Genomic DNA, 72,089 nt, shown 5'->3' on the forward strand with positions numbered 1-72,089 from the left:
TATTTGGTCCTCTATAGGTAAGGTTTTTTTGTTTTTTTTTTTTTCACCCCCTCTGGATTTCTTTAATTTTCTGTCATTTGAGAATGATATGCCTAGGTGTTGATTTTGGCAATTATCCTGTTTTCTGTTCTGTTACCATCCTGGATCTTTGGCTTGGTGTCTGGTATTAATTTGCATAAATTCTCAATCATTACTGTTTCAAATATGTCTTTTGTTTCTTTCTTCTGTGATTTCCATTATGCATACACTACCTTTTGTAGTTGTCCCATAGTCCTTGGATACTAAGTTCTGTTTTTTTCAGTCTTTGTACTTTTTGCCTCTCAGTTTTGGAGGTTTCTACTGAGATATCCTCAGGTTGAGATTCTTTCCTTAGCAGTACCTAGCCTCTAATGAGCCCATCAAAGGCAACCTTCATTTCTATTATAGTATTTTTGATCTCAGCTTTTCTTTTTGGTTGTTTGTTTGGAGTTCTGTCTCTGTGCTCACATTGCCCATCTGTTTTCATATGCTGTCTACTTTATCCATTGAAAAGTCTGAGCATATTAACATAGTTTGTTTGTTTTTTTTAATTCCCAGTTGGGTATTTCTAACAGCCCTGGTATATCTGATTCTGATGCTTTGTCTCTTAAACTGTATGTTTTACCTTTTAGCAGGCCATGTAATTTTTTCTTGATATCTAGGCATGACGTACCAGGTAAAAGGAACTACTGTAAATATGTCTTTAGTAATGTAATAGATATGGGGAGGAAGGGAAGCATTCTGTAGTCTTATGATCAGCTATCTGTTTTAGTGAGCCTGGGCCTCTGAACTGTAAACCTTATAATGTTTTCAGGGTTTTTCTTTTCTCTTCCTAGGTGGGACAGGATGACTAGAGTGGGCTGGAGTTAGGTATATTCCTTCTCTTACATGGAAGACTAGAGCTAAGTGTTGGTTAGTTTCCTTCCTATGAGTCAGTTAGGCTCTGATTATATCCCAGCAGGTTAGGGTCTCCTTAACTAGTTTCCCCTGAAGGCAGGCCTTATTAAGAAGAACAATGTGCTCTGGCCTCTTTCAAAATGGTTTCTTTCCCTTTCTGATGCCAAAAGAACAGTGGGTTTTTCATGGATGTTTACTATGGGAACATGGTCAAGCTTCTGGAGATCTTACAATATTGTGGAATCCTCCCTATGACTACCTCCCCCTGGAGTTTTTAAGTTTTAGATTTGCCCACCCTGAGCCTCCAGCAGTTCGTCAATTAGAGTTTAGGTTTTCCTCCCTGAGCACTGGTTCTTCGGGGTGGTTTTCACTTAGGAGTCTCTACTCCGGAAAGCTGTGGCTCACTGTATTCACTTGTCAGCCTCTATGATTTGGGGGCAGGAGTTTGCCCTGTGTCCTCTCCTCTCATATGGATCCAAGAAGAATTGGTGAGTTTTTAGTCTTTTCAGCTTTTTACTTATTGTTAGGATGGAGTGGCCCCTTATATGTAGAACCTGAAATTGGAAGTCCTCCCATATGTTTATTGATTTTTAAGATTCTTTTGATTATTTAAAATTCACATAATTTATGTACATTTATGAGGAGTCAATTAATTAGAAGGATATGAAAAAGTAATTATATTGTAGATCTATGAACTGGAGTGGATTTCAAGGGACCATCTGCCATATGAATGATTATTTCCAATATACTAAAAGATTCAAGTATGGAGAAGTGAAGGAAAATAGGAGGAGGGGCAGAGAAGTTGATATGATGAAAAAGAGTATCAATGGAAAGATAAGAGAAAATGAGAGGAGTTAAGAGACAAGAACAGTAAGAAAGGTGTTATTTTTGTATCCTGGGAATTGTGAAATCAGAATGTTAATTTAAATTCTCTACAGAAGCAAAAAATTTAAAAAGTAATGGAATATATTATTTCTAGCCCAAATAGGAGAAATTAAAGATCCCTATTCATGTTCCTTCGTCTTCACTTGCTCATAGTGAGTGAAGTGGTGGGAGGTCCCAAGCAGACTTCTCTTTCCTTGGCCTCATGCTGTTCATAAAACTGCTGACCTCATTACCTTTGAGAAAAATTATATGATGTCCTATTCATTTTGTTTCAGATCTTAAAAAATGATTAAAAAAAACACAGTTGACTTTTAATGAATAAAATCACTTCTCCTAGATGATTATCAGTTCAGTTATATTTATCATTGTGTTTTTGCCCAGTGTTTCATGTGGTTTTGTCCATCTTATGCTGTTATAATCAGTTTTATTTCTATCCTAATTTTTACATGTCCAAGTTATTTTAGTGATTACTGTCATCCACTTAACAGTAATTAAGTACTATTATTGACTTATTAGATTATTTTAATCTTGCATAAATCTGTCTGGTCCTTGGTTATTTCTGTTCTTCTCTGAATAACCTTCAATTTGTTAACTATATCTGTATCTTTGATATATAGCATTATAACTTTTACCATAATAGCATGGCTTTTGCTTATAATAATTATAATTTAATAAAGTAATTTTAATGTGGTAACTCCTTGAAAGCTTTTAAGGTCTTTTTCGTATTGACTTTTAGAGTTGGGCATAGTTTGCATTAGAAAAAAAAATATATATATACATATATATATTATATATGTATATATACATATGTATACGTATACATATGTATATATACATATATACTATATTATTGCCAAAATGTAGGTCAAAATATCTTCCTCTCCCACATTCATCATATCATAGATTTGCTACCTGAAAAACAAAAATTTAGGACTAATATTTAATAATGTTACTGACTATATTACAATGTAGTAATAAAAAGTGAGGATAATGTTTACTGTAAACACTGTTTTATCTTACAAAATAATTCCTTCATTTTTACTTCAGACATCGTACAGTATTTCTCTGATATCATTTACTAATCTAATAGATGACCAGTTGATGATTAAAACTATTGTTAGACCTCCCCTTGGCCCTCCCATACATGTGTTTTATCTGTTTTTTGGTTTTGGTTTTTAAAACACTAACCTAAATCTTGCTACTGGTTGAAGAGTTTCTTAGGATCTTTGAGAAACTTATTAAATGTTTATAAAAATGTTATAGTAACTTTAAGATTTACCCCAGAAATCTTAGGCATTTTGTGAGAAAGTTAATATAGTAACTTCCTAAAGGTGAGTCTCCACCCTAAGAGAACGTTAACTGATCTGCATTATTTGGCCATCACAGTGAACAAAATTTGATTGTAGTCACACAGTCCAGAGCATGCCATTGCTTTTCAAAAGATTTTCTTTACCTCAAAAATTCCTCTCTAGGGAATGGAAGAATATGGATACCACCTGTTAATCATATTTGTAGCCCTCTGTATACTTAACATAAAACTTGCAATTAGTACCTTTAATACACTATTTTTAACGTGTTAAAAATAAAAATTACAAAATCTTTTCTCTCATTGGAGTTTTCCATCTACTTTAGTTAGTTTGTTACAAAATGGGGAAAGAAAGGGGAAAAAGATATTTACAAGGGAAGTTGTTATATTTTCAAATTACTGAAGAAATTAAGACCCATTCACATCTAGATGAGAGTCATTATAAGCCTACATATTTCCCCCAAATAGTGAGTATGCTACACACTCACAAATATGACTTCACAGTGCCCAAATATGGCAGGATAGTCACTAAACTTGACTCAAATGAGGAAGAAGGAGGAAAAGCTGACAGTCGTATCAGTTGTGGATACCTGTTAGAAATCTGAGCAACTTTTTACTATAAACACTATTTTAAAGACTGCTTAAACAATGCAACAAGTTTACTTACTTAACCTAAGTCAAATCCTTACAATAACCAGTCTCTAACAATAGTAAAGGGCTCTTTGGTTGCAAGAACCAAATTTGAACCTCATAAGGGTGCAAATTAAAAGGATGTTTATCATAAAGAGGAGAATATTCTCATGGCAACCAACAGCAGGAAATGTAGGTAGGCCTTACATGAAGTAGAAATTTGGCTGGCAGCCAGTCTCTCAAACGCTACCCTTCTGGGAGTAATCTGTCTTCTCACAGAAAACCAGCTCTTTGTAATGTCCTAATTTTTGCTTTTCAGTAATTGTATCTTGCACCAGAATCCACCTGATTATTTTTCTGACATTATTTCTACTCTCCATGAATTTACAGTCTCCACTGAATATGCTGATTTTGTCTCTATTTCTATATTCCACAGTCTTCAGAAAGATACATTGATTTCAGTTTGGATCATTGTCCATCCCTGATCGAATCAACATGGCTAGAAAACAAAGGCTTGCCCTTATTGGAATTGTGGGCCAGACCTGACTGCGTTAAAGAGGGTGCACATGGGAAGAGAGAAACTTCATTTCTAGTTATACTTTTTTTTCTTTTTTTTTTTTTTGAGAGAGACAGAGAGGGAGAGAGAGCATGTGCGTGTGTGTGCAAGAACGTGGGGAAGGGCAGAGGTAGAGATAATCTTAAGCAGGCTCCACGCCTAGCATGGATCCCCATATGGGGCCCGATCTCACGACTGTGAGATCATGACCTGAGCTGAAATCAAGAGTTGGACACTTATCCACTGAGTCACTCAGGTGCCCCCCTTTCTAGTTATACTTAAGGTGCATTTCTCTTATCACTTATTTGCAATAGGATATTAAGTTGCATATTCACCTCCTTATTCTGTTAAGTCATCTAGTTTCAATGCAAACTATCAGACTAGGTATTTTCACAGACTTTTAAGTATTATACATGTCTGTGCTTTCAAAGAAAGCATAGGCAATCATTTAAATTCACTGGAAGATAAAATACCAAAAAAAAAAAAAAATAACGTCTGGAAGCTACTACATCAATATTAAACAGAAGGAATGCTATTTGATCTTATTATGATATACAAGTTAAAAACCTATGAATATTTCTTTTGTAATTTGAAACTAAAACAGATAAGGCATATTTAATGTGACACTTAATATTTTAAATATACTTCCCAATTACAGGTCCTCATTTATCCTTGATATCATTGATATTCAAATAATTATTAAGCAAACACCATTAACTGCTTCAAAGTAATTTCTTTAGATTATTGGCCAAGATTAAGTGATGTCAAAGATGCAAAGATGTAAAAGGAAAAATTGACTGTCTCTGAACTCATCATGTGTCATCTTCAACTTGCTCACTCTGCTATAGCCACATAGGTATCCTGGGGCTAGAAAACTTTCAGAAATCTGAAACCCAGGATACCTTTCCTATCTTTAGGCCGATTCAGTGACTATGCCCCAACTCTGAAATTCTCTACTTCTGGATTCCCTCATCTTTAGATTCTAATTTCACCTTCTAATGACACTTTAATTCACTATCCTATTTAAAATTGCAATTATAATTGTTTTTTTAATTTCATTGATTGTTTTCCTCATCTCTAGTTGGTTCTTTATCTCTTTGTTAAGTGTCTCACTAGTGCCCTCTACTCTTTGCTCAAGTCCAGTGAGTATATTATGACCATTACTTTAAATTCTCTATCAGGCATATTACTTATCTCAGTTTCACTTAGGTCTCTTGATATGGTTTTGTCCTGTTCTTTCATTTGGGACATATTTATTTGTCTCTTCATTTTGTCTAATTCTTTGTGTTTCTGTGTGTTATGAAACTATGCTACATCTCTTGCTCTCAAAAATAGTGGCCTTATGAAAAAGAGGTCCTATAGTACCCTGAAATGCAATGTTCACCTGTTTACCAGAAACTGGGGCTTCGGGAGTGTCTCCTAGATGTATTGTGGGTGCCCTGTTGTGTCTGAGCCATGTTTTCCTTCAGTCCAGTTGTCCGCAGTGGCTCACTTTGCTTTTGTGGGGAGGGTTTTGTCCCTGTTGTGTTGGTGGGCCAGTCTGGGGCCACCTTAGGCTTGAGGTGAGATAGACCAAGCATTTCCCAGAGATGGAGTAGCACAGAACTGCATGGTGCTTTCCATGTGTTGTCCCTTGAGAAGCTTCATTGGTGGGCAGGACCTGCAATCAGATCAGCCCACTGCTGGAAACACATTCTGACTGGTTTGTGTGGTTACCTTTCCTTCATGTGCCTCCTCCAGGGCAGGAGTCCTGTTGGAGTAGTGGAAGCTACTTGGGGCTGTTTGCACATTGACAGGCTTGTGGACCTGGCTTGAGTGGACTCTGGCCAAGAATAGTATCAGAGGGGGGCAGATCTGCAAAGTGTGTGGGGATGCAACACACGGATTTGTACATCCATTTGCAAGCCAGTCCTCAGTGAGAGGAGACCCACTGCTGCCAGGAACCAGGACCCACAAATACAGGTCAGCAGTCAGGGTTGTGGTAGGATTTGAGTTGTCCTCTGGGAGAGGGCACACATGGTGCTGAGACTGAGGCAGGCCTGGGTGAAAGGGGTGGGTCCCCAAGCCCCAGAGGACAGGGCAGAATGTAAGCAAGTTAAACAGTGAATGTCCACAGTGCTGCTTCCTCCAGGTGGCCCTGTGTTTATATGAGGGAGCTGGGAGTAAAATGGCACCTTCTAGCTCCTTTGTTTTTGGAGGAGTCTCCCAGGATCTCTGTCCTTCCGGGGCACACTCTGACATGAGTAAATCATTCTCCATTGTGCCCCAACTGTTTTTCAAACTGCTGCTTCCATGCTATATCTCCATGGGCTGTTTGTTCTGCTGTCTCTTTAAGGGCAGGGTCTCAGCTTTCTCTGGCCCTCTGGGCTTTCCAGAGCCAAGCCCACTGATTTTTAAAATTCCAAGCTTTAAGTCCTGCTAATTGTAAAAAAAACAAAAACAAAAAAACAAACAAACATGAAATTCAGCCTCTCTGGTTTTCAAAGCCAAATGTTACTGGGATCTAGCTTCCTTCTGTGGGCTTCCTGGTATGATAATGTTTCTTTCTCTCCCTTCCCTGTGCCTCAGGATCCCTCCCTCCCTTAGACAGTCCCAAGGTCCTTTTTGCTCCCCACTGTGTCTCTGCCCTTCCTACCCTCTTCCATGTGGCCTTTTGTCTACATTTACTTGTGGAGTTTATTCTACCAGTCTTGGGGCATTTACTGCATTATTTATACTGATGTGAATGTTATCTAGTTGTATCCCTGGGACAAGGTGAGCTTAGGGTCCTCCTGCTCCATCATGTTCCCAGCAATGACTTCATTTGTTTTTTGAATGTGTCAGCAGTACGGGTTTTCCATATTTTGAAATAATTTGAACTCAAATGTAGAGACAGTTAACACATGAACCCACATCTAGGTGTGTGTACTTATTCTTTCTTCCCCCATCACATGTGTGTTGGTAAAATATACAGAATCTCCAACATTCAGCTGGATGAAAACAATACCTCTCTGGACTTGTCTTTAATCTGACTATACCCACAAAGGCACTTTGGCAGCCCCCTTTATTTTTTCATTTGTTTTTCTTGTGGTGTGCCAGCACCACAAGCCACAGCCTCAAGGGCAATGAACACAGAATCAAACAAATGAATGGGAAGAATAGAATAAACGCACTGTCCCAGGGATGGCTATAATTAATGAGTGATTTTAAAAATAAATGGTTTCTTTCTCTTTAAAAAAAATTTTTTTTGAAAGGAGGAAATGAATGGGCCATGTATTTCATAGATAAAATATAAACTTCCAGTACTGTATCATAATAAATTTGTAAATAAATTTGTAAATGTCTCTGCTAATCCTTCCACCACTTATGACCCCTTGTAATGACTAGGATGTTACTTTTGAGTTATAAAAACAGAACCTACATCGTCTCAAAGCTAAATGTTCCCAACTTGACTGATTCATTTAGCAATAGCCTGAGCCATCTGTTGGTAGATTCAGATACTAATAATACATGGGTTAGGATCATTCTATGACTCTTGAATGTTGCTATTTCTATCCCATGCCTTTTTCACTGAACAAAAGATGTCATTCAGTCAGGAACTCTGTGGGGAAAGAAACAATACAAAAAGAAAATTTTACCATTTCAAAATGCTTATTAAGATAAAAATATTATGTCTAGTGGGTACCAGATATAGAAGTCACCTTTTGGGATACCTGCCAGAAAGCAGTGATCCCCTTTTGGGAGGACTTGTTTGTACAAGTCTTCACAAGTTGTAATAAATTCTCACAAGTCAGGATGGCAGGCAGCCATGTTAGTACTCCCAGCAGTGGACACCAGCTCCCACCTGGGCCGGATTCTTTCCCCTGAGAATTTGCTATTGGGACTGAGGGCCAAGAATCACTCTCTGTATGGTTGGGGCTGTAAGATGTTTGTAGAGAAGGTCTGTGAGTGATCAAAACTCTTGGTACTGTGCAGTAACTTCGAATCTTTCTTGAGGTCCAGCTTCATACTTGTCTTGGAATTCCTACAGCAATGCTGAATTCATATAACAACTCTCACTTTTCTTTAAGCTTAAGTAAATTATAGTAGGCTTCATTTACTTGGGAATAATTATAAATGATGGGCTTATGGGGAGAGAAATCTATATATTGCTTGTGAAGTTCTTGTGAATTCTTGTGAATTTTTTGCTGCAACAGAGCCTGTCAAGGTGGAAAATGTTAATTTGATGGGACAAGACAATGTGGGTCTGAAAAACAAAGCAAGAGAAAACATGTTGTTACTGGCATAGAGCTCTACAGAGAAGAGCAAAGCTGAATTGTATCATATTAAAGTAGACTTAAGTGCTTTTCTCTCCTAAGGGTAGATTACTTGGACCCTTGAAAAGAACATTAAAAAAGAACAAACAACAATTCTGCCCATTGGATCTCCTGGACTGAAAGAATACACTTGGCTCCATGGCTGTCTTTTTTATCTCTATGATAATTCAGCTGCAGTAGTTAGAGGTTACAAGGAATGGAATTAGAGTGTAATTTTTTCACTCATTCGACAAATCTGTATTTAGTGCCTCCTGTGTGATCAGCAGTGTACTATCTGAAATTCAGAGGCAATGTTTCTGCTCTCCTGGAAAGGGAGAGGGAGAAGAGAGAGAGATTTCTTGGTTTGTGGGCTGCAGACGTTCAAGAAGATGTTTCTGACTTCAGGTTGACTGGTTGTAGGCATTCAGATTATTATAACTTCTCTCCATCTCTTTGGCTCTGTTGTCCTGTTTTCCTGAAAGGTTGATTCCACATCATGATCAAAATAGTTACCATCACCTTTAGAACCTAATAGCTAGGGATCTGTATTACTCAGCTCCACCACAAACAGGCACTTAAGCACAGTTAAACATGCAAGGATTTTGTTAGGGAAAATGCCTGAGAGAAAGAGAGAATTGGAGGGAACTGGGGAAGACAGGGTAAGCTGTGAAACCGCAATGCAAGTCTGACAGAGAAGGAAATAGAGAGGTAAGGAAAGTTAGGTAGAGATGTTCTAGGTTGCTGTGTATTCTAAAGGTGGCTCATAGAAGGGCAGTTAGGGAGTCCTCAAGTCAAAGCCAGTTGTTAGGGAAGTCCCGTGCCTCCCAGGAATGACTGTCTTACATTCATGCTACCATGCCATCAGTGCCAGTAGTAGAGAGCATGGCCTTGTGTAAATGTTGTATGGATTTCAGAGTGCAGCAGCTAGGCAGTTAGCTAATAAAGCTCTCTGGGAGGTCTGTGATGTCTATTCCCAAGGAGGTTGAATGATCTCCAAGATAAGAAAACAAGCTTCTCTCCTACAGTTTCAAAGTTAGTACTCCCAAAGCTCACTGGTCATTTGCTTCATCAGTTGGTTATTTTGTAAACCATAATTGCTGGGATGGGGTCACATGGAACCCCAATATTGGGTCCCATGATTTCATAACCCCATGTTAATCCATGGAGTAGAGGAGAGGTGTTTTCTGAAAGGGATATGATACAGAAAAATTAGTAGATCTCCACTAGTATCTGTGAATGTGTGCATATAATGTGTGCATATATGTGTGCATATAATGACCAAGGCGTTAGCACTTTATTTGACATTTAGTTTTAAAATAAGACAAATGACATAAACAGTAAGCAACTTGAAGAAAAGTTTTCTAAAGGTGAATCCATAAAATAAAAAATATTAGTTAAGTTTGATACTAAAGTTGAGATCATGGGTGCTATAATATGAAAATATCTCTGTATGCATCTGTATATATTATATCAAACTGTAGTGATATATAGTATATGTATAAAATATATAAAGGATATAAATTTGCCTTGTCTTTTGAGAAGAAGTGATGTCAAGAGACAGTTTTCCACAGGTCTCTTGGATTTTTGCACGTCTTGTGACCAAGAGTCACTCAGCTTCTGGTCCAGACTAACTTTTCAAAGTTAGATATAGCTAAAGCCATGGAAAGTAAAAAGCGTCTTCCTTCATGTCAGAGGCCATGTTGGTTTGCTGTCCACTGTAATAATGACATCTCCCTCTGGGGCAAAGGTTGGGCAAGTGTGCCTGCACCCATTATAAATGCTTAGAGTCCTTAAGCATAGGGTTTCTTAGCTGTAACACAAGCTTGCTTCAGGCACAACATCTATCACAGGCCCTCAGCATTGTCCTCAGGGGACTGGCAGGGCAAAAGGAACTGACAAAACAAGAAGCTCAAGCTTCTTGGTGTGCCATGAATAATAAAAGTCCCGTGTTCCTCACCTGAGAGTCTCATGTTATGCCAGCATTCCATGAAACTATGGCAAATCAACTTGTTAGCTTGCAAGTAGGTTGAAATGTCACTCCTCACTGTTCTTAACAGATTCAAGTAAAGGAATGAGATTCCAGGTATGTAATAAACTACTTGAGATATACAGCAGTACACATGACATTTAGGGTTTTAAACTGAAAGAAATCTTTAGATCATCCAGCCCCCAACAGAATGTTATCATTGTGCACCAAAAAGAACACACACTGGAGAGGTAAGCAAAATTGTTCAAAGTAACAAATTGATAAGAATCTGTTAAATTCACAATCACGTTGGCTTTATTCCACCCCCCCATGGGTTAGCCACTGTCATTTAACACGCCAGTATTAAAAGTAATAAGTAAAAATTGGGTATAAATATCTGAGAACACTAGGCACTGAGGACTGTATTCTTTCAGGATTCATATGCATGAATACTAACAGACAAAATATATCTTGTGATGCCTATAAGAATCTTCTTTAACTGGTGATCTGGCCTACAGTCTGTCAGAAAGACATTAGAATTAACAAAATACAGTGGGATGCGGAATTAGCAGGAATTTCTTTCATGTATTAGACACACTGTGTTTAGATTTCTTTCCTTCCTAATCTCATAAATCTCTAGGTAATTTTATTTACTAACACACTAATTTTAAATTATAAATCATGGTCCTCTTTCATGGATCTATTACGTTGTATTTTCAACTGTTTACAAGACAAAAATGGGGAAGGTATTTCATTCGCCCTGGTTTTCCTTTGGGTCAGTATGTACCAGAGCATTTTCTATTTATGTCAAGTGAATGTGGAACTAGTTACCTACAACTATACACACTGCAGCTTATTTGCTATTGAACTCTTGGCTGCAAATTGGTATTTGCTGATTCTGCTTCTATTCTTAATTATTCCAATTTTATAACTTACTAAATATTTACCCTACTATAAAATTTTAAAATTCAAGTTACCAAAATAATGTAAGTAAGTGGGAACAGGTTTATCAGTCTAATGCCTGAGGAAAGGCAACTGGGCTTTAAGATGATCCAGTGTACTAAATATTTATATGAAAGAAGACAAAACATAACATGAAGTTATTTACTGCTGCCAGGACAGAGGTTTGAGAGAGAAAACAGTTTAGACCAAATATTTGAACATCTTTGTTTTTAGTAAGGAGAGCCAATAACACACTGAGTTCAACATTTATTACATTTTCCATGAATTACTCGAAAGAAATGCCAAAAAACGTCAGATCATGTACAGAGGTATCCATTACATTTTAGTTTTGTTCTCACTGAACAGTATATTAAGACTATTTTTAAAGTGATTTGTGTACTTGCAAAAAGATATATTTTCTTTTCAGTGCCTAAAGAATATTTTTAAAAAACTGACCATTGGGCTCCAAAGAAAATCTCAATTTCCAAAAGTAGAAATCAGAGCTTAACTTTGAAGGCCACAGTGCAAAAACAGCTAGAAACTTAGGTGGGGGGGGGGGGGGGGAGAAAAAAACTAACAATAAACATCATCAACACAGAAACTCTTAGAAATTTTAACAATGCCCGTCTACATAAATGTTGGATCAAATAATTCAGAGATACGTAGGTGTTAACGAACGGTAAGAACAGTACATATGTATCATCTCAGATACATAACGAGAGTGAAATCACAGGAAGATTTTAGGGTCAGATGCTTCCATTAAAAAAAGGATAAAGTTTGAAATTAAATAGGAGCTAAGAATCTAAGGACCCAAGAAAACAAAAAGTAGACTGAAACACAGGATTTAGAAAAGACAAAACAGAAACTGGCAAATTTGGTAAATAAAACCAGTGGTAATTTAAGAAGGCAAATAACATACACAAGACTTTGGCATATCTTGCCTCACAGAAGGCTAGTGTATAAAATTATTTTATTTTTTAAATCTTCCATCAAGACTTTTATTTTTCTGAAAGTGTGGTGAAGTTTTGGTATCCTGTGGATTTTTTTTTTTTAATTGAAGTATAATTAACATACAGTGCTATATTAGTTTCAGGTATACAATATAATGGTTTAACAATTCTATACGTTACTCAGTGCTCATCATGATAAGAGTATTCTTAATCCCATTTATGTATTTGACTTATCCCCTCACCCACTTAACTCTCTGACAGCCACCAGTTCTCTGTATTTAAGAGTCTACTTTTTTTGTTTGTCCCTTTTTTTCCTGTTTGTTGTTTTGTTTCCTAAATTCCACATGAGTGAAATCATATGGTGTTTTCCCTAGTGTTTTATTTCACTTAGCATCATACCCTTTATGTTGTTGGAAATGGCAAGATCTCATTGTTTTCTAAGGATGAGTATAATTCTAATGTATGTACATACCATTTCTTTATCCATTCATATATTATTGGACACTTGGGTTGCTTCCATATTTTGGTTACTGTAAATAATACTGTAATAAACATAGGGGTGCATATATCTTTTCATATTAGTGTTTTCTTTGGATAAATACATAATAGTAGAATTACTGGATCATATGGCAATTCTATTTTTAATTATTTGAGAAATTTCCATACAGTTTCCACGGTGGCTGCACCAGTTTGCATTCCCACAATAGTGCACCAGGCTTTCTTTGTCTCCACATTCTCACCAACATTTGTTCCTTGTTTTTTATTTTCACCATTATGACCAGTGTAATACCTCACTGTGGTTTTGATTTCCATTTCCCAGATGACTAGTGATGTTGAGCATCTTTCCATGAGTCTGTTGGCCAGCCATCTGTGTCTTTGGAAAAATGTCTATTCAGGTCCTCTGCCCATTTTTTAATCAGATTTTTTTTTTTCTTAGCATTGAGTGAGTTCTTTAAATATTTTGGATATTAACTCCGTATTTGTTATATTATTTGCAAATAGCTCCTCCCATGCATTAGCTTGCCTTTTTGTTTCATTGATGGCTTCTTTCACTGTGCAAAAGCCTTTCATTTTCACGTAGTCCCACTAGTTCAATTTTGCTTTGTTTCCCTTGCCTGAAGAGACATCCCTAGAAAAATGTTGATATGGCCAACATCAAAAATCACTGACTGTGTTTTCTTACAGGAGTTTTACGGCTTTAGGTTTCACATTTAAGTCATTTTTGTGTACGGTTTAAGAAAGTGGTTCAGTTTCATTTGTTCGTATGTAGCTCTCCAGTTTTCTCAGCACTGTTGAAGAGACTGTCTTTTCCTCATTGTATACTCTTGGCTTCTTTGACACATATTACTTGACCATGTAAGCATGAGTTTATTACTGGCCTCCCTGTTCTGCTCTGTTGATCTAAAGGTATATTTTTATGCCAGCACTATACTGTTTTAATACACCTTTGTATATCTTGAAATCTGGGATTTTGACAACTCCAGATTCTTCTTTCTCAAGATTTCTTTGGCTGTACAGAGTCTTTTGTTATTTTATACAAATCTTAGGATTATTTGTTGTAGCTCTCTGAAAAATGTTGCATTTTGTTAGGGATTGCATTAAATCTGTAGATTGTTCTGGGTAGTATGGACATTTTAACAGGTGAAAGATTTATACGATCTGAAGAGAAACCAGAGTATTATGGACATTTTAACAATACTGGTCCTTCCAGTCCATGAGCATGGAATAGCTTGTGTCATCTTCAATTGCTTTTATGAAAATTTTATAGTTTTTGGAGTACAACTCTTTCACCTCCTGGGTTAAGTTTATTCCTAGATATTGTATTATTTTGGTGCAATTGTAAATGAGATTTTAGTTTCTCTTTCTGCTACTTCACTAGTGGTGTATAGACATGCAACAGATTTCTGTATATTAATTTTGTATCCTGTGACTTTACCGAATGAATTTATCAATTCTGGTAGTTTTTCACTAGAATATTTAGAATTTTCTATATAATGTATCATATAATCTGCAAGTAGTGAAAGTTTTACTTCTTCCTTGCCAGTTTGGATGCCTTTTCTTCTTATCTGAAGCTGTGGCTAGGATTTCCAGTACTGTGTTGAACAGAAATGGTTTAAATGTACATTCTTATCTTGTTCTTGATCTTAGAGGAAAAGCTCTCAGGTTTTCACCATTCAGTATGATGGTAGCTATATGTTTTTCATATATGGCCTTTATTACATTGAGGTTTGTTCTCTCTAAACTTACACTGTTGAGAGTTCTTATTAATGGATGTTGCATTTGTCAAATGATTTTTCTGCATCTATTGAGATAATCATATCGTATTTATCCTTCCTTTCCTTTTTTTTTAAAGTTTTTATTTATTTTGAAAGGGGGAGGGGGAGGGAGGGAGGGACAGAGGGTAGAAGAGAGACAGATTCCCAAGCAGGCTCTGCACTGTCAGCACAGAGCCTAATGTGGAGCTCGAACTTGGAAAACCACAAGATCATGACTTGAGCTGAAGTCAGACGCTTAACTGACTGAACCACCCAGGTGCCTCTATCCTTTCCTAATGTGATGTATCACATTGACTGATTTGCAATCCTGGAATAAATCCTTCTTGACTGTGGTGAATGATTTTTTTTTTTTTTAATGTACTGTTGGATTTGGTTTGCTAATACTTTGTTGAGTACTTTTGATTTTGGTTATCAGAAATATTAGCCTTTTTTTTTTTTTGAGGTGTCTTTTATCTAGTTTTGGTATCATGGTATTTATTATTGGCCTCATAGAATGAATTTGGAAGCTTTCCTTCCTCCTTTATTTTTTGGGGTGGGTTTAGAATAGGTATTAACTCTTCTTTAAATGTTTGGTACATTTCACCTGAGAAGCCATATGGTCCTGGACTTTTGCTTTCTTGGGAGTTTTTTGATTACTGATTCACTTTCATTGCTAGTAGTCCGTCTATTCAAATTTTTTTATTCCTCATTGTTTTGGAAAGTTAAATGTTTCTAAGAATGTATCCATTTCTTCTAGGTTGTCCAATTTGTTGGCATATAATTTTTCATAATAGCCTCTTATAATCCTTTGCATTTCTTTGGTGTCAGTTGCTATTTCTTCTCCTTCACTTCTGAATTTGAGCCCTCTCTCCTCTTTTTGGATAAGTCTGGCCAAAGGTTTGTTAATTTTGTTGATCTTTTCAGAGAAGGAGTTCCTGCTGTCATTGATCTTTCTACTGTTTAAGTTTCTGTGCCATTTATTTCTGCTTTAATCTTTATTATTTCCTTCCTTCTATTGGCTTTGGGCTTTTTTTATTCTTTGTTTATTCTTTACCTCTCTCTCTCATAGGTATAAGGTTAGGTTGTTGGGTCTTTTTCTTGAGGTAGGCCTATGTTCTAAACTTGCCTGTTAGAACCACTTTTGCTGCATACCAAAGGTTTTAAACAGCTGTGTTTTCATTTTCATTTGTCTTCATGTATTTTTTTTTTCATTTCCTCTTTGATTTTGCAGTTGACTCATTCATTGTTTAGTAGCATGTTATTTAACCTCCATGCTATTCGTGTTCTTTGCAGATTATTTTCTTGTGATTGAACTCTAGTTTCATGCCACTGTGGTCAGAAAAGGTGCATGTTATCATTTGAATCTTTTAAAAATTTGCTGATAATTGTGATCTAACATGTAACCTATTCTGGAGAATGTTTCATGTGCACTTGAAAAAAAAATGTGCATTCTGTTGTTTTATTTTTTAATGTTTATTCATTCTGAGAGAGAGAGATGATGAGTAGAGGATGGGCAAAGAGAGAGGAGAGAGAATCCCAAGTAGGCTCCGTGCTGACAGCAAGGAGCCCAGCATGGGGCATCCCACAAACTGTGAGATCATGACCTGAGCCAAAATTAAGAGTTGGGCACTTAATAGATTGAGTACCCCTCTACTGTTTTAAGAATGTAATGTTCTGAATATATCTGTTTAATTCATCTGGTCCAGTCGGCATTCAAAGCTGCTGTTACCCTGTTGATTTTCTGTTTAGATCATATGTTTGTTGATTTAAGTGTGGTGTTAAAGTCCCCTATTATTATTGTATTAATGATTAGTTCCTTTATGTTTGTTACTGTTTTATTTGCTTGGGTCATCCCATATTAAGTGCATATTTACAATTATTATACCTTCCTGTTGGGTTGTCCTCTTTATTATGTTGTGTCCATTGTCTCTTATTACAGTCTTTGTTTTATTTTTTTTTTAATTTTTTTTAAACGTTTTTATTTATTTTTGAGACAGAGAGAGACAGAGCATGAACGGGGGAGGGTCACAGAGAGAGGGAGACACAGAATCTGAAACAGGCTCCAGGCTCTGAGCTGTCAGCACAGAGCCCGACGCGGGGCTTGAACTCACGGACCGTGAGATCATGACCTGAGCCGAAGTCGGACACTCAACCAACCAAGCCACCCAGGCGCCCCTACAGTCTTTGTTTTAAAGTCTATTTTGTCTAAGTATTGCCACTGTGGCTTTCTTTTGATATCCATTTGTATGATAGATGCTTTTCCATTCCCTCTTTGAATCTGCAGGTGTCTTTAGGTATAAAATGAGTTTGCTGTAGGCAGCAAGTAGATGGGTCTTACTTTTTAATACATTGTGTCATTTTATTACCTGTTTTGTGGTGGTTTCTGAAGATTTTCTCTGAAACTTTATCTTTCTTTTATGGTTTGCTGGTTTGCTCTAGTGATATATTTGGATTTCTTTATTCTTTGCATGTGTGTTAGTGGTTATGATATATGGTTACCATTATATGTGTATATAACCTCTTCTGCATATAGCAATCCATATTAAGTTGATGGTCATTTAAGTTTAATCCCATTCTTTACTCCCCACATATTAGATACATGTTGTCATATTCCACATTCTTTTATTTTGAGACTTCCTTAACTGATTTTTTATAGAAATAAGAATTTTTACTGCTCTTGTTCCTGCCTTCATGCTGTCATTTTTGGTCTTTGCTTTCCACTCACAGTCCCCTTTAGTATTTCTTGGAGGGCTGGTTTAGTGGTCTTGAATGCCGTTAGTTTTTGTCTGAGAAACTCTTTAGGTCTCCTTGTATTCTGAATGATAGCCTTGCTGGCTAGAGTATTCTTGGCTCCAGATTTCTTCCTTTCAGCACTCTGAATATATCGTGCTAGTCCTTTATAGCTTGAAGTGTCTGCTGAAACATCCACTGATAGCCTTATGGGGTGTCTGTTGTATGTAACTCAGTCCAGTGAGTATCCTTAGGATCATTGCTTAAATACTCCCTCAGGCACATTACTTATATCTGTTTCACTTTGATCGCTGGCTGTGGCTTTATCCCGTTCTTTCACTTGGGACACATTTCTCGGTCTTCTCATTTTGCCTAAGTCTCTGTGCCTGTTTTTGTGTGTTAAGAAAGTCAGCTATGTCTCCTATTCTTGAGGGTAATGGCCTTATGAAGAAGAGGTCCTACAGTGTCCTGCTGTGTAGTGTCTCCTGTTCCCCAGGGCCTGGTGCTTCTGAGTGTCTCCAAAGTGTGCTGTGTGTGCTCTGCTGTTTTTTCTTGGCTGCTTTATTTGTCATGCCAGTCTGCAGAGGCTGTCTTTGCCTGTTGTGGGCAGTGTTTGGTCTCTGGCCTGAATGTGGTACATTGTAACTAGGTGGACTCTGGTCTGCCAACAGAACTGAGGTCCTGCAAAACTCTTGGGTCAGGAAATGTGGTGTTGGCAGAGGTTTGGGCCAGTCCTCTGGGGGAGGGGGCCTGCCCTGCTGGGACGGAGGCATGTGTGATTGGGAAGGGCAGTTCAACCAGACCATGGGAAGGCAGGGCTTGGTGTAATCAAGTTTGGTAGCAATTGTTGGTGCTGTGCTGGTTCCCGTAAGTGGCCTGTACTTATGCTGAGTGGTAGGTAGGAGAGGGAAATGGCACCTGCCAGTTTATTCTCAGAGGGATCTCTCTATTAATGCCTCTCTGGGACACACTGTGATATAAGCAAATAAACTCCCTACTGTGTGCCCCAGGTACTCTTTGGATCACTGTTTCCACACTGTAGGTCTGTGGACTGTCTGTCCTGCCTTCTCTCCAAGAGCAGTACACTGCCCTCTGGGCTCTGTCCAAGTAAAGCCACTGACCTTTAGAACTCCAGGCTTTAAGCCCTGCCTGTTGCAAGAAGTCAGGAAATTCAGCTCCCTAGAGGCTTTCCAAACGAATTGCTATGGGGCTTCCTCTTCTTGGTGTACTCCCCTGTATGCTAGTCTGTCTCCCCCACCCCTTTCCCTGTGACTGTAACTCCCTCCCCACTGCAGTGGCCACGATCCATTTCTCTTCCAAACCACATCTCTGTATGTCCTTATTTGCTACCTTCTTCGGTGAGGCCTCTTGTTGACCTTTAGTTATGGAGCTTGTTTTACCAGTCTTCAGGTCAGTTTCTGGGGTATTTATGATGATGTGATAGTTACCTAGTTGTATTCTTGGCAAGAGGTGAGCCTGGGGTCCTTTCTCTACTGCCATCTGCTCTCCTGGATTCCTTTTCTTTTTCTTTGCGCATGTGTTACAGGTTTTCAATTTTGGTTACCATTAGGTTCATAGATATCTTAGGTGTATAGCAGTCTATATTAAGTTAATGGCTAGCTTAAGTTTTAACCCATTCTAAAAGCATTTTTACTTTGATCTCTCACATTTTAGTACATATCATACTTTTCATCCTCTTATTTTGTGAAACACTTGACTTATTTTCATAGATGATTTTCCTGCCTAAGTGCTTTGACCTCCATTCTAGTTTTATAAGAGATTAATATACTCTTGTTTGCATTTATCTGTGAAATTTTTGCTTTCATAATTTTCTTTGATTATGGTTTTTTCTTTCCAAAGAATCCCCTTTAACATTTCTTGTAAGGCTGGTTTATTGATAAATTCCTTTAATTTTTGTTGCTCTGGGAAACGATCTGTCTATTCCAATATATAACCTTGCTGAGTAGTGTGTTTTTGGTTGCAGATTTTTTTCTTTTCAGTACTTGGAATATTTCATGGCACTCCCTAGCGTCTAGAGTTTCTGCTGAAAACTTATTGCTAACTTTATGGGCTTCCCTTTGTATGTAACTTTCTCATACTGCTTTAAAATTCTTTTATCAGTACTTTTTGCCATTTTAATTACTGTCTTGGTGTGTACCTCTGATTGGGGTTCTCTGTGACTCCTGGATCCAGATGTCTGCTTTCGTCTCCAGATTAGGGAAGTTTTCAGCTATTATTTCTTCAAATTTTACTGCCTATATCTCTCTCTTTTTCTGAGATCTTTATAATGCAAATGTATTACGCTTGATGATGTTGCCAAGATCCCTTCATCTCATTTTTTTTTCTTTTTGTTTAGCTTGGTTGCTTTCCATTACTCTCTCTTCCGTATCACTGATCATTCTGATTCCTGTAGTCTAGTATTGATTTATTCTTTCTAGTGTGTGTGTGTGTGTGTGTCTACACATCCATCTATCCATCCACCCATCTATCCATCTATCTATTCACTTCTGAGAGTCAGAAAAAGCAAGTGGAGGAGGGGCAAAGAGAGAGGGAGAAAGAGAATCCCAATGCTGTCAGCACAGAGCCCAAGGCAGGGCTCACACTCATGAACTGTGAGATCATGACCTGAACCGGTATCAAGAGTTGGATGTTTAAGTGACTGAGCCACCCTGGCACCCCTGGTCTATTTTTAATTTCAGTTATTTAGTTCATCATCTCTGGTTCCTTTTTGTGTTTTCTATATCTTTGTCAAAGCTCTCAATGAGATCCTCCACTCTCACATCAAGTCCACTGAGTGGCTTTTTGACTATTAGGTCAAATTCTCTATTGGGAATTACGGTCTCCAATTAATTTAGCCCTTTGGCTGTGATTGTGCGCTGTTCTTTCATTTGGCTCATAGTCTCCTTTTGTCTGGTTTTAAGAATTAGGGAAGTGAGCTACATCACCTGCTCTTGAAAGTAGTGGCCTTAGGAAGAAGAGTTCCAGGTATGCCCTATAGGGCAATACCTCCCATTCACCAGGACCAGGTGCTTCAGAGCTATCTCCTATGTGGGCTGTTTGTGCTGTACTGTTGTTGGTGACACATGTTCGCCTTCAGTCTAGTCAGTTGCAAGAGGCTACTTTGCCTGTTGGGGGTACAATGGGCAGGGTTTGGACCCTATACTGTTAAGGGGATGGTGTGGGGGTCACCATGGTCCTAGAGTTGGGTCGTATCAGTGGTCAGACCAGATGCCTACCCTCAGCTCATCTACCAGGGCTGTAGTCCATGCATAGGCAAAGCATTCTCACTTGCTTATTCCCTTGGAGGCTTCTGTTGGTAGGTCGAGGCTTGCAGTGAGGCCCAATGCCTGCTCCCAGTCCTTCTGCTGAGGCTGCAATTCCACTGATAAGCAGGGCATTCTCTGTGCTGCCAGCTGTAAGAGCTGCTGGATATGTGGGCACACTGGTGTGTGTGGTTATTTTCCCCTATCCCCAGGGCAGGAGTCACTTTGGAGTGGTGCCAGTTCCTACTGGGGCTGCTTGCAGGGTGTATTGGCACAGGAACTACTTTGGAGACACCTGCCAAATGGGGTGAGTTGGATGGGGAAAAAATGCAGAACATGCAGATGGAGCATGAGATCTTAGTAAGATAGAGTGTGTGTGGGTTCTAACAAGTGTTTGCTATCTGACCTGGGGGTGGGGAGAAATGGTACCTGTCAAATATTTTGTTCTTGGAGGAGTCTTCTAAAGGTCCCTGCCTCTCCAGCACACCTTGAGATTAGCAAATAAATCTTCACGTATATCCTACGTACTTTTTACACTGCTGTTTCTGTGCTGTATCTCAGCCATGTTAGGGGCCTTTATGGGCAGGGACTCAGTTTCCTATGGCCCTCAGGCTCTCCTGGAGTTAAGTATGCTGATTTTTAAAGTACTCCATGTTATGCCCTGACGATTGTAAAACTCACAAAGTCCCACTGGCTTTCAAAGACACATGTTAAGGGGACTCGTCTTCCTTGTGCAGGTCCCTGGTGCCTCATGTGAGGTCTGATACTCTTGATTCTCCATGCTTGTAGGGGTCTCTCCCATTACTGGTTAAGTCTCACCAAGGGCTTGATTCCCAACCATGTTTCCACCTCTTCTACCCTTTTAGATGTGGTCTCTTCTCTACGATTAACAGTAGGAAGTCTATTCTGCTAGATTTCCGGTCATTTTCTGAATTAGCTGCACTGATGTGGTTATCTTGGTGTGAGTGTTGGGAAAGTTGAGCTTATGATCTTCCACCGTCTTCCTAGAAGTCCGTGTCTATTTTTTTCTTCCACGTTTATTTATTATTAAGAGAGACAGCATAAGCAGGGGAGGGGCAGAGAGAGAGGGAGACACAGAATCTGAAGCAGGCTCCAGGCTCTGAGCTGTCAGCACAGAGCCCAACGCAGGGCTCGAACTGACAAACCGCAAGATCATGACCTGAGCTGAAGTTGGACGCCCAACCGACTGAGCCACCCAGGCGCCCCGCCCCGTGTCTATTTTTAATTTTGAGGAACCTTCATACAATTTCCACAATGGCTGCACCAGTTTTCATTCCCAAAATAGTGCACCAGGGTTCCCTTTTCTCCACATACTCACCAACACTTGTTGGTGTCTTTTTTTGTTTCTTGTCTTTTTTATTCTAACCAGTGTAAAGTGATGTCTCATGGTTTGGATTTGCATTTCCCTGATGATTACTGATGTTGAGCATCTTTTCATGTGTCTGTTGGCCATCTATATGTCTCCTTTGGAAAAATGTCTATTCAGGTCCTCTGCCCATTTTTTATTTATATATTTTGGATATTAACTCCTAATTAGATATAGCACTTGCAAATACCTTCTCCCATGCAGTAGCTTGCCTTGTTTTATTGATGGTTTCCTTTGCTTTACAAAAGCCTTTCATTTTCCTGTAGTCTGACTGGTTTTATTTTGCTTATTTCCCTTGCCTGAGGAGGCATCCCTAGAAAACTGTTGCTATGAACAATATCAAAAATTAGTGCCTGTGTTTTCTTCCAGAAATTTTATGGTTTTAGGTCCCAAATTTAGGTCTTTACTAAACCATCTTGAATTTTTGTATGGTATAAGACAGTGAGGACTTCAGTACTATGTTGAAGAGAAGTGGTGAAAGGGGATATCCTTGTTCCTATCTTAGAGGGGAAAAAAAACCTCAATCTTTCACCAATGAGTATGATGTTAGCTGTGGGTTTTTCATAGATGGTTTTTATTATGTTGAGGTATGTAGCCTCTAAACCTACAATGTTAAAAGAGTTTTTATTATGAAGTGATTTTTCTGCCTCCACTGAGAAGATCATATGGTTTTTATCCTTTCTCTTAATGTGATGTATAAGGTGACTGACTTGCATATATTGGAACACACTTACATCCCTGGAATAAATCCTTTGATTGTGGTGAATGATTTGTTTTAATGTATTAGATTTTTTTTTTTTTGACAATATTTTGTTGAGAATTACCCTGACACCAAAATCATATAAAGACAATACCAAAAACAAACAAAAAAAAAACTATAGACCAGTATCTCTGATGACCCTAAATGCAAAAATCCTAAACAAAATAGCTTCACCTACAATTTTTAATCTTCTAGCCAGAAAATGAAAAAAAGCTAGATATAACATTATTTAACACACTATACCAAAAATAGAATTTCACCAATACAAAACTGAGATAATTTACATTCTTTGTACATCTTCAAAATCTTGTATTTTATACTGATAGCAGGTCAATTTGCATTAGCCATATTTTAAGGGCTCAATACCCACACTAAACTGTAGAAAAAGAAATTGGCCTGGTCCATTGTCTGGTCTTCTTAATTTAATTAAGAACAAGCGTGTGAACGTATGCTACTCTCCAAACTCTGTATTCTAGTACTATAGATTTGGATCAAGATACACTTTCTGCAGAATTTATATGTTAGTAAAATTTAATAGTGTGAGACCAGTACTACATCTGATAATAAACGGCAACAAAATGGTTGCCACTTGAAATTCATTTCAACCATTCATCCATTTACAGATATTAATACAATTAACATTCAGTAGACACTCTTGTTTTTAGTACTTCCCAGAATTACTGCCTTTCTGTATTTTACTTATATATATTGTGCATGCGTGCATCTGTTTCTCCTATGACACTACATAAGGGAAGGAACTACAGTCATTATACATCTGTTCCTTAGTAGAATGTTTTACACACAGCAAAGTGGTCAGGTACTGTTCAATCAATGAATGTGGCCATGCATTGATTATCAGCCTGAACCAGCTTGTCATTTCATCAGTGTTTTCCTGTAGTTAAGACACAGTCCACATTTCGCAGTGCAATTTTCTCTTAAGAATCATTTTTAATACCTTAACCCAATTATTATAAAGTAGTTGAGAAATTTCCTACTAGTAAGAATGGCATTTACAGCTGAGGCACACATAAACAAGTATAAGAGAAGAGCCCTCTACATCAACCTCTTATACAAAAAAAAACACCAGAAACAAAAACCAACATACATCCGGAAGGGAAGAACAGTGAACAATGTTTCCTACCACTGTCAATAGTGGCATGGTTCTAATGAGCTCTGGAGACTTCAGAGCTCCTTTGGCAAACCATTCTAAATTGAACCAGAGAAATCTCATAGTAGCCAGAGAAAAGAAAATCTAAAAATCTCATATAATATTATGACTGAAGGTCAAACCTACTAAAAAATACACAACCTCAAAACCATTCGGTAATGATACAAATAACACTCTATTACAAAGTCCTTTACCAGTCTTCAGATGACAGAAATAATTTTATGTAGCATGTAAAAACTGGAAAAATGCAAGACTTGAGAGAGGTCTTATCCTCTTATTCTGTATACAATAAAATGGCAGTTTGATAATATTGGTATTTCCTAAAGTAATTACCACTTTAGCACCAAAATTCCTACTAATGAAATGTTTCCTGTTTTGCAGACTACTGGAATACACAAGCATTTCATATGATTCCCACATTTATTCGTCTACTGTATGTAAATCAATCTTCAAAAAGCTGAGTAAAATGCACTAAAGGAATTACTTTTCCCTTTTCTTTTTAGATGAGTGTTCCAAAAGTGGGGTAAATTCAGCTTCCTCACTGTGTTTTCTTTTCTTTTTTCTCTTTTTATGGTCACTCTGGTAACCACTGGAGTCACTACCTTGGAAAACAGGATCCTGGTCCTCCTGGTGCCTTTTCTTCTTCTTCTTCTTTGGCTCTTCGTTCTGGAAGCCATTCGTATTATTAATCTGCAGGTTTGTCTCTTCTTTCACATTGGCATCTGCAAAATCTGCTAGTTCTCTGTTATCACTCTCCACTTCATATGGCTCTGGGTCTGTCTTCTTTTTCTTTTTCTTCTTCAGAGGTTTTTCTACAATTTCTTCACTGCCAGTTTCTGTTACTTCTTCAGAAACTGTAGAGCACTTGGTTTGTAAACTAAAATAACAGTTAAAAAAAAAATTACAGAGCAATAAACAAAAATAATAAAATGAGATCAAGAATATACCAAATGTTAATCTTTCTTCTAAATAATGACAGTAGTACAAGATACAGAAGTATGGCATAAATATCAAATATTCTATTCTGTTATCCCTCAGCTCATTAAAATGTCTTGGAAAAGTTAAAATTTTTCCAAAGTCCTTCCAGACTGTTTTCATACATAAAAATTACATAAAATATTTTTATCAAAATGTACCTTATAAATTTTGTTTTGATTCAAAAAAATTTGCTCACTGTGCATGAAACATCACAATACTCAGGCTTAGTAGCCAAACAACTGACGAGCGATAAAAAATACACGTGTACTGTCTGCCAAAATTAATGGAGTTTCCCATCTATGAATCCTTGTTTCAAATTATTCATTTTTTTCAAAGTTGTGAGTTAACAGGAAAAAAACAAAAAACAAAAAACCAAGGATCAGTGAAGTAGCCCTCTCTACTGGATGCAGAGTCCCATCCAGTAGCACTAGCTACATCCAACTAAGTAATTTCAATGAGCTAACAGAAAAATACAGAAATTATCTACCTGGCATAGTGACATTAATCAAATATGATTAAGCTTTCAACAGTTTCAAGCTCAAGGATCAACTTTTTAAAAAATTAACCAAACTAGAAAATAGGAAGATTGAGTTAGTAAACTACAGACCCATTAGCTAGAAGTGCAGACCTTTGGAATATTCAATATGCTGTCAAAGCACTTAAGATTCCAATTTACATTGACTTTATGGCATATTCTAAAAAAATTACTTTCCGAAAGAGGGGCTTATGTTCTCTAAATTCAGAATTAAACAGAAATGACTACAAAAATTAAAACAATGTGATTAGGAACTGACCTAGAGGTATTTAATTTTCCCCGAATGCAGAATACTCCAGCAGCATCTGAGTCCAAACGAAATACTTCAAATTCTAGTTCATCACCCACATTTATCTCTAGGATCTGCCACTGCTCAGCTGGCATCTGCTCAGGTTTAGGGATGGAGGCATTGAAACACCCATGTACTAAACAGCCAATGTGGCTAGAAGACACTTTATTAACTGTACCCTGGGAAAAAAGAAAAAAAGCATCAAGCTATCTAAAGAGTTAAAAGGTAAATAAAACTTTATAAGCTTCAAACTGATCTTAAAGAGAAAACATTGAAATAATGGAATAATTTCATATGGAAAAAGATTTTCAATTAAAATTTACATGTTATACTAAACCATTTTAAACACTGTAGAGTTTTTAGAAGGCTGGAACTTTGGTAAACTGCATGCATATCAATTGCCTAACTGGATAAACAACTAACTCTTCCCACCTCTAAAAAAAAAACCAAAACAACCTACCTCAGCGCCTGCTACAGGACTCCCTGGGGAGTAGATTATAACCATATTGAAACCAAGCAGAAAATACTGTTTGGTATTACCTAAATGTGAAAAGACCTCAAGGCAGGAAGCATATGTTTTTTATAACTAGGATCCACATTATATTTCCATAAACAGTCTGAATTTCAAAGCTTAAAAAGCATTGTTGGAAGGCATGGTCACTTAAGTGCCTGACTTCGGCTCAGGTCATGATTTCAAGGTTTGTGGGTTCCAGCCCGGCATCAGGCTCTGTGCTGATAACTGGGAGTCTGGAGCCTGCTTTGGATTCTGTGTCTCCATCTCTCCCTACCCTTCCCCCATTCACATTCTGTCTCTCTCAGAAATAAACATAAAAAAAATTATTTAACAATTAACTTTAGTAGGATATAAAAAGCACTGTATTTGAAGACAACTTATCCTTCATCAGTAGATCTTGAGCATGGCTACTGTGAATCACAAAAACATTTTTAGAAGCTTTAAAGCTAAAAAGTATGAAGAACTATTAAACCTCCGTAACACAAAAGTCCAGCTAAAAATGGGCAAAGCACTTAAATAGGCCTTTCTTATTGAAACACAAGAAAAATCTCACGAAGGAAAACGCAAATTAAGGAGAACCTAGTATTATCCATCAGTTTAATTAAAAGACTAACAAAACCAGATGCTGGCAAGGACACAGAGCAACTAATAGTGTTGAATGTTTAATTTTATGAAAAACAGGCTAATTCCTCAAACACCTACCCTCTGACTTACAATACAGCTTCCAGTTCCTACCTAGGAGAAATGAAAATACACATTCACACAGCTTCATTCATAATAGCTCCAGACTGGAAACCAAAATGTCCATCAATGAAGATGAACAATCAAATTGTAATACACTCATATAACCGAATTCTATGAACAAAAAGGAATAAAATACGAATACACCATCAAACAGCATGGATGAAGTGTAAAAACATGTTGAACAAAAGAGGTCAGATTTTCATCAAAGAGTGTATAATGAAAATTTCGACTAATATAAAATGAGAAGCTTAAGCAAAACTAATGTATGATAAACAGAAGCAGAACAGTGGTTGGATCTAGAAGAGAGGACTGACCAGGAAAGGGCATGACGGTCATTCTCAAATAAAATGGTATATATGCACTTGTCAGAATTCATTGAACTGAACACTATGATCTATGCATTTTGTTGTATATAATTTAGATCTCTTATTTTATTGTATGTAAATTATACCATGTTTAAAATTAAAAATTGGAAAAAACTGCCCAGATGTATTTGAAGACTGGATCTCATTGTGGGGAATAGAGTAAAAGGAGTAATTTTATTCTTAGTTTCATACTTTCTGTACAGTATGTTATTTCCATGTTTATATCTATGGTAACTTACACAAAGCAGATGAGTTAAGTGTCGAAATTTTTTTAAGTACAAATCTGCCAACTTTAATAGTATGGAAGCTAGCTGTATAACCCAACTTTGGCAGGCCCAGGATACGATTTCTACCAGTTTAACCGACACTGTAAAAATTTTTTTAAATTAGAAATGCCTTGTAGAATTTGTCAGTGAAATTTGATCAGTATATTCATTAACAATAAAAGTTAATCTTATAAGAACCATTAATAAATTTTATAGGAAGTGCTTAAAGAAAAAAACATACAAACATATGTATGAATACACACACCCACCAACAAATACACTCAAAACTGCTGGTAGAAGACAGTCAATTTCACATCTATCTGTATATCTAGATTGTCTTAAAAAACCTTCCCAACAGGGCCTTCATTACCATGGCACCTAATGGGTGCCCTAACCTCATTGTTCATTCACTTTCATTACATTACATTTCATTAGCCTGGTCCCACAACTATTTGAATTTTCAACTCCTATTTGAACTCCTATTTGAAACACTACTACACGGTTTGAATCTTTTAAATATTTTTTTAATGTTTATTTGAGACAGAGAGGGGGAGAGAGAGAGAGCGTGCGTGCGCATGAGCGGGGGGCGGGGGGGGCAGAGAGAGACAGAGAGAAGCAGAATCTGAAGCAGGGCCCAGGCTCTGACCTGTCAGCACAGTCTGACATGGGACTCGAACTCACAAACTGTGAGATCATGACCTGAGCTGCATTAGGAAGCTCAACTGACAGAGCCATCCAGGAGCCCCTAGCCCCTGTTTAAATCCTTTATAAAGAAACTATTGGTATGTAACTGAGAAATAAGAAACTAGTTATTTTTTTTTATCACTTAAGATCGTTCTGGTGCTATACAAAGAAGAGAATAAATTGTATGACACACATACTCTGCATATACAGGTGAGTTCTAGAAGAATGGAGTTTAAAAACTTACCAAGGTTGAATTGACTTTTTTTCTTTGAAAATAATTTTTAGGGGTGTCTAGGTGGCTTAGTCAGTTAAGTATCTGACTTGGGCTCACGGCATGATCTCACGGTTCATCAGTTAGATGATGTTGGGCTCTCTGCTGTCAGCGCAGAGCCTGCTTTAGATCCTTTGCCCCCCTCTCTCTGCCCCTCCCCTGCTTTCTCTTTCAAAAATAAACATTTTAGAAAATAACTTTTAGCTACCCACAATAGCAAGCCATTTACTTCTCGAGGTGTATAGTCTTAAAAATCTTCCAAATTATATCATTATACAACTATACAAAGAAAGCTTTAAATATATATACATACCATAAGCTTTTGCCCTGGCTCAGGGCAGAAAATAACAAAATCTGCTTCAATGTTTAGATGAATGTGTCCTTGATCATCATAAATATCTCCCAGTTCACCTACCACTTTGATGTTATCATATGCAATGGGGACACCTAAAAGGCTGTTAAAAAAAAAAAAAAAAGAAAGAAAAAATGATATGTTTTATCCTCTTTCAAAATAGTCCAATGTCCTGATTAAATTGGCCGAGTCCAAAAATTATACATCTCTTAAATATAAGCACACATGCCAAAATACAATAGCATTATCATTAGTCCATAATGACTTGAGTAATTCAACTTGACCAAAAGCTTCCAATATACTAAATTTAAAAGGATTATTCAATATAAGTACCCAGAAACAAAATGTCCAATTATGCATGAGCAGGTTGACCTTTCTTCTCTAATAGCTATGCACTGGAATTATAGTCATTCTCCAATGAGAGAAAGAAAAAAAAATGAAAGAAAAATGTCTCTAATTTCTGAGTATAACTGAATGAAGGCAATTTTGGTATTACCCACCATTACTAGATTTCTGTACTAGACAGCCCATAGCAAGATCAGTATTAAAGGTGAAGACCCTGAATATTAAAGCCAATGACTTACGGGAGAAAAATCCTCAAATTGTAACTATTAATAGTAAATAGAAATGTTATTAAATACAACTACATATTTCATTTATTAGGAAATGAGTGGCTCAAGCAGTAAGGCTCTGACTCCTGACTTTGGCTCAGGTCATGATCTCAAAGTGAAGAAATCAAGCTCCACATCAGGCTCACACTGGGCATGAAGCCTGCTTAAGATTCTCTTTCCCAGTCCCTCTGTCCCTACTCTGCTTGTGTACTTGTGTATATGCATGTATGCACACGCTCATTCTCTCTCTCTCAAAAACAAAACTGATTTTGCCAATTTAGTCTACATAGTATGAAAGGATTAGGGGACAACTATTTCAAAAGGTCATTTCCAAGTACGGAATTTTAACTACTAAAGAGGCAAACCTGGTGACTTCACTAGCACACCCAATACTTACTCACGAAAACTTCACTGACTCCCCAGGAAATGCTTAAATCACTCCTCTTCCACTCCTAGACGACTACATGGCACAGCATTGCATCCTAAGTGTGCTTGATCTCGGTTTACTGACTCTAGCTCTGTGTATGTTTGCATTCCACACACTACTCAAAAACCCTTGAGAAGACAGAACACTTTGTAGAACTCTACTAAATTCCTAAAAGTATTCACATAGTATAAGAGAAAGAATTTACCCCAATAGCTGTTGCTTAATAAAACGGCCAGGAGCCAATGGAAAGGAACTTTAATAACTATCAAATCAAGAAGATCCTAAATTTAGAGATTTACTCCAGAAAGCCCTTTTTGAACTGTTAATTTCTCAATGTGTTTGCCCAAGCAGGAACTACACCATCACAGAAACCCAGAAGTCCACCAGACTTGTCAATGAGGGAATAAACCTATTTATAAATAGCTGGATACAAAATCTAATTCTAAATATATATATGTATACATATACACATACATAAATACATACATATCAGCATAAAATCATGTTTGCATGGTTTCAATATACATAAAAATTTCCAGGAAGGACACCTGGGTCAATCTGTTGGTTAAGCGTCCAACTCTTGGTTTTCACTCAGGTCATGATCTTACAGTTCTTAAGTTCAAGCCACGAGTCGGGCTCTACACTGCTGTAGACCCTACCTGGGATTCTCTCTCTGCCCCTTCCTGCTCGCTCACTCTCTCACTCAAAATAAATAAAATTAAAATTCAAGGGTAGATTATTAAGTATGAAACTTAACTGAGAAGTACTCCTTACTTCAGAAAAGCATTTTGCCATTGGAGACACTGTATGTGTTCTCTGAGTTGTCAATTCAAAACCCCTGCATCAATCTACCTTTCTAGACACATTCATGATTCTAGGTATCAGTGCATATGTCATCCAACTATTTCAGTCTTCCCAGGTAGTCATGCTTGAGTATTCTCACATGGAAGTATATTGTATTGTATTGTATTACAGCACTTACAGATTTTTGTTTTTTTTCCAAATGTGTAAGTAGCTTGTATTACCTTTAAGTTTCAATTCACAATAAAGATGTGTTTTCATGATAGTAAAGGTAGTACTGCAAAATATTTCCCATAAGAAAGAGGTATTGGGTTATGTAGGGTTCAAAATTGGTAACTAGGGAATGTAACCATAGAGCCCTAAACCCAAATAGATTTGTGTAAACCCATCAAACCCGAGAAACCCTTTATTGACATCAAATTGTTTTCCAAATAAAATACCAAAACAGTGATTACTAAATATAGGTTTTATCTACTTTTGTCTTGACAAAGTAAATTTGGATTTGTTCATAAAGATGTTTTATGCTTATTGAAAGACTGTACCATCAAGTGGGACTGACCTTAAGAGGGAGTGCCTCCACGGGCACAGAGAGGGGAAAGGAGAGGACCCTGCCTCAGGCACTCCAGGTTGAGGTTGCCCTGAGAAGACAAATCCCTGTAACATTTGGCTTTGAAAACCAGAGGGCCAGAAGCTTCTCCAGTTTTGTCCCCTCCCCACCTCCACAATCAGAAGGGCTTCACACCTTGAACTCTGAAAATCAACAGGCTCAATAGATTAAGAGGCAGGAGGGTAACAGAAAACTGAGTCTCTGCCCTTAAAGTACAGCACAACAAACAGCTCCACTTAGATACAGCACAGAAGCAACAGTTTGAAAAATGCCGCGGGTGTACAGGAAAGAGATTTAATGGTCTCAGAGCATGTGCTGGAGAGGCAGGGAAATCTAAGAGATTTCTCCAAGAACAAAAGAACTGATGGGTGCTATTTCCCTCCCCCACTACCCATCCCCAGCCTAAATACACAGACACCTGTGAGAACAAGCACACTGCAATGATCACCTAACCTGCGAAAAGTGCACCCCAGCCACATACTTCCGTGAATACACTCCCTCCAACCCTCTGCCTGGGCAGAAGTTTTCCCAGGCTGCTTCAGCTCCATTCCACAGCAGCCCAGTGCAGACCCTGCTGGCACGATGTGCAGCACACCCAGCCCCCATGTTCTCCTGTAGACCTTGGATAAGCCTATCCCAAGCAGTGTGGCAAGCCTTGTGGTGTGCAAGCAGCCCCAATAAATAGGGGCGAGCACCACTCCAAGCGACTCTTGCCCCTGAGAGAGGGAAAGTAACAGCACACCTCAGTCCAACTACAGCCCCAGCAGTAGGCTGGTCAGACACCTGGCTGAACTGCAGGCCTAGCCCACCAACAAGTTTCTCTAGTGACAACATGCAGAAAGCACCCTTGAGTTTGGAGCTACCATAGCTCTGGCAAATGCCTGTTCTGGTTCACTTTAAACCCAAGGTAGCCCCAGACTGGTCCACTAAAAACACAAGGACCAAACCTTGTCCACAACAGCAAAGAGACCCATTGCAAATAAATGGAATGAAGGAAAACATGGCTCAGCCACAAAATTGGGGCACATGCAAAACACAAAGGAGACACCCCTGAAGCGCCAGGTTATGGTAAATAGGAGACACTGCACTGCAGGGTATTACAAGACCTCTTGTTCATAAAGGCACTGCTTTCAAGAGCACGTGACTTCCCTAACACTCAGAAAAAGACAGACAAAATGAGAAGGAATATGTCCCAAATGAAAAAAAGGACAAGTTCAAAAGAAGAGAGCTAAACAAAAGGGAGATAAGTAATATACCTAATAAAGAAAGTAATGATCATAAAGATAATCACTGGATTTGAAATGAGTGGAGAACATCAGTCCTAATCGTAGTCCTTATCTTACACTCAAAGGAGCTATAAACAAAGGTAAAAAACATAAAAAAGAAAAGAAGTGTTGAAGTTGAAGGACTCTGAACCCCAAGAGTCTGGGAGGAAAAGAGACAGCCGGCTTCCAGGGACCCACTGGGACAACCTGAGGGGCCGTAGGTGTGTGGCTGCAAACTGGGAGAGAGAAAAGGAACAGAGAGGAGGGATCCCCTTTTGTGGAGAGACAAAAGGAAGAGAAAAAGAGAAAAGGAAGCATAGGCCTGTATCTGGACAAGAGAAAAACTTCAGTCCAGGAGAGATAAAGATCAATCTAACTGTGGGCTTTCTCTGGTCTGGGGACGGCTGCCCCTGGATCACGTACCTGGGGAGGAGGGGAGCCAGCCCCAGGTTCGGTGGCTAGGTCAGGGGTGCAGTCCACAGAAGGAGAAAGCGATTCCCTCCCTGGAGTGCTGTGGGACAGGACAAAGCATGCCTGTGCCTGCCAGCCAGGGACCACATATGGGGGGGGGGGGGGGGGACGACGTGGAGCTGCTCTTCCCCAGTATGGGGCATGTGGAGCTAGGCACAGGAGTCAGTGGAGTGAGACAAACTGCCTCATTTGCACCCGTGGCACAATGAGGATGGCTCGAACAGAGTGGTCTGGGACACCCGGTACACGACAGACAGGGTCGCCATTTTTCTCCCCACCACCACCAAGGTGGGGCCTCAAGGACCAGACAGTAGGGCCCAGCAGGGCCCATGGTGGAGGCAGGATCCGCCTATACCAAACCACGCCCCTCTGCACCTGGTAACTGCATAGCTACAGGAGAAGGATTGACAGTGAGGAAACAGACACCCTACCTCCAGACAGGCACTGCTGCATTGCCTGATTAATTCTCAGACAATTCTTATTATATATATTCTTCCTTCCTTTTCTCATTCTTATCTCTGGTTGTTAGTTTGTTTAAGCAGACATATTTAATCCATTCTCTTAATACGTGTTCCACACCTCCTTCTTTATTCTCCATTCTCTCTGCATTAAGCCTTATAGTTTCTCTGTCTGCATAACTTTCTTTTCTTTTTTCTTTTTCCCCATCCCCTTCTCTATTTCCCTTTCTTTCTCTCTGGATTAAGCCGTATAGTTTCTCTGGTCAATTTTTATTCTTTCTTTGTCCCTGCCCCTGTCATTTCTCTCTTTGTACAGGATAAGGCCTCTTCCATCAGTACTGCACCCACCCTGTTTACTTGTAGCTGGTGTTTCTGGGTTTTTTTGGTTGTTTGCCTGTTTTTGTTTTCTATTTTTTTGCTTATTTGTTTTCCTTTCCAGGGCTACTTGAACAAACAAATCAAAGCACACCTGGTGGAGGGTCCAAAACATCACTACAAGTAGGGAGATAAAGTAACCAGAGTCACAACAACAGAGAGCAAGTAACACTCTCCAAAAAACACTTCCTGAAGGGCCAGGTCCTGGACAGTGTATGACCTCTCTTTAATATAGTAGTGCTCACAGGTGCAGGGGACATAACAAGCTTTTAAAACACATAAGAGACAGAAAACTAGGCAAAATGACGAAACAGAAGAATTCACAAAAGAAATTCCAGGAAAGGTAAGAGCTAAAGAAGTGATCAAAAGAGTTGTAAACAATACAACGGAACAAGAATTTAGAATAATAGTCGTAAGATTAATCGCTGGGCTTGAAAAAAGCATAGAGGACAGCAGAGAATCTACTGCCCCAGAGATCAAGGAACTAAAAATTAGTAATGATGCATTAAAAAATGCTGTAGATGAGGTGCAGAATAAAATAGAGGCAGTCATAGCGAGGATTGAAGAGGCAGAGGGGAGAATAGGTGAAATATAAGATAAAATTATGGAAAAAGAGGAAGCTGAGAAAATGATAAAAAAAATTCTGGATCACAAGGGGAGAATTAGAGAACTAAGTGATTCCATGAAATGGAACAATATCCATATCATAGTAGTTCCAGAAGAAGGAGAAAGAAAGGGGCCAAAGGTATACTTGAACAAATCATAGCTAAGAACCTCCCCAGTCTGGGAAAGGCACAGAGAACTCCCTCCAGAGGTAACTTGAATTGGTCTTCTGAATGACATATCATAGTGAAACTGGAAATATACAAGGATAAAGAGAGAATTCTGAAAGCAGCTAGGGATAAACGGGCCTCAACATACAAGGATAGACACATACGGGTAGTAGCAGCTCTATCTACTGAAACGTGGCAGACCAGAAAGGAGTGGCAGGAAATTTTCAACGTAATGAACAGGAAAAATATGCAGCCAAGAATCCTTTATCCAGCAAGCCTGTCATTCAGAATAGAAGGAGAGATAAAGATTTTCCCAAACAAAAACTGAAAGAATTCATCACCAATAAACCAGCCCTATAAGAGATCCTAAGGAGGATTCTGTGAGTGAAATGTTGCAAAGACCACAAAGGACAAGAGACATCACTACAAGTATGAAACCTACAGATAACCTACACAAGGACTGTAAACCCGTATCTTTCACTAATAACACTGCATGTAAATGGACTAAATGGTCCAATCAAAAGACATAGGGTATCAGAATGGATTAAAAAAACAAGACCCATCTATTTGCTGTCTACAAGAGACCCATTTTAGACCCAAGGACACCTTCAGATTAAAAGTGAGGAGATGGAGAACCATCTATCATGCTACTAGAAGTCAAAAGAAAGCTGGAGTAGCCATATTTATATCAGACAAACTAGATTTTAAACTAAAGGCTGTAACAAGAGATGAAGAAGGGCATTATGTAATAATTACGGGGTCTATCCATCAAGAAGAGCTAACAATTATAAATGTCTATGCACCGGATTTGGAAACACCCAAATATATGAAACAATTAATCACAAACATAAGCAATCTTATCGGTAAGAATGTGGTAACTGCAAGGGACTTCAATACTCCACTTACAACAATGGAAAGATCATCTAGGCAGATAATCAATAAAGAAACAATGGCCCTGAACAATACACTGGACTAGATGGACTTGACAGATATATTTAAAAATTTTCATCCTAAAGGAGAATATACATTCTTCTCGAGTGCACATCGACCATTCTCCAAGACAGATCACATTTGAATCACAAAACAGCCCTCAATAAATATAAAAGAACTGAGATCATATCATGCACACTTTCAGATCACAATGCTATGAAACTTGAAATCAACCATAGGAAAAAGTTTGGAAAACCTCCAAATGCATGGAGGTTAAAGAATATCCTACTAAGGAATGAAAGGGTCAACCAGGCAATTAAAGAAGAAATTTAAAAATACGTGGAAACAAATGAAAATGAAAACACAACACTCCAAACCCTTTGGGATGCAGCAAAGGCAGTCCTAAGAGGAAAATACATTGCAATCCAGGCCTATTTCGAGAAATAAGAAATATCCCAAATACAAAATCTAACAGCACACCTAAGGAACTAGAAGCAGAACAGCAAAGACACTCCAAACTCAGCAGAAGAAGAGAAATAATAAAGATCAGAGGAGAAACACATATAGAATCCAAAAACAAACCCCAAAATAAAACAAAACAAAACAGAACAGATCAATGAAACTAAGAGTTTTTTTTTTTTTTTTTTTTAAAAAAAAAAAATTATAAACCACTTAAAGACTTTTCAAAAAAAAAAAAAAAAAAAAAAAAAAGAGAGAGAGGACCCAAATAGAAAAAATCATGAATGAAAGTGTATTTATTATAACCAATCCCTCAGAAATACAATAAATTATCAGAGAATACTATGAAATATTACATGCCAACAAACTGGACAACCTGGAAGAAATGGACAAATTCCTACATACTCATACACTACCAAAACTAAAATGGGAAGAAATAGAAAATTGGAACAGACCCATAACTAGTAATGAAATTGAATCAGTTATCAAAAATCTCCCAGCAAAGAAGAGTCCTGGGCCAGATGGCTTCCCATGGGGAAATCTACCAGACATTTAAAGCAGAGTTAATACCTATCCATCTCAAGGAATTCCAAAAAATAGAAACGGAAGGAAAACTTCTGGACCTATTCTACGAAGCCAGCATTACCTTGATTCCCAAACCAGACAGAGACACCACAAAAAAGGAGAATTAAAGGCCAATATCCCTGATGAACATGGATGCAAAAATTCTCAACAAGATACTAGCAAATAGAATTCAACAACATATTAAAAGGATTATTCACCACTATGAACTGGGATTCATTCCTGGGCTGCAGGGCTGGTTCAATATTCACAAATCAGTGTGATACATCACATTCATAAAAGAAAGGATAAGAACCATATGATCATGTCAATGGATGCAGAAAAACCATTTTGACAAAACACAGCATCCTTTCTCTTTTTAAAAAAAATTTTTTTTTTTTAACATTTATTTATTTTTGAGACAGAGAGAGACAGAGCATGAACAGGGGAGGGGCAGAGAGAGAGGGAGACACAGAATCGGAAGCAGGCTCCAGGCTCTGGGCCATCACCCCAGAGCCTGACGTGGGGCTCGAACTCATGGACCGCAAGATCGTGACCTGAGCCTAAGTCGGACGCTCAACCGACTGAGCCACCCAGGCGCCCCACAGCATCCTTTCTTAATAAAAACCTTCAAGAAAGTTGGGATAAAAGGAACATACTTAAACATCATAAAAGCCATTTATGAAAAGCCCACAGCTAATATCATCCTCAATGGTGAAAAACTAAGAGCTCTCCCCCAGAGATCAGGAACACGACAGGGATGTCCACTCTCACCGCTGTTGTTTAACATAGTGTTGGAAGTCCTAGCATCAGCAATCAGACAACAAAATGAAATAAAAGGGATCAAAACTGGCAAAGAAGTCAAACTTTTACTTTTCACAGATGACATGATACTCTACATGGAAAACCCGAAAGACTCCACCAAAAGACTGCTAGAACTGATACAGGAATTCAACAAAGTCACAGGGTACAAAATCAACGTATGGAAATCGGCTGCATTTTTATACACCAATAAGAAGCAACAGAAAGAGAAATCAAGAAACTGATCCCATTTACAATTGCACCAAGAACCATAAAATACCTAGGAATAAACCTAACCAAAGATGTAAAAGATCTGTATGTTGAAAACTATAGAAAGCTTATGAAGGAAACTGAATAAGATACAAAGAAATGGAAAAACATTCCATGCTCACAGATTGAAGAATAAATATTGTTAAAAGGTCAATAATACCCAAAGCAATTTACACATTCAATGCAATCTCAATAAAAATTGCACTGGTATTCTTCTCAAAGCTAGAACAAAAAATCCTAAAATTTGTACGGAACCAAAAAAGACCCCGAATAGCCAAAGTAAACCTGAAGAAGACAACCAAAGCAGGAGGCATCACAATCCCAGACTTGAGCCTCTAGTATGAAGCTGTAATCATCAAGACAGTATGGTATTGGCACAAAAAAAGATACATAGACCAATGGAATAGAATACAGAACCCAGATTGGACCCACAGAAGTAAGGCCAACTAATCTTTGACAAAGCAGCAAAGAGGATCCAATGGAAAAAAGACGGTCTCTTTAGCACATAGTGCTGGGAGAACTGGAAAGCAACATGCAGAAGAATGAAACTAAACCACCTGCTTACACCATACACAAAAATAAACTCAAAATGGATCAAAGACCTAACATATGCGACAGGAAATCATCAAAACCCTGGAGGAGAAGGCAGGCAACAACCTCTTTGACCTCAGTCACAGCAGTTTCTTACTCAAGACATCTCCAAAGGCAAGGGAATTAAAAGCAAAAATGAACTATTGGGACCTCATCAAGATAAAAAGCTTCTGCACTGCAAAGAAAACAACAAAACTAAAAGGCAGTTGACAGAATGGGAAAAGATATTTGCAAATGACATATTGGATAAAGGGCTAGTATCCAAAATCTATAAAGAACTCACCAAACTCCACACCTGAAAAACAAATAATCCAGTGAAGAAGTGGGCAGAAGACATGAATAGACACTTTTCCAAAGAAGACATCCAGAAGGCCAACAGACACATGAAACGATGCTCAATGTCACTCATCACCAGGAAAATACAAATCAAAGCCACACTGAGATACCACCTCACACTGGTCAGAGTGGCTAAAATCAACAAATCAGGAAACTACAGATGCTGCCGAGGATGTGGAGAAATGGGAACCCTCTTGCACTGTTGGCAGGAATGCAAACTGGTGCAGCCGCTCTGGAAAACTGTGGAGGTTCCTCAAAAAAAATAAAAATAGCACTACCCTATGACCCAGCAATAGCACTGCTAAGAATTTACCCAAGGGATACAGGAGTGCTGATGCATCAGGGCACATGTACCCCAATGTTTATAGCAGCACTTTCAACAATAGCCAAATTATGGAAAGAACCCAAATGTCCATCAACTGATGAATGGATAAAGAAGATGTGGTTTATATACACAATGGAATACTACTTAGCAATGACAAGGAATGAAATCATGCCATTTGCAGCAACATGGATGGAACTGGAAGTATTATGCTAAGTGAAATAAGTCAGAGAAAGACAGATACCATATGTTTTCACTCAAATGTGGATCTTGAGAAACTCAACAGAAGACCATGGGGGAAGGGAAGGGGAAAAAATAGTTACAGAGAGGGAGGGAGGCAAACCATAAGAAACTCTTAATTACAGAGAATAAACTGAGGGTTGATGGGGGGTGGGGAGAGGGGAAAGTAGGTGATGGGCATTGAGGAGGGCACTTGTTGGGATGAGCACTGGGTGTTGTATGTAAGCCAATATGACAATAAATTATACTTCAAAAAAACATAAAAAGAACAATTAGACATGAAGAACTCAGTAACTAAAATTAAAAATACACTACAGGGAATAAATAACAGCTAGAGAAAATAGAATGGGTCAGTGATCTACAGGAAAGCATGATGGAAAGCCATCAAGATGGAACAGGAGTGAAATGGATAATAAAAACTGAAAATAGATTAAAGGAACTCAGGACACTATCAAGCATAATAACATTTGCATTAATAAGGACCCCAGAAGGAGAAGTGAGACACAGGGAGCAAAAAGAAGAAGTAATAGCTGAAAACTTTCTGAGTCTGGGGAAGGAAACAGACAACCAGATCCAGGAGGCAGAGAGAGCCCGTAACAAAAGCAAACCAAAGATGTCCATACCAAGACACACAGTAATTAAAATGGCAAAAAGTAATGATAAAGAGAGAATTTAAAAAGCAGCAAGAGAAAAGAAAAGTTATACACAAGAAACTTCATAAGGCTAACAGAGGGTTTTTCAGCAGAAACCCTTTAGACCAGAAGGGAGTGGCTTGATACATTAAAAGTGCTGTTAAAAGAAAACCTGCAACAAGGATACTCTATCCAGCAAGGCTATCATTCAGAATAAAAGGAGAGATAAAGACTTTCCCAACCTAAGTGAAAGAAATTCATCACCACTAAACATAATAACAAACATAAAGGAAGTAATCAATAGTAATATAATAATACGACAATAGTAGAGGTCTTTAACACCCCACCTCCATTATCCAAACAGAAAATCAACAAGAAAACAGTGGCTCTGAATGACACATTAGAACAGATATATCTTTTGGATCTATTCAGAACATTCAATCCTGTAACAGGGAATACACATTCTTTTCAAATGCACACAGAGAGTTCTCCAAAAGAGATATGTTAGCCCACAAAACAAGACTCAAAAAATTAAAAAAGATTGAAGTCATATTATGAATCTTTTCCAACCTTAATGCTATCAAAGTAGAAATCAACCACAAGAAAAAACCTAAAAAGAACACAAATGCATGGAAACTACATAAGAGGCTACTAAACTGAATGGGTCAGCCAAGAAATCAAAGAAATCAAAAAATACATGGAGATCAATTAAAATGAAAATACAGTGAATGAAAATAAAATGAAATGAAAAACATTTTGGGATGTTTTTGGGATGCTGTAAAAGGTGTTCTAAGAGAGAAGTTTATAGAAATACAGGCCTACCTCAAGAAACAAGAAAAAAATCTCAAACAACCTAATCTTAAACCCAAAGGAGCCAGAAAAAAAACAAACAAAACCCCAAACTGGTAGCAGGAAGGAAATAATAAAGTTTAGGGCATAAACAAACAAAAGAGAAATTAAAAAAAAAATGGAACAGATGAAACCGAGACCTGGTCATTAACAGGATCAACAAAATTGATAAACCTTTAGCCACACTCATCAAGAAAGACACAAAAAGAGAACTCAAACAAAATCAGAATTGAAAGGGAAATACCAACATCACAGAAATACAAAAGATTTTAAGAGATTACTTAAAACTGTATGCCAACAAATTAGACAACCTAGAATAGGTAACCTCCTAGAAACATACAACTGCCCAAAACTCAACAAAGTAGAAAATTTGAACAGATTGATTACCAGCAATGAAACTGAATGAATAATCTAAAAAACTCCCAACAAACAAAAGTCCAGGACCAAATGGCTTCACAGATGAATTCTATCAAACATTTAAAGAAGACAAAAATGCAAAATCCCTCAACAAAATTATTAGCAAAGTGAATACATCAATACTTTTAAAAAATTTATTCACCATGATCAAAGATTCAGTATTTACAAGTCAGTGTGATAACCCCATCAAAAAGAGGAAGGATAAAAATGCTATCATTTCAAATAATGCAGAAAAGGCATTTAACAAAGTGCTACATCCATGCATGAGGAAAAACCCGAACAAAGTAGGTTAGAGGGAACATACCTTAACATATCAAAGGCCATATGAGAAAAACCCACAGCTAACATCATACTTAATGGTGAAAAACCAAGAACTTTCCCACTAAGATCAGGAACAAGACAAAGATGTCTGCTATCACTACTCTGTTCTGGAAGTGCTAGCCATAGCAATCAGACAATGAAAAGAAATAAAAGGCATCCAAATTGGTAAGGAAGAGGCAAAAATTTCACCATTTGTACATGATACTATATACAGAAAACCTGAAACACTCCACCAAAAACCTACTAGAACTGATAAATGAATTCATTAAGGTCACAGTATACAAAATCAATATATAGAATCTGTTTTGTTTCCATACGCTAATAATGAAGTAACATAAAGACATTAAGAAAACAATCCCACTTATGATTGCACCATAAATAATGAATAAACTAGGAATAAACATAACCAAGGAGATGAAATACCTGTACTCTGAAGACTATAAAACATTGATGAAAGGGGAGCCTGGGTGGTTCAATCAGTTAAGTGTCCAATTTTGGCTCAGGTCATAATCTCACAGTTTGTGAGTTTGAGCCCTGCACTGGGCTCTGTGCTGACAGCTCAGAGCCTGGAGCTTGCTTCGGATTCTGTCTCCCTCTCTCTCTGCCCCGCTCCTGCTCACACTTTCTTTCTATCAAAAATAAACATTAAAAAAAAATTTTTTTTAAAAAAAACACTGATGAAAGAAATTGAACCCAACACAAGTGGAAAGACATTCCACGCTCACAGACTGAAAGAATCAATATTGTTAAAATGTCCATAAAATGTCCAAAGCAATCTATAAATTTAATGCAATCCCTTTCAAAATCCCAACAGAATTATTTACAGAACTATAACAAACAATTCTAAAATTTCTATGGAATCACAAATGACCCCAAACAGCAAAAGCAATCTTGAAAAAGAAAAACACAACTGGAGGTACCACAATCCTAGATTTCAAGTTATACTACAAAACTACAGTAATCAAAACAGTATGGTAGTGGCACAAAAAAACACACACACATAAGATCAAAGGAACAGAATAGATACCCTAGAAACAAACCCATAATATGGTCAATTAATCTTAAATAAAGGAGGCAAAAATATACAATGGGGAAAAAAACAGTCTCTTCAACAAATGGTGTTGGAAAACCAGACAACTACATGTGAAACAATGAAATTGGTCCACTTTCTTAAACCATACACACAAACTCAAACTGGATTAAGGACCAAAATGTAAGACTTGAAACCATAAAAATCCTAGAGAAGTGCACAGGGAGTCATTTTTCTGGCATCAACCCTAGCAACATTTTTCTCGATATGTCTCCCAAGGCAAGGCAAACAAAAGCAAAAATAAACTACTGAGACTACATCAAACTCAAAAGCTTCTGCATTCTATATTGTTTATTTCTGCTCTGATCTTTATTATTTCTCTTCTTCTGCTGGGTTTAGGCTGTCTTTGCTGTTCTGCTTCTATTTCCTTTAGGTGGGCTGTTAGATTTTGTATTTGGGATTTTTCTTGTTTCTTGAGATAGGCCTGGATTGCAATGTATTTTCCTCTCAGGACTGCCTTCGCTGCATCCCAAAGCATTTGGATTGTTGTATTTTCATTTTCGTTTGTTTCCATATATTTTTTAACTTCTTCTCTAATTGCCTGGTTGACCCATTCATTCTTTAGTAGGGTGTTCTTTAACCTCCATGCTTTTGGAGGTTTTCCAGACTTTTTCCTGTGGTTGATTTCAAGCTTCATAGCATTGTGGTCTGAAAGTATGCATGGTATGATCTCAATTCTTGTATACTTATGAAGGGCTGTTTTGTGACGCAGTATGTGATCTATCTTGGAGAATGTTCCATGTGCACTCGAGAGGAAAGTATCAGTCTGTTGCTTTGGGATGCAGAGTTCTAAATATATCTGTCAAGTCCATCTGATCCAATGTATCATTCAGGGCCCTTGTTTCTTTATTGACCACGTGTCTAGATGATCTATCCATTGTTGTAAGTGGGGTGTTAAAGTCCCCTGCAATGACCACATTCTTATCAATAAGGTTGCTTATGTTTGTAATTGTTTTATATATTTGGGGGCTCCCGTATTCGGCATATAGACATTTATAATTGTTAGCTCTTCCTGATGGATAGACCCTGTAATTATTATATAATGTCCTTCTTCATCTCTTGTTACAGCCTTTAGTTTAAAGTCTAGTTTGTCTGATATAGGTATGGCTACTCCAGCTCTCTTTTGACTTCCAGTAGCATGATAAATAGTTCTCCATCCCCTCACTTTCAATCTGAAGGTGTCCTCAGGTCTAAAATGAGTCTCCTGCAGACAGCAAATAGATGGGTCTTGGTTTTTTATCCATTCTGATACCCTATGTCTTTTGGTTGGTGCATTTAGTCCATTTACATTCAGTGTTGTTATAGAAAGATATGAGTTTAGAGTCATTGTGATGTCTGTAGGGTTCGTGCTTGTAGCGATGTCTCTGGTACTTTGTCTCACAGGATCCCCCTTAGGATCTCTTGTAGGGCTGGTTTAGTGGTGACGAATTCCTTTAGTTTTTGTTTGTTTGGGAAGACCTTTATCTCTCCTTCTATTCTAAATGACAGATTTGCTGGACAAAGGATTCTCGGCTGCATATTTTTTTCTGTTCATCACATTGAAGATTTCCTGCCATTCCTTTCTGGCCCGCCAAGAAGTTTCAGTAGAGAGATCCGTCAGGAGTCTTATTGGTCTCCCCTTATATGTTAGAGCATGTTTATCCCTAGCTGCTTTCAGAATTTTCTCTTTATCCTTGCATTTTGCCAGTTTCATTATGATATGTCATGCAGAAGATCAATTCAAGTTACGTCTGAAGGGAGTTCTCTGTGCCTCTTGGATTTCAGTGCCTTTTTCCTCCCCCAGATCAGGGAAGTTCTCAGCTATTATTTCTTCAAGTACACCTTCAGCACCTTTCCCTCTGTCTTCCTCCTCTGGAATACCAATTATGCGTAGATTATTTCTCCTTAGCGCATCACTTAGTTCTCTAATTTTCCCCTCATACTACTGGATTTTTTTATCTCTTTTTCTCAGCTTCCTTTTTCCATAATTTTTTCTTCTAGTTCACCTATTCTCTCCTCTGCCTCTTCAATCTGAGCTGTGTTTGTTTCCATTTTATTTTGCAGGTCATTTATAGCATTTTTTAGCTCCTCCTGTCTGTTCCTCAGTCCCTTGATCTCTGTAGCAACAGATTCTCTGCTGTCCTCTCTAAAAAAACTGTAGAGCAGATCAATGAAACCAGAGTTGGTTTTTTGAAAAAATAAACAAAATTGATAAACCTCTAGCCAGGCTTCTCAAAAAGAAAAGAAAGATGACCCAAATAGATAAAATCATGAATGAAAATGGAATTATTACAACCAACCCCTCAGAGATACAAGCAATTATCAGGGAATACTATGAAAAATTATATTCTAACAAACTGGACAACCTGGAAGAAATGGACAAATTCCTAAACACCCACACGCTTCCAAAACTCAACCAGGAGGAAATAGAAAGCTTGAACAGACCCATAACCAGCGAAGAAATTGAATCAGTCATCAAAAATCTCCCAACAAATAAGAGTCCAGGACCAGATGGCTTCCCAGGGGAGTTCTACTAGACGTTTAAAGCAGAGATAATACCTATCCTTCTCAAGCTATTCCAAAAAATAGAAAGAGAAGGAAAACTTCCAGACTCATTCTATGAAGCCAGTATTACTTTGATTCCTAAACCAGACAGAGACCCAGTAAAAAAAGGGAACTAGAGGCCAATATCCCTGATGAATATGGAGGCAAAAATTCTCAATAAGATACTAGCAAATCGAATTCAACAGCATATAAAAAGAATTATTCACCATGATCAAGTGGGATTCGTTCCTGGGATTCAGGGCTGGTTCAATATTCGCAAATCAATCAACGTGATACATCACATTAATGAAAGAAAAGATAAGAACCATATGATCCTGTCAATTGATGCAGAAAAAGCATTTGACAAAATTCAGCATCCTTTCTTAATAAAAACCCTCGAGAAGGTCGGGATAGAAGGAACATACTTAAACATCATAAAAGCCATTTATGAAAAGCCTACAGCTAATATCATCCTCAATGGGGAAAAACTGAGAGCTTTTTCCCTGAGATCAGGAACAGGACAGGGATGTCCACTCTCACCACTGTTGTTTAACATAGTGTTGGAAGTGCTACCATCAGCAATCAGACAACAAAAGGAAATCAAAGGCATCCAATTGGCAAAGATGAAGTCAAGCTTTCACTTTTTGCAGATGACATGGTATTATACATGGAAAACCCAACAGACTCCACCAAAAGTCTGCTAGAACTGATACATGAATTCAGCAAAGTTGCAGGATACAAAATCAATGTACAGAAATCAGTTGCATGCTTATACACTAACAATGAAGCAACAGAAAGACAAATAAAGAAACTGATCCCATTCACAATTGCACCAAGAGGCATAAAATACCTAGGAATAAATCTAACCAAAGATGTAAAAGATCTGTATGCTGAAAACTATAGAAAGCTTATGAAGGATATTGAAGAAGTTATAAAGAAATGGAAAGACATTCCGTGCTCATGGGTTGGAAGAATAAATATTGTCAAAATGTCAATACTACCCAAAGCTATCTACACATTCAATGCAATCCCAATCAAAATTGCACCAGCATTCTTCTCGAAGCTAGAACAAGCAATTCTAAAATTCATATGGAACCACAAAAGGCCCCGAATAGCCAAAGTAATTTTGAAGAAGAAGACCAAAGCAGGAGGCATCACAATCCCAGACTTTAGCCTCTACTACAAAGCTGTAATCATCAAGACAGCATGATATTGGCACAAAAACAGACACATAGACCAGTGGAATAGAATAGAAACCCCAGAACTAGACCCACAAATATATGACCAACTAATCTTTGACAAAGCAGGAAAGAATATCCAATGGAAAAAAGACAGTCTCTTTAACAAATGGTGCTGGGAGAACTGGACAGCAACATGCAGAAGAATGAAACTAGACCACTTTCTTACCCCATTCACAAAAATAAACTCAAAATGGATAAAGGACCTGAATGCGAGACAGGAAACCATCAAAACCTTAGAGGAGAAAGCAGGAAAAGACCTCTCTGATCTCAGCCGTAGCAATTTCTTACTTGACACATCCCCAAAGGCAAGGGAATTAAAAGCAAAAATGAACTATTGGGACCTCCTGAAGTTAAAAAGCTTCTGCACAGCAAAGGAAACAGTCAACAAAACTAAAAGGCAACCAACGGAATGGGAAGATATTTGCAAATGACATATCAGACAAAGGGCTAGTATCCAAAATCTATAAAGAGCTCACACCCGAAAAACAAATAATCCAGTAAAGAAATGGGCAGAAAACATGAATAGACACTTCTCTAAAGAAGACATCCAGATGAACAACAGGCACATGAAAAGATGCTCAACATCACTCCTCATCAGGGAAATACAAATCAAAACCACACTCAGATATCACCTCACACCAGTCAGAGTGGCCAAAATGAACAAATCAGGAGACTACAGATGCTGGAGAGGATGTGGAGAAACAGGAACCCTCTTGCACTGTTGGTGGGAATGCAAACTGGTGCAGCTACTCTGGAAAACACTGTGGAGGTTCCTCAAAAATTTAAAAATAGACCTACCTATGACCCAGCAATAGCACTGCTAGGAATTTACCCAAGGGATACAGGAGTGCTGATGCATAGGGGCACTTGTACCCCAATGTTTATAGCAGCACTCTCAACAATAGCCAAATTATGGAAAGAGCCTAAATGTCCATCAACTGATGAATGGATAAAGAAATTGTGGTTTATATACACAATGGAGTACTACGTGGCAATGAGAAAGAATGAAATATGGCCCTTTGTAGCAACGTGGATGGAACTGGAAAGTGTGATGCTAAGTAAAATAAGCCATACAGAGAAAGACAGATACCATATGTGTTCACTCTTATGTGGATCCTGAGAAACTTAACAGGAACCCATGGGGGAGGGGAAGGAAAAAAAAAAAAAAAGGTTAGAGTGGGAGAGAGCCAAAGCATAATAGACTCTTAAAAACTGAGAATAAACTGAGGGCTGATGGGGGGTGGGAGGGAGGGGAGGGTGGGTGATGGGTATTGAAGAGGGCATCTTTTGGGATGAACACTGGGTGTTGTATGGAAACCAATTTGACAATAAATTTCATATATTAAAAAAAAAAGCTTCTGCAGAGCCAGGGAAACAATCAACAAAACTAAAGACAATCTATGGAATGGGAAAAGTTATTTGCTAATGGCATACCAGATGAAGGGTTCATATCCAAAATATAAGGATTTATATAACTTTACATAAAAAAAGACAAATAATCCAATTAAAAAATGGGAAGAAGGTATGAAGAGACATTTTTCCAAAGAAGATACAGAGATGGCCAACAGACACATAAAAATATGCTCAACATCATTCATCATCAAGGAAATGCAAATCAAACCAACAGTAGCATATCACTTCACACTTGTCATCCCAACGGCCATAATAAAAAATATAGGCAACAAGTGTTGGGAAGGATGTGGAAGAAAAGGAACCCTCACACACCTTTGTTGGAAATCAAACTGGTGCAGCCACTGTGGAAAACAGTATGGAAGTTGCTTAAAAATTTAAAAACAGAATTACCACATGATTTAGTATTTCTACCAATGGGTGTTTACCCAAAGAATACAAAAACAGTAATGTGAAAAGATACACGCACCCATGTGTTTACTGCATCATGACTGATGACAGCCAAATTACGCAAGTAGTCTGAGTGTTCACCAATAGGTCAACTGTTAAAGAAGTGGTATATATACTCAATGGAGTATTATTCTGCCATGAAAAAGAATGAAATCTTGTCACTTGCAACAACATGGATAGATCTAGAGGGGATAATGGTAAGTGAATTAAGTTAGAGAGAGACAAATACCATATGATTTCACTCATATGCAGAATTTGAGAAACAAATGAACAAAGAAGAAAAGAGACCAAAAAACAGAGTCAACTACTTAGAACTGACGGTTACCACAGGGGAGGTAGGTGAAGGGGGTGGGTGAAATAGATAAAGGGAATTAAGAGTGAACTTATCAGGATGAGTATTTAGTAATATGTAGACCTCTCAAATCACTATGGTAAACCTGAAACTAATATTGCTTACTATTTAGTTTTCACTAGAAAGTAGTTTCTAAGCATTAAGAATTCTAACAAATGTCATTAAGACTACTGGAAATAATGAAGGAAGCACTCTGTGCGCAAGGAAAATAACATGTGTTTTTGTTAAGAAAATTCTGAGAAATGGGAATACATTTTTGTTGAGGGAAAAGAAAGGAATTTGACCTAAAATGAGACTGGTTTAGAAAGGGAAAACTGGAGAAAATATGAATGTTAAAAAAAAAAAAAAAAAAAAAGTTGTAGAAAGTCTGTGAAAAAGGAATCTTTGCTAAAGAATGTGTGGTCAGGACAAAGACTGGAATTAATGAGTTTTAAAAATATACTGGTTCACGATTGGAGTTTGGTTTTTCTCTCTGTTGAAATGAGGATTATCCTGGAATATTGGTCTGTTTTTGACAGAAAAAAGTACAAGGTTTTTCCTTTATCTGCCCTGAAAATACAAAGTTTGCTATCAGGTCTTTACTTAATAAATTTAAATCTCATCAATACTAAAAGAGCTAAGTTCTGCTAACAACTGTGTAACCTTCTGTATATGCCTTTAGAATCTCTTATTGCCACCTAGGTTAAATAAGTTTTACGTTTTTAATGATTTGTGTTTCTTCTTAAGAGTGTGCTTTAAAAAAATTTTTTTTAATCATTTATTCATTTTTGAGAGACAGAGAGAGAGAGAGAGAGAGAGAGAGCACGCGGAGAGGGGGAGGGGCAGAGAGAGAGGGAGACACAGAATCCAAAGCAGGCTCCAGGCTCTGAGCTGTGAACAGAGCCCAACACAGGGCTCGACCTCATGAACCGTGAGACCGTGACCTGAGCCAAAGTTGGACGCTTAACCAACTGAGCCACCCGGCACCCGTTTATTTATTTTTGAGAGAGAGAGAAAGACACAGCATGGGCAAGGGAGGGGTAGAGAGAGAGGGAGACACAGAATCCAAAGCACGCTCCAGGCTCTTAGCTGTCAGCACAGAGCCTGACGCAGGGCTTGAACTCAGGAACCTGACGGAGATCGTAACCTGAGCCAAAGTCAGACACTTAACCAACTGAGCCACCCAGGCGCACCATTCAGCATGTGCTTTAAAACTTTGATATTTTTAACAAATTTCCCAAAATTCAAATTCTAAATTAAGTCTTTTTAACTAATCAGGCTTATTTATTATGGTATGTTAAACTACATGGGAAGCATTGTCAGAAACCTTTTAAGGTTCTACTGCATAAGTGAATGCCATGAAATCCCAAAATCCCAATAATCATTACTTGTAATTCTAAGTATTGAAGTATTGTCTATCCCAGAAGTAACCAAATTTCCTTATCAACTATAATGTTCATTACACTATAATGAACTCTCATCACATCTTTAACCATGCTCATTTTTGAGTCCTTTGTTATTTACAGTTACTGTTCTGATTTGTACTCCTACAAATGTGTTTCACCTTCAAGGACATTCATAGAGAGGACTCTTGACAAACACAGGTTTGTGATACCCTTAAGATAATAAAACTAAGCCAAATAAGAATTTCTGGGAACGGGAAAACCATACTCAAACTGAACAAGAATTAATAACATGACTAAAGGAATCAAGGAAGATTATTACAGTTTTTATGACTCGTTTGAAACATCACTGATTATCTAATGTTTGCTCTTTGGGATTTTAAAAAACATTTTATCTTTTTCCCCCTACCTGATCCCTCCTGAATTCACAAACTCTTGGTGAGTATTCTTACCCTCATGGCACTTAAGTTATTTGCATAAATTCAGTAAGAATTTCTTGTAACAGGTCACCATTAGAGAAATTGATTCTATTACCATGGCTTTGACTAGAATGTCACATTTGAGAAAGACATGCATAGACTCAGATATGACCAGAAAGCTAAGGAACTAGGGTTGACTTTATGGTGCCAAGGAAGCCCCCTAGAATAACTGCCCTGGCTGGTACCATGCTTACAAGGTTCCTGGAGCCTTACGAGGTTAGGTAAGGAAGGTCACTTCCTGGCAGGCTCAGGAACCTCAGAATATTTGGGGGACCCCGAAAAGCGAGGGAGCATTTCATTTCTTTAGTTATTACAAGCGAGTCTGATGGCAAGTATTTGGTTTGGCTCTTTGCCTTGAAAGGCTTTCAAAAGCTCGATCTGAAATTCCTTATGAAAAAAAAGTTCCAGCAAAGCAGATCTGAGAGAACATGTAAGGCCAGTTACTATTCTTGCTGTACTTACAAAAATATTTGGGCCAAATTTGTGAAAAATGGACTTGTTTTACAAACATATTAGTCTTATTTTGGCTATTGTTGATGGAAATGAGGGTGATTTTGGAGAGAAAAAACTATGTTTCAGTAACATACCTCTATGGGTGTAAGATTCTAGTTCTAATTGTCCTTGCATGTTTCTTGTTTACCATACTAGCTGGATCCTGACTTCTAATGATTTCCTTGATTATTTGGATAATTTTCTGCCTGACTACTTACACACTATAGACCTGACTGAAAGCCATGAGACAACTGTTTAGCTGAACTGACCTGATTTACTTCATTATGAAATGTGTAATAAGAAGCGAAGACTACACATTAGAGTTCAAAAAAAATGGCTCTATGAAGGATAAAGGGCTCAACGTAATAATACCAGGGGCTACCTGTAACTGGATGAAAGACAGTTTCACTCCTTGAATCCTGATCTATGCCCCTTTTCAGCAGGAAGTAGCTGGAGTCGTCCCTGTCACTCAAGAGTGAGGAATGATGAAAAGTCAGGATGCCATGGAGACCAAACAGCTACTGTGTTGTTGCTAAATGAAGCTTTGCCATGTCTACTCACTTTGAAACATCTGTCCTACTGCTCCAGCCTGGCACTGCTGATGTCCCTCTGTCCCTGTTGCCTCAGGAACCGTCTCCCTCTTGTGAGCCATAACTTAAGGTCAAATTCACAATCACTTCGAGGCTGGGTCTTTGGAGAGGATCTCTTCTGCTGATACCTTCACTTGATGACTCACCTCTTTACCAAGTCACTGGGGAACTACTAAATGTTTTCTTTTATAGGTATATTAACCTCATGTGGCCATTTATATTACTGCTGTGACATAGGTATGCAAGCCAACTAACTCTCAACATCTTGCTCTTGGGCCATCACGGAAGAATGTCACGTAAAGACTGCACGGGCCATAAACATGTTGTGGGTAAAGCATACCAATGCTGACAATACTGACTCCAGGTTGGACCCTCCATCCTGTTCACGTCCAGGCCATCACCTCCCTCAGGGCTACATGTCCCGGGCCCCCTGGAGGTTTAGGTATGCCCTGACCAGAATATGGGAAGGCTTGTTGCGATCTTCCCTAAAGTTGTTTAGGTAACTAGTAGAGGTAATGTACTTTCCTCCCCGATCATTTGGAGTACATGTGGTGCCACAGGGTCTGTTAAGTGTTAAACCCTGTGACCTCACCACAGTGCCCTCTGCACATCCCTTCACACTCTATAAAATCTGTGGACTGAGGTCTAGACTTTGTGAAGAACAGCTGTGCAGCTACTTGGATCATCACCTGCCCAATCCCCTGGGGTCAGTAAGTTACCCTGAATAAAACTCTGTGTAAACTGTATGGAGTCACCTGCTTCGTTTTCTAATCTCAAAGTGCCTTCTCAGTTTAGGGGATACTTTATTGTGCATCCTCCACCTTCCAACACTCTCTTTTCCTTGTTTCTTACAAAAAGAGAAGCAAGTCCTCCTGATTCTATAGGATGGCCCCGAAATCTGTAAATCTAACCATACATAAGTGGTTGACTGACATTACAATTGTTGGTATGTTCCATGTTCTGTCCCTACTTAGAAACACACAGTTAATGTGTGCTGCTTTATCAGCACTGAGTAAGCCAGAGTCTTAACCACAGCCCACAAGTAATGGTGGGGGTGGGGGTGGGGGAGGAGGGTGGAGAGTGCGCAGTCTTGATCTGCTCAGAGTGCAACCTGCTCCACATAGTCACACTGTATCGTTCGGTTACAAAAATTATTGTTCAACTGGTTCCTTGTATCTCTGGTATAAGGGCTCTGACGGGAGACACTTCAGGTGGCTTCCCCCTAGCCTGTCAAGTGGAGGCACTGATTGGTTACAGTAAGTGGTAAAATACATCAAACAGTTGCCTCTTCCCAGATTTTAGGACCATATTTATATCCTTAAGTCTTTCAAACCCATACTCTCTTATCATTTTTCTCTTGGACAACTGCAACAGTCTCTTAGCTGGTCTCCATGTCTACAGTCTCACCTTCCTTAAGCCATCAGCTAATGCTACCAAGTGTGGTTTCTTGAACTGTGTGTCTGATTATGTCCCGGAGATCACAGATTCGTACTACTCTCTCCAGAGTGCACCAAGTTTCGGAGTTGGGGGGCACACTGAAAGGATGAAGTGCTAAGTCTGCTTAAGCAAACAGAAAAAGGTTAAAAAACAAAAACCTAGTAGACAGGAGGAAATAAGCAAAATGGTCATCCTGAGTTGTCCCCCAAGCTGTCTTTGCCCTCCTCTCTCCAACTGCACACAATGTCCTTCCCCTAAAATAAACCTTACTCCAATTATATAGTACTTACAATTCTCTGACCGAAGCAGTTTATTTTATATCTACTATCCATTTGTTTATGCCACACCTTTTCCCTTGAATACTACCATCACAAAGAACCTTTCTCCTATTAAGTTGTTCTCAAAAAAGGTCCTAATATCAAATTCACTACTCTTTCAGTATAACTTACTTTGTTTCTGGCAAATTTTAACACTTCATTGGATTTACCTGGCTTACATTTGTATCTTTACTAGAGATTACAGTTTCTTCAAACAGGGATCTTGGTTTTTTGTTTTGTTTTGTTTTTTTAATCCCAAGTCCCTTATGTACAAAATAGGCACAAAAGTGGGTGTAGGTGTTTGGAGTAAGCTGTACATTCTAGACCTGCTTGATTCCTTAACTTGTTCAGGATCCTTTGAGAAAGTGAACACTTGGGTACTTTGCCCAAGAAAACTGAAAGGAAATTTCCCAGAGGGGAGGAGGGAGGGTCATGAAATTCCTTAAGAGCAACAAGGAATCCCTAGGGATTCCACTCACCCTCGTTTTAGAACCCTTGCTTTCGAGACAAAGTAGTCTTTAGTAGTATTAACGTACATATGCCCCCTCCCTCAGACCCTCCACTCTTGCAACTCCAAGAGTCTCCAAGTTTCTATTGAATATATTAACTTAAATGCACCACAAAGTTTTTTTTTTTCACTCCAATTAAGACTTAATAAACTGCTCTTAAAAACAAAACAGAAATATTGCTTCTCTCATCCGTGATCAGGCCCACGAGAACCCAAGGAAAATACCAGGGCCAAAATAAAAACCAGAAACTTCGTCATGGTTTACAAACAAAAGACTGTACTAATATGTACAATTTTCTACAGAATGAGAGACAATATGTTGAAGTAATGCATTCGAAACTCCCACTGTCAAATGGGAAAACACAGAACTGGCTTACCGGGTCTCCAGACCCCTGATCTATTCTTACCCATAGACGCCAGTTCTTTTTTTTTTTTAATTTTTATTTTTTAACGTTTATTTATTTTTGAGACAGAGACACAGCATGCACGGGGGAGGGGCAAAGAGAGAGGGAGACACAGAATCGGAAGCAAGCTCCAGGCTCTGAGCCATCAGCCCAGAGCCCGATGCGGGGCTCGAACTCGCGGACCGCGAGATCGTGACCTAAGCCGAAGTCGGACGCTTAACCGACTGAGCCACCCAGGCGCCCCCATACACGCCAGTTCTAAAACAAGCTTCCCCACCGGCTCCGCCCGCACAATTCACTTCACCTTCACGCTTCCCTTCTTGTCCATGAAACGGTAAGAACAGATCCCGACTAGGGACACACTGGAAATTTCAGCTAGTTGGAAACTCCATAACATCTCGAGTATAAGCTCGAGGTGGCCGGCGCGTTCTCTCCCATTCACCCCTTTTCTGCGACGCCATCAGCACGTCCACCAGCAACGCCCCCCCTCCCCGCGCCTAAAAGAAAGGGGGGCAAGCTACGTTATGGCGTTATCCGCTCCGCGGAGGAAAACACGGAGAGACTGATACCTCTCGGAGTAGCGCAGGAGTTCCGCATCGAGCTGTTCTCGGATACCGGTGCGTTTCCTGTTAAGGTAGCGCGGCGAAAGCGCGATGTGTCTTCGGTGCGGCCCCGCCACCAGGCAGGAGTAGCGGCTATTCACCAGCGCACACGCGGCAGCGTAGGTTGGCAGCTCTAGGCAGGGCAGGACGCCGGCCGGTCCCGCCACTGGTCCCTCAGAGGCCGCCTTCGGCGGCGGAGCCTCTGAACAACCCGCAGCCATGCGGCCTGTCAGGTTTCCCGCGGCGCGCGCCGCTTACGCAGGCAAAACCGCCTATCTCCGGACGCCGGGTTTCTCCGTCATCCGCCAGCTGGCACGCCCCTAGGAAATTTCTCTCCTTCAGATGCATTACGCACTTCTGACCAGCAGAGGGCAACCGCTCTTTCGACTGGGTAGCTAGGAGCCTGAGCGAATTGGAACGTGCTCCAAGGCAGGGCTGGCAAACCTACGTTTTCGCGAACGTCCTCGGTAGAGTTAGTATGTAGGTATAACAGGGATTCACGCTTTGATAATTTCCCGTAGTAACGTGGTTTGGTAAATTTTACAAGCGTGGACAGTACAGTAATAAATGTTAATATATTTAGGGAGTATATTTTCTGCAGGAAACTCAATCCTAAAAAGCAGCCCAGATGCCTCAAATACAATACATCTGAAAATAAAACCATCATCTCTCTCATCCCGCTTCTCTCTTCATTCTGTAATAACTAACTCAGGAAATCTTACCACCATTTTCCAAATGGCTCAGTCCAGCTGTCAACCTTGGAGCCTCTCTTGTACCCTCAAATATCAGATCAGCCCCAAGGCTTGTGGGGTCCAAAGTGGAAACATCAGTCTATTGGGATACTTCTCTCCGCTCTCGCTTCCAAAACTACAGAAGTGCCTGTGGATGGTCAAGAGGACACTCAGAGCACCTTCTCCGAAACGAAAATGTAACCATGACTTGTCCCCATGCATGCCCCATTTTTCTAAGGATAATACAGATTCCTTAATATGGCTCTTAAGTTACTTATAAGACCATATTAGGATCTGCTGTCAGCCCAGGAGTTAGATTTATCACACTTCCCATTTTACATTATCTGCTAGTCACCACCCATATTCATTCACTTTTAGCTTGCTCCCTCTCTTTTTCTCGGTTTCTGCTACCTGGTGGGAATATAGTAGTTTCTCTCATATGGGAAAACTCTAGCTTAGATTCTGCATTCTGTTCCTCTGCAGTTTACTACCACCTTACCTCTCCCTGCCCCCCACATAAGGATTAGTTAGGTCCCCCATCTTTGTAAATTACTACCTTCAAGCACTTGTTTTTATGTTAATTTTATGTCAGTTGCCTGTTGACCTTCCTTCAAAGACTCCAAGCTCACTAAGGCATGAACCATGATAACTGTCTTCTTCACCACTGCAACTCCCCTATGACTCAAAATAGCCAAAGCGTAGGAAATAAATATGGGGTAGTTTTATAACCCTTTGCATGCTCGTAAGACATTTGCTTGTTTGATTTTGAAAATTGTTTTCTAGGGGCGCCTGGATGGCTCAGTCCATTGAGCATCCAACTTCGGCTCAGGTCATGATCTCGCGGCTCATGGGTTCCAGCCCCACATCGCGCTCTGTGCTGACAGCTCAGAGCCTGGAGCCTGCTTCTGATTCTGCGTCTCCCTCTCTCTCTGCCCCAACCCACTTGCATTCTGTCTCTGTCTCTCTCAAAAATATTTAAAAAAATAAAAAAAATTGTTTTCTACTTTTTAGTTTTTTTTTTTTTTAAGTCCTGTCTTGATTGTTGGTTGCTATCCACAATCTGCATGATTTGAAAGAGGGAGAAGGTGATCTAGCCTACACAAAAATGTTCACCATTATGGCGTTACTTTAGCAAATCCACCTGTTTCACCTACCATGCAGGGAGGAAGGAAACAAGTACAATGAGATTCCCCGCACCTATCTCCCATCTCACACAAATCCACAAACTTCGTTTGATCAAGGGCCTATAGATAGACTGTACCTTTGTCTTTTGGTCTAAAATTTGATCAAAGTGACATGGGAAGTCAGGCATTGGTGTTCCCTGTTTCATGAAAAGCCCTGTCAAGTCAAAGTCATCAAACATGTGCTAAGAAAACCCCTTTTCTATAAGGAGAAGAGAGGTTAGATGTGACTTTGACTCTATGTCCACTGACCCCAAAGAAAAAGAGAAAAATGTCCCTGCAACTATCTTTTTTTACCATTGACCTCTTCTTCTCTAACACGCACACACACTCTATATTATGTTAGTTTCTATTCCTCAAAATCAGTGAATCCCTGGAGCAATATAAATGTGCAATAATTGGTAGTTTGCTGAAATAAATTACAATCTAATTTGTGGCATATGCTCTGATTTTTATAGAAAATATGCACATTTATATGATTAGAAAAGAATCTGGATGTATAAATTCTGTGTTAGTTATCTGGAGGGTGAATTGCTTTTTAAAATTGTGTGAATTTTCACATATTATTGTAATGAGTGTGCATTGTTTTATATCTTTAAAAAGTAGAAAATCAAGCAAGGGTTCCCAATGTTGATGATTTTGGTTGTTACAAGATATACTCAATTTTTAAACAGTTTAACATAGTGCAACGCAAGGAGCCTTGGGTGATAGAGTTACACTGAGTCTGAGTCCTGGCTCTGCCGCTTACTAGATGTGTGGCATTGGGCAAGTTCTTTCTTTTTTTTAATAAAAAATCTGAAATTGTTAGAGTAGACTTTACTGAAGAAATGGAATTAGTAAGTTTGAACTATGTGTAAAGGTTTACATAAGGTAGTTTCATATAAAGGGCAATTCAGATAAAAATGCCTTTGCATCAGTTGGCTTTTGCTGCATAACAAACCATCCTCAAATTGGGTGGCTTTAATAACAATCACTAATTCAGTTCAACATTCTGTGAGTAGAAATTTGGGCTGGGCTCAGCTGGACTCACTCAAGCGTCTGTAGTCAGCGGTGGGTGGTCCATGTGTCTCATCCTCCAACAGGCTAGAGTAGCCTTGTTTGCCTGGCAGCTGTGTACTTTTTGGAGCAAGAGAGAGTGAAGGAGTGCACCAGAGAAAACATGGCCTCTTGCACAATGCAGTCCAATGCATGAAATACTTATGATCTCAAGTACTTTGTCCTTTGCCTAAGAAAGGATCCAGGGCTACTTCTATCGTATACCAGGTGTGCACGGGAAGTCCCTAAAAGTGCCCCCGCTTGTCATACAGTAATAACAGTCCTGACAAGAAGAGTTTCATCTCCCTTATGCATTGATTTTATCAAATTATTAGCAGAAACGATGATTTCATCAACATCACCATGATCATCATCACCACAGCTAAACTTTATGACAAAACTGCCGGGCACTGTGGTACAAGTGCCTTAAACTAATCACCAACACAGGATCTTTATGCACTTATTACCATTATTAACTATTTTTACAGATGAGGAGACTACAATCTAGGAAAGATTTTAAAATGTTGGCCCCATGAAGGTTGCAATCCTGTCTGTATTGTTAAAAGCTGAAGGCCTACTGCCTAGCACATATTTCTTGAGTGAGCAAATGAATGAGTTTTCCAAGGATACACAGCTGCTAATCAAGGAAGCTAACCCAGGCATGACTCATTCCAGGCAAAGCTCATGCTTTGAATCCCTAAAAATCCTCACTTTTCCTATACACAGGGCCAAAGATGATAAAGGAAGAAATCTTAAGAGTCAAGAAAATGGTGGCTGATTTTAGTTAGCCTCTGCCTAAAAACAAACGGTAAAGTGGGAATCAGATCAAACTGGTAAATAATACCTTTTTAACAGGCTTGGCAAGATGTCAAAGAAGCACCACTTTGGGCCAAAGTGTGAGTGCTAGCCGTCTTGCAGAAATTCAGACAATGTGGCACAGCGGGTAGGAAGGGTAGGAACCGGGTGCAAGAGTCTGCTGGTTTGGGTCTCAGTCCTGCCTCATTCACCCTGGACAACATGTCTACTCTTTTTAAACTTCAACTTCCCAGTCTGCAGTGTAGGAGTATAATGATAGGGAGAAGCTGCAAGGAGTAAATGAGATAATGACAGTGTGATACTGAACATGGTGACTGGCCTATAGTAAGTGCTTAATAATATAGGCATGTTGGAGTCCATGAGCGACACTTCAGGTATAATATGCCTGGTGCAGCCTGATTAAGGCTGTAAAGCTGACTTTGTGAACAGGAGCTATGACTTCTTTGGATGAAGAGTGAGGCAGAGCCCTGGATCTAAGAGGAAAATTCATGTAACAGTATGAATAAACTGGGGAATAACTTGGTCCCATCTCCATGAATGAATTTTGTTTGTTTTGCTTTGGTGTTTCAGCTAGCATGATTAGTTTCAGCTCCTCATCAATGTACTTACCCCTTTAAACAATTTATATACATAAACATTTGATTCAGCTTAAAACAGAGTTCAAGATAATATCCTCTTAAAATATTTTACTGATAAAATTCACTGTAGATACGAACTATGTTTACTGAGATACCAATCTGCAATTTCCTTTGTCAGTAGGAAGAATAAAATAGCTTCAAACATACTGTCTGAAATAAAAATGTGTTTTGGGAAATAAGTTTTTAGTTGTTAAATAAATTGAAAACTACAGTACTTTGGGGGAAAATGCATGTTTAAAATTTGCCTAATGAGTTTTGGAAATGAAACAAACAAACCTAAGTCTGAACCTATACTAATAGATCAATTAGCTGTTGGTTGATGTCCAATTAGCTATTCTTGTAATTCACAAAATGTGTCAGCAGATGGCATATGTGAGCTTTAAATTTGTAAAGTTTCGCCTTAGCCCAAAGTACTGCAGGAATGGCAAGAATCAAGGCAAATATCTATTGGTGGCTTGTTTTTAACCTACAATCCTTAAAAAAGGAACTGGCATAAATTTTTAACTCTGAAAGCTCTTCCTATTTGCTTATTAGATTGCTTAACTGACGGATTGTGCACTGTGCTTACACTGAGGGAAAAAAAGAAGACATTGTATTTTATTGAATTTGTTAGATTTTATATTTTGCAAACTATAGCTATTGCTGAAAATACATAGAAATGAAGTAATTCAGATGTGTCTGTCTGTAAGTTAAGACACAACTGCTTTAATAATGTTTTGTTTTATTGGTAGTGAAACCATACCCCAGAGGATTAATGAGGTTGAAACTAGCAGTTTAAAGCTTGTTTTTCAGAGAACTAATTTCCCCTAACAAGCTATTGCGTTTTTTCAGACGCTACTAACAAATTCATTAGCTGTCTCTGCAGAAACCTGGACCCAAGGTCAACTGATATGGCTCCTTACCTTGATATAAGGAGTCCAAGTCCCCATCCAGTTGATAGCGGCTCTCGGCTCTTGGAGCATGCCCATAGTCCTTTCTCCTTGTCCTAAAACAATCTCCTGACATCAGGGGCTGAATCCTGCCTCCTTGCTGTCAAGTCTCCACCCCAAAGTGAACATGGGATATACGTTACATATATGTCTGCTCAGTGCACATACCCCATCTTTCTTCATGAATAGTCATAAGTTTTCCTGCCCTTTTCATCAATATGTAATCTCAATCCCCATGATTATAAAAACCTCGCTCTTTTCCCCTTCAGGTAGGAAGGTAATTGAGGCAAAACAGTATTTATAATAAAATTATCACAGTGATAAACAATTTTTGCATAACTTCTCTTATTTACAAGAGAAATAAGATTTGAGACTTGTCCTCTGGTCTCCTGGTTTGGCTGCCTCTTGAATAAACCCTTTCCTTGCTACACACCTGATGTCTCAGTGATTGGCATTGCTGTGCATCCATCAGGAAGATGGATTTGGGTTTGGTTCCAATGGCCCTGCCTGTCATCAGCATCACCTGATATATGGTTGGAAATACAAATTCTTAGGCCTCACCTTAGGCTTACTGAATTAGAGCTCTGGGGATGTAGCTCAGTAATCTGTTTACCAGGCCCTACAGGTGATTGTAATACCTGCTGAAGTTTAAGAACCAGTGCCTTGAACGAAATTTGAATTATGGGAGAGACTCTGGACTGATCATTTTTATTCAGATATAATTGACACAAATGCAGTAATAATTAACAATGTAGTTGATTATTTCTTTCATGTGAATTAGTGTTCACACACAGTAAAGTTTGCAAAATAAGGAACATAAAATAGTACACAATTTGCATAGACTCAGAGACATAGAATGCTGTTGCTTAATTGTCACACATTTCCTATACTGAATGAAAATTTGTTTATGTTCCCTACTAGACTGTACTAAAAGGGATAAATTATGGTAAATTGTGTGTTGGAACTTACCTAAGCTAACAAAATTAAGTCAAAATATGATTATTTCCAAGGAGTAGAGAACAATCTTCAGGAAGGAAGGAAAATAATTACCTATAAAGGGAATTTGTATTAACACGTGTGCATGTTCCGTGCTCTCTCAGGCATAGTTAATTCCCTGCAATTTTGTTACTGCAATAAGAGTCGCAACTATTTAATTTAACAACAAACAGGATTGCCTGGGTGGTTCAGTCGGTTAAGCAGCCCACTTTGGCTCAGGTCATGATCTCGTGGTTCACGAGTTTGAGCCCAGCATTGAGCTATGTGCTGACAGTGCAGAGCCTGGAGCCTGCTTCAGATCTTGTGTTTCCGTCTCTCTCTGCCCTCCCCTGCTCCCACTCTGTCTCCCTCTCTCTTTCTCTCTCTCAAAATTAAATTAATTAATTAGTTACAAATATACACAGGCCACGTTTTCATTTGTAAATAAGAGAAGTTATGAAAAAATTGTTTATCACTGTGATAATTTTATTATAAATACTGTTTTGCCTCAATTACCTTCCTACCTGAAAATTTTTTTATTAATTTTTGCGTTAATTCAGAATTTCTCAATGAACACATAAACTTCTGGTTCCCATGAAGGGCAGTGTTTATTCAACTTCCGCAGTCTAAACACAACCTGTCTTCTTGTCCATAAGGCATAAACACAATTTTTACAGTTTTAATAAATGGATTATTTGTAAATCACATTAGATTCTCACTCTCTAACAATGGAATTATTTGTGTCTTTCTCCCTTATGTGGTAACCACATACAATAATGTTCAAACATCCTCCCTGATCTTTATGCTTGGATTTTACCTCTTGGCTGTAGTTGAGATTCTCTGATTATTACCTAAGAATATGTATTATATTTGTGTATTATAATTCAATAGGTAGATCTAGATATATACATATATAATTTAAAATATGGACTTTGATAAAAATCATACTAATTTTCAGCTCTACTTACCTGAGGTTGCAAGTATCTATCTAGGTATCAATTATTAACAGGAAGACAACTACATACCATTTGGATGAGATTCTAGTTGAAAAGGATTGGTTTAAACAGTAAAATGAGGATTATACTTTCTAGCTCCATCCATGTTGTTGCATATAACAAGATTTCGTTCTTTTTTATGGTTGAATAATATCCCACTATATATATATATATATATAGTGTATGTGTGTGTATATATATATATATATATATTTCATAACTTCTTTATCCAATCATCTATTTTTTACAGATATTTATTTTTAGATATTTTTTTAGATATTTATTTATTCTTGAGAGAGAGATCACAAGCAGGGCAGGGGCAGAGAGAGAGGGAGACAGTATGTGAAGCAGGCTCTAGGCTCTGAGCTGTCAGCATAGAGCCCGATGCAGGGCTCAAACCCACAAGAGGTGAAATCATGACCTGAGCCAAAGTTGGACGCTTAACTGACCTAGCCACCTAGGCGCCCCTATCCATTCATCTATTGATGCATACTTGGGTTGCTTCCATCATTTGGCTATTGTAAATAATACTTCTATAAACATGGGATTCATGTATCCCTTTGAATTAGTGTTTTTGTATTTTTTGGGTAAATACCCAATAGCACAATTAAATTAACTCCAAGATTCACACTGAAAGGGGCATTTCTGGCTGAGAAGGACCAGTGACTAATGAAAGCAACCCTTGTGTCTCACTTGCCCTTGATTCCTGCTGTCATGCACCATATCAGTGCTAGAGTCACACCTACAGTGTTAGTTCCTTGAATGAAACCTCTTCTTCCAATCTTCTTTGGCACAAGGGAATAGGTTAAGCTAGAGATTTAAAAGAAGAAAAAGATACTGCAAGAAAAGAACATATCTGATATACGACGGCAAAATTTTGTTCAGTACAAAATTAATTTTCTCTGGGGCTTACTGACTTAATCCCCCGATGAAACCCAGGAAAGGAATAATTTTGCCTCAGTTTCTCACTTCTAGCTCCCCGCCTGTCTCCAATGATCTCAAACATTTTCCAACCTTTGTATATTCAAGGTATGGAGAGCTCACGTTTTCTGTTTACTTATCTGGGATCCTTCTTTTGAATTCCATTTCCTACTGGAGCACATGTCTGTTTACCAGGTGACTAGCATTTTTGTTGAAGCCGCTTCTGTCACCACTAGCTGCTGCTGGCTGGATTTCACTAGCTGATTCAGAAGTAGGGAGTCCTGTTAAACAAACCTGGGTGCCTTGAGTAAAGTGAGTAGCTTTCGTAGTCAAACTTGACAACTACAGAGATAAGGTTTCAGGTCCAAGTGCAGGAACTAAACACTGAAATCAAAGCACTGTCACAAAACCAGAAATTTGGATCTGAAATCAAAAGAAGCAGAACAAATAAAGGGCAGTGGATCCCAGGGGTTGGAGTTGTGGTTTGTTTTATGGACTTAAGGGTGTACAAATTGCATTATTTGGTTGAATAGCTTTAAGATTCATGGGTACAACCAGAAATGACCTTATCTTTCAGGTGAAATATAAATGTCTTACCGCTTTATCCATATTTCATATTAAATAAGTTATATTAATATGATAGAGGAATAGTCACATTTATAGACAATGTACATTATATAGCACTTGACCAAAGGCTACCTTTCACCTGCTGCACTACCATCCTTTCTTTTGATAGATAGCAATAGGCTAATATCACAACGATTTATGATGACTTAAAAAATATCCTCTCCAACAGTTTTTTTTATTATAAAAGAACTAGATCCTTTTAAAATTAAATTAAATTTAAAAATGTGTTTTGGGGGCGCCTGGGTGGCGCAGTCGGTTAAGCGTCCGATTTCAGCCAGGTCACGATCTCGCAGTCCGTGAGTTCGAGCCCCGCGTCAGGCTCTGGGCTGATGGTTCGGAGCCTGGAGCCTGTTTCCGATTCTGTGTCTCCCTCTCTCTCTGCCCCTCCCCCGTTCATGCTCTGTCTCTCTCTGTCCCAAAAATAAATTAAAAAAAAAATGTGTTTTGTCTCAGAGATTTGATGCAGAAGTTATTGATAAAATAAATAGAAAAGACACAGAAGTCCAGATCTCAAAAGACTTTTTAGATAGTATTGAGGGGGAGTGAACATCTAGACAGCGTAGGGCCCTTAGAGTGTATTTATATGAATAAAACTGAGTGTTACCTCCTTCCTTGGCTGCTTTACAATTAGGGACAGAGCAAGGGATGATAGAGCCCTCCACAAAGGAATCTGCTGCTTTTCTTTCCAGAGCAATGATCTTGGAGAGCCCAAGGGACATCTTCCAGTCCTCCATCGGGATGCTGTGAAATGGCATTTGAGGACCTCTATCTTAGTGAGTAGGTGAGGACAAATATCTTGATTAATTAATACAAGGAGAAGTCATGAGTCCTGATTCCTTGAGGCTAATCAAACACTTGATGCACATTTGACAAGATCTTAGGATTTTCTGTGGGGCTTCAGACAACTTCTAGAGTCTCTCTGGCAATTTTCAATAACAAAATACATAATGGCTTTTGGGGTGGGGCTTGTAATGTATTGTGTGGCTAAGAGAGTAGAGCCCTTGGGTGTTAATGAAGAAAAAACTGAAATCAAAAGTCCCTAGTTGATGTGAAGGAAAGTAAAGATGGATCCTAGTTCTTAAAGATTTCCAGTTAAATGAAGGCTATATGCCTATAACTAGTTAATGTAGATAATATCAAACTATTAAAATTTTAAATACATTTGTTCAGATCTATGGTTTGACTTTTTACAATATGTTCCTGTATATTTACATTCCTGGTAAAAAACCTTTTGTATTCAGTAAATAATTTTCCTGGAAAAAAAGAGGAAAAAAAACCCTTTTGTATAATTTTACTAGGCATCCACATTTCCAGAAATTTCTGAATTGGTTTCCTCTGCTCTGAGTAACTCACAACCTGTGATTTATGGTTTTGGAATAACTGAATTTCTTGGCTGTCATATACTTTGAATTAAAAAATATTACATATGTTTCCAGAAAATGATTTAAGGGAGACAAGAGTGAAGTGATGCCAAGTTCTGAAACTTTATTTGGAAACTGTGTTCTAACCAAATGGTACTTAAGATGCTCTCTCTGAATTTCTAGAACGTGTTTGCTAAATCATCTTTGAAAATGTAGACTTGGACATACGGTTTCTGAACATGCCACTTTTGAGCCAAGTCAGTAAAAAAGTGGAGGGCAGCATATTTTTCTCACCTTCCCAAGCATAAGAAATGCAGAATTTTTCATTGACGCATGGTAATAGGCTGAATAAATTTCTTCAAAAATGGGAGTTACGCATCTCATTTTACCTGTTAAACATAAAATATTTAGTTATTTAGTGGAATCTTTCATGAACAGATTTAAACATGAAATCTCTATAGCAACTTTTAGACTTTATAATGGGTTTGGCCTACTATATATGTGTGTGTGTGTGTGTGTGTGTGTGTATACTGTATATATACTGTATATATATATATATATGTGTGTGTGTACACACACACATACATACATATATATATATACTGTATATATATATGGCAGTTTTTTTCAGTCCATGCATTTAACTGGTCCATCAACTTCAAATTCCATGGAGACTTTACTGATTCTTTTCACACATTTTATTATGATAATTGGCTGACTGAGGGTTGGGGACAGTTCCCCTCTGTGTGCTTTTTTTTTTTTTTTAATTTTTTTTTTTTAACGTTTATTTATTTTTGAGACAGAGAGAGACAGAGCATGAACAGGGGAGGGGCAGAGAGAGAGGGAGACACAGAATCAGAAGGAGGCTCCGGGCTCTGAGCCATCAGCCCAGAGCCCAACACGGGGCTCGAACTCACGGACCGTGAGATCGTGACCTGAGCTGAAGTCGGACGCCTAACCAACTGAGCCACCCAGGCGCCCCTTTTTTTTTCTTTCTTTTTTTTTTTAATTTTTTTTTAACGTTTATTTATTTTTGAGACAGAGCCTCTGTGTGCTTTTGATTAGCATTGTCCAATAGAACTTTCTGAGAAATATTCTATAACTGTTGTTCATATGTGGCTATTCAAGCACTTTGAATGTGGTTAGTTCAACTGAGAAACTGAACATTTAATTCTTTTTGATTAATTTATACATATATTTAATCACACGTGCTTAGATTAGTGGCTACTCTATTAGATAATATAGGTAGAGCTTAGAACAGTGAACTTATGATCCTGAGCAATTCAAGTCTACATTTGTAAGTAGCATTAACATTGGCTGCTCTGGATTGTATTAAAGGGTTTTCCTCACTGGTTCTAAATTAGGGGGCAATATTACCTGCCAAAGAGGCGAAAATTTGTTAGGACATTTTTGGTTATTACAACTGACATTTAGTGGATGGGGACCAGAGATGCTTAATGACCTGAAATGCATAGGACAGTCTGTACAATGAATTACTGTCTACCCCAAATACCAGTAGCAACCTTTTGACAAACACAGGTCAGCAGAGTTCTCTGAATATTATGGTTTCATTTGTGAGATCCCCTACAACTTCAGTCCTATTTATAGCTAAATCTGTCTCTTATAATGTGTATCTTATTAACTCCTGCCTCCTCCAGACCTCACTTTCTTAGGTGCATCTTGTCCTGTATCTTCAACCACTCCCTCTCTATATTTCAACAGACTTCAGTGTCTCCTATCTCATAAAATAGCTTTTCTGAATACCGTATCCACTACTGGGACTCTTGCTGCCTCTTCGTGCACAGCATCCTGTCCCCTGCCAATCTCAGAACCTATTGGGAGAAACTACTTTTTCATGATGAAAAGAAAGTTCACACCATATGTAGTTTCAAAGCACACCATTTTATTACATAGACATATCCATAGAGTCATCATACCATGTTCCACTTCTAAACGATTGTATATATATGTGTGTATGTGTGTTTATACATAGATGCACATATATGTTTAAAATTTTCCGGAGTCCACTTTTATTCTTTTATGCTTCTAATAACTGCATCTTTTTGTAGCTAGTCTCTATAGCACACCACCACACTAGTTTCACATATTTTTTTTCCTAACTTACTTTCTCCCAAGGGTAGGCTCATACTAAAACTGTAATGCAGTCACTTAAAATGTTCTAGTTCATAGCTCAATTTATTGTGAAAATTAAATTTTCAGGTACTTGAACAATGTCTTCCTAACTTCCCCTGTTTAATTCAGAAAGAATCGCTATAAATCACAAATAAATCCCTCTAAATAACTGAGCCCTGAAAATACTGGGTTAAAATAACTACATTTAAAGACATATCTATACTTGGTTATATACACTGTAGACTATGTGGATAATTGTAATGATAGCATCTCTTCGTAACTCTATATCAAAGCAATGAGATGCTTACTTTTGTCCTTTGATGGGTGATTTCACAGATTATTTCAAAAGGCATTAAAACATCTTACTGGTGTATTATAACTCTGTATTATACAAACACGTCTACAAAGAAATGCCACCTAAAATTAGAGTCAGTGGTTATTCCTTCAGTACAAAACTACATCCTTGTGTAAATTCAGTAGAGCCAGATATATACAAAATATCTGCATTGTATAGTTTATATTTTCAGTGACAATGATTATGCCTGTTTGTGGCATCAATAGAACAGTGATAATGTTGATTCACTATTGAGGTTGCATTTATGGGCAACTTTTGTAATGTGCTGGATAAAGAAGTTATTCATATGAGTTAGAAGACTTCAAACACTACACCAACCATAGTTCAGTTATTTCTTTTGATTATATACAGCCAGAATTTTCTTATGAGTTGACTTAAATGGGGCAGGTGATGATCATGTTGCTCTAAAACTAAAATACCTTCATATTTCCATTAACTGGAATTATTATTTTGTTATAATTAAAACCCATATTTTGTTTCTAAATTATAACATGTTCTCATCCTGAACATTAAAGGTTGAATTTACCTATGGCTCAATAAGTAACTCATAAAAATGACTTGAAAACTGACTAGCTTTGGGGAAAAAATAAAAGTATACAATACAGTGAGAATATTACATTTTTAAAATCTATTACCAGAGGTTTTATTCTCATAAATATGTCAAAGACTATGCTATTTTCTTGCCTATTCATTTTGTCATAGATTTCTATTTTAACATTCCATTATGGAAGATTTAAATCTAGTTATATAAATGTAGGCCTATTTCCTTCTACAAAGAACTCTTTCAGGTTCTTTGAATAAAAGTATTTTTAAAAATGGTCTGTATTGTTTCATGTAAATTATAAAGTTAAAAAAAAACTAAATTAAGTTCTACCAAAGCTAATTATAACTTTACCTTTTGGGCATACATCATCGGGGCTGTAAGGTATTGAAATATAAGTATCATGAATAATCACAAGTCATTATGTTTATATTTATAAGTGTGGAAGTATGTGATTTAAAGTTGTTATGTTTATAAATCAGTATTTGTCACTGTTATTACATAAATACCCTAATAGTAAAATAGCCAAATAAGTAATCTATCTTTATACTATCCTATTCAGATATCTCAACTCCATAAATGTCAGTCACAATGAAATTTACACAGAGCAGACATAATAAAAAGAATAAAAATGAACAAATTTAATAGAAATCAAATGTGTGATTTTGTGGGCATAGAAAAGCCTTGAAAAATTGCTTTCCCATATCTTTGGGGATAGAATCTTGATAATATCCCAACAGTATTATAATTTCTTTTTGACTACCTATTTACATTCATGAATGCTATAAATATATGCTGTATATATTTTCTATATTTACAGTATATGTACACACACACACACACTTTATTTTATTCTTAGGCTCATTCATGAACATGCAGATCAATCTGCACGGTGTAATGAAAGCATATTTATTTTCCTTAAATGATGTTCATTTATAATTTTTCACTCTTGTGCAAAAATGCAAAAATATCATACAGATTAGCATTGTCTCTCTCTAAAAAAATTCTTGTTTATGTTTTCATTTTTTTTATCATTTACAAATAAATTATGAAATATAGTTCATTCACAAATTGGAAATAATTATAATGTTTTTACAACAAGGCATTGCTGAGGTTTTGAATTGTGGTATTTTTGAAGCCATTGTCTTTCAAAACAAAGACATCAGTAGGTTATTGTTACTTCTTGATATTTGTACTTTTGATTATTTATATGAAATATATCATTACAAATCTAACACTCATGCTAGTCAAATAGTGGTTTTGTAGAATATGAATCTGCTTATTCCTCTTTTTTTTTTTTTTTCCTGAAAAGTCTTTACAACAATCTGGAAATTCTGCTAAAATTACTGCATTACTGAAGGCTTCACCCAATAAAAAAGCTGAAGAAATAAATGAGGCAAAACTGTGGGAGAATAATTACAGTGGGTGCTCAAGAGAGATAACAGCAAATGCAAGAACTGTTTTAATTTTATCTCCTAGTCCTTTGGTATTTCCTTTCCTCATGAAAATCCTAAAAAATGTTCAGTTCTTTAAAACATTGATTATACTCTTCCATTAAATATCAGTTGTGGTCCTCCATTGCTCATGTTGTCTGTCATTTCCTGTTAGAAAAAAATAAGATGAATTAGTTAAAGTTTACTTCCAGAGTAAGATACTGATTTGGTTAATGAATTTCCAAAACAAATTTCAAGCCACTGAACAACTTGTTGAGTTTTAGGGAAGGACAAGGATTGATATTGTTGTTGCATTTGAGAAAATGAAATTTCATGGCATCTTGGAGCGCATGAAAATGCTGAAATGATAGTCTGTTAGACCAAAGTCTTCTACACACAAAAACAGTTTAATCTGTCCCCAGTGCCCTGAGTCTCTCCTTTTGTTCCTCAACTTTATTTTGGAAATACCTCACCTAGAAACTAGATGATTAAGCCTATGCACATTGCATATTGCATAGGCTTCTCTGCTGAGCATATCAACAAAGTGCCAACATATTCTAGGGGTTACCTTATTCTATAGAAAAATTGGTAGCCTTTTAGGCCCACAAGGCAATCATTGCTTATATGTAATGGTGGGTTACTAATAAATCACAATAATTGGTTTTCATGACACTATCAATGCTACAGTGAAAAAAAAAACAACCAACCAAACAGTAAAACCTCAACATGTTTTTTAAGGGATCAATTACTAAGATGTTAATAAGGAAAACTACATGGAAGGCAAACGAAATTTAGATATAAAGGATGAACTAACATAAGTTCCATTTGCAATTTTAGAAAATGTTAATTTAAAAAAAAATTAGATGTTTCGAATTCATATGTTTATTGAACAGTAAAATCTTCCCTAAACATTAAAGAAATATGAGGAGATATGAAGCCCATTCCCATTTATAATATTAGTACACCATATTATAAAGAATATTTAGGCAAAAAATATCTAAAATAATTTTACACTTGAACAAGCCTATTTGCAAAATATATAGTAAATAAAATTCAAATCAAAATTATTTGCTCATTTATCTCAAGCCCATCAGTTTATATCTAATTGCTATTTGGGTGAATTGAAATTCACCATTTAAATTCACCTTTTAAGTACATTAAAAGTTAACGTACTTGCTTTTGTAAACTTTAGAAATTCTTCCAAATATTTATTTGAAAAGTAAAAAGGTATCCATGACTTATTCTGAATCTCTTCTCTTTGAAAATTCAATATAGGGATGAAATAGAATAAAGATTCATGCTTCTTGTATTGGGTGGTTTGGAAAGTTATTTAGGAGGATACAGGAAGGACCGGAAGGTAGGAACTGACCTGGTTTTTAGAACTTTGCTTTTGAAAATTTTGTTGTCTTTTAAAGATTTGGTAGAGTTCCTTCCAAGAAAATTCTGAGAAAAGAGACAATATGCATTGGAGACTTAACCTCTTCTTACATCAAGATTTGTCTCTCTTTGCAAAGTGCCTGGCTCCTTCCAGGCCCTAGGGAGTTGTCTTAACCTGGGTATCCAATGTGCCTCCTCAGTAAGGTGCCAGGGAATTACAAGGTAATAAGCCTAGAAACTCAAACTCTTTGGAGGTAAAGACTGAGGGAAAGTGAAGGTCCTTTGGTGCCAGCAACCTGCTTTGGTGGCCTGGCGATGGTTCAGTCTATCTGAGTGGATGGCTTTGCTAGACATGTACATGGTACAAGTAAGTGTGGAAATGCGGTGGAATTGTTGCCCTGAGGTTAAGTTTATAGATAAGAAGCCTGATTTGAGGCTTCACTCATGAACTCACTGTGGGTGGCGAGATAAGATAGAAATGATTCTTCAAAAATGATCTGTGACAGAATTTACTCATTCAGCTTTCTCTATTCCTTCTATTAGTACAAAAACAATTTCCTAATGAATTTATAGAAGTAAGATTCTTAGGTACTTGTTCTCTTAAAGTGAATTTGCATTCAAAAAGTTGCTTCAGGGGCACCTAAGTCAGTTAAAGGGCCAAATCCTGGTTTTGGTTCAGGTCATGATCTCATGGTTTGTGAGATCAAGTTCCATGTCAGACTCCATGCTGACAGCACAGAGCCTGCTTGGAATTCTCTCTCTCCCACTCTCTCTGCCCCTCCCCTGCTCAGGTATGCACATTCTCTCTCTAAAAATAAATCAAATTTTTAAAAAATTGGCTTAAAACCCATAAAAATTAATCTAATGTATAATATTTTATTTCAGGGTGAAGAAAAAATCCAGCGTTTAAAAATCTTACAAAAGAATGGAGTTTTTTCTAACTAAATTCATACTAGTATGGACAAAGTAAAATCACTGATAAGAGAATACAGCATAAATTAGGTTTAAAAATTTTTTTTTTTAACATTTATTTATTTTTGAGACACAGAGAGATAGAGCATGAACAGGGGAGGGTCAGAGAGAGGGAGACACAGAATCCGAAACAGGCTCCAGGCTCTGAGCTGTCAGCACAGAGCCCGACGCGGGGCTCGAACTCACAGCCCTCATGGACCGCGAGATCATGACCTGAGCCGAAGTCGGCCGCTCAACCGACTGAGCCACCCAGGTGCCCCTAGGTTTTAAATGTATTAGCATCTTCAGTT

At 38.0% G+C, this 72,089-nt stretch overlaps 2 protein-coding genes across 4 annotated transcripts in view; both read right to left on the reverse strand.

Moving 5' to 3' along the window:
• Window positions 1–13,552: 13,552 nt before the first annotated feature.
• On the reverse strand, window positions 13,553–55,031 carry POLR1F (RNA polymerase I subunit F). Its single transcript, XM_049641593.1, has 4 exons — window positions 54,747–55,031; window positions 28,947–29,088; window positions 25,760–25,968; window positions 13,553–24,864 (listed from the first exon to the last, which is right to left on the reverse strand). The coding sequence occupies exons 1-4, from the start codon at window positions 54,998–55,000 to the stop codon at window positions 24,468–24,470; spliced, it is 1,002 nt and encodes a 333-aa protein (XP_049497550.1). The 5' UTR covers window positions 55,001–55,031; the 3' UTR covers window positions 13,553–24,467.
• A 14,061-nt stretch (window positions 55,032–69,092) lies between these two features.
• TMEM196 (transmembrane protein 196) overlaps window positions 69,093–72,089 on the reverse strand; it is a 50,466-nt gene continuing 47,469 nt past the window's right edge. For 2 of the 3 annotated variants that reach the window (XM_049641594.1, XM_049641595.1), the window contains one exon: window positions 69,093–69,618. In XM_049641594.1, the coding sequence (XP_049497551.1) occupies window positions 69,559–69,618 (60 nt within the window). In that variant the 3' untranslated portion in view covers window positions 69,093–69,558. Of the gene's footprint in view, window positions 69,619–70,819; window positions 70,894–71,281; window positions 71,496–72,089 lie in introns of those variants that run through there. The other variant, XR_007460026.1, reaches the window with a different exon arrangement.

This window comes from Panthera uncia, chromosome A2 (genome assembly GCF_023721935.1).
Source record: "Panthera uncia isolate 11264 chromosome A2, Puncia_PCG_1.0, whole genome shotgun sequence".
NCBI lineage: Eukaryota > Metazoa > Chordata > Mammalia > Carnivora > Felidae > Panthera > Panthera uncia.

Excerpts from the sequence above, each read along its gene's own strand:
- POLR1F (XM_049641593.1), bottom strand. The coding sequence starts at position 55,000 with ATGGCTGCGGGTTGTTCAGAGGCTCCGCCGCCGAAGGCGGCCTCTGAG. Across the intron at positions 29,089-54,746 it reads CTCCTGCGCTACTCCGAGAG|CCTTTTAGGTGTCCCCATTG; the intron begins GTATCAGTCTCT and ends TTTTTTTAACAG. Across the intron at positions 25,969-28,946 it reads AGCCAGGGCAAAAGCTTATG|GGTACAGTTAATAAAGTGTC; the intron begins GTATGTATATAT and ends CTTTTTTCCCAG.